Raw genomic sequence first — 72,089 nt, 5'->3', positions numbered from 1 at the left:
CCTTCCTAGCACTGCTATCACTTCATTCGAGTGATCGACTGAGATTAAAGCAATCAGACCAATGTCTACGGTGAGCCACTTCATCCAGTATTTCACACCATAGAGGGTCCGTGAGGTTTGTTGCTTTTGTGGTACAGAGTACAGGTCCATTGAGTAACACGGCCAAGCGAAAGTGTATGTCTGGTTTAATGGTCCTTTATACAAGAGAAAATGGCAATGCATAAAATGAGTTCTGTAAAGGCCTTGAAGAAACATTGGGGCATAAAATGTAAATCCGTGTCTGGTGTCCTCTATGATTCTCAGCATTTTACATTGTAGTGTGTCATTTTCATAAAGCAATAAAATTTAAATTTTATATATTCATTCATTTTTTAAGAAGAAGAACAGCCCCAGAACATTTCTCGGCTGTTCCCTGTAAGGTGAGTTTTATTTAATAGACATAACTTTCCAAAAAGTTTCACCATATTCTCCGGTATTATTGTACTTGTATCACATGCTTGAAGAATACTTCCATGTGTATGATTGTGTTTGTACACACCGAGCAGCAGGAATGTGAGGGATTCTTCTTTATCTTATGTTTACCTTTCTTTAGTAGTTATCTTTCTGAAGAAAATGTGCAGATTATTGTGGATAACTGGCTGTAACAATACGCGATGTTATACATAACCTGTATAGTGGCCGCACTGCTAAATACCCCGTGGGCACACTAAATACAATATAATGTTCATGTAATCTGCAATGAAAGGTGCAATTATTTGGGGCACAAGGAGGAAGGACATGGGGAGTGATGGAAATAATTACTAACATAAGCTTATCTCCCCTTAAAAGTGGAGGTTTCCAGTCTTACAATAATAAAGGCACAAGGATATTACTGCAGCTTCTGAGAACCTGACTAGTGTTGAGCGAATAGTATTCGGATCCTAGATTCGAATACCTCTGCTCCCATAGGAATGCATGGGAGCGGCCGATCGCGAAGGGGTTAAGCCGGCTTCAATGCATTCCTATGGGAGCGAGGTATTCAAAACTAGGTATCGAATACTATTCGCTCAACACTATACCTGACTATTGTCACAGGTTGTGTCTGCTGCGATATACAAAGGATAGGGTATTCTGCTAATGTATTCATAATGCAAAAGCAGGAAATCAGAATTCATGTCTACTAGATCCTCACTGCATGGAAACGCAGTAATTTCTTTCATACAGTAGTATTTTTAGGGTATGTATGAGATGAGATCTCCACGGTGGTAATATACGTGATCATATGCGGTGTGTAACCAGAAAATTCTCAGATCAGTCCAGTCTTCACCTGTAACAATTTTGGTAGCAAAGGAGTTAAAGATAGAGATGAGCGAACACTAAAATGTTCGAGGTTCGAAATTCGATTCGAACAGCCGCTCAATGTTCGTGTGTTCGAACGGGTTTCGAACCCCATTATAGTCTATGGGGAACAGATACTCGTTAAGGGGGAAACCCAAATCCGTGTCTGGAGGGTCACCAAGTCCACTATGACACCCCAGGAAATGATGCCAACACCTCTGGAATGACACTGGGACAGCAGGGGAAGCATGTCTGGGGGCATCTAACACACCAAAGACCCTCTATTACCCCAACATCACAGCCTAACAACTACACACTTTACACACTCAATACCACCTCTCTGACAGTAGGAAAACACCTTGAAACATGTGTATTTGGCACTTGCAGTGAGGAGAGCTTGTCACCAGCAGTGAATTTGGCCCTTGTAGTAAGTTGAGGTTGGCACCAACATTTGTTTTGAAAATCAGGGTGGATTGAGCCTCTAACCAGCAGAGTTTGGGCAAATTCATGGTGGAGGGAGCCTCTAAAAACCCCAGTTTGGACCAATTCATGGTGGAGGGAGCCTCTAAAAACCCCAGTTTGGACCAATTCATGGTGGAGGGAGCCTCTAAAAAACCCAGTTTGGACCAATTCATGGTGGAGGGAGCCTCTAAACAGCCCAGTTTGGACCAATTCATGGTGGAGGGAGCCTCTAAACAGCCCAGTTTGGGCAAATTCATGGTGGAGGGAGCCTCTAACCAGCCCAGTTTGGGCAAATTCATGGTGGAGGGAGCCTCTAAAAACCCCCGTTTGGACCAATTCATGGTGGAGGGAGCCTCTAAACAGCCCAGTTTGGGCAAATTCATGGTGGAGGGAGCCTCTAACCAGCCCAGTTTGGACCAATTCATGGTGGAGGGAGCCTCTAAAAACGCCAGTTTGGACCAATTCATGGTGGAGGGAGCCTCTAAACAGCCCAGTTTGGGCAAATTCATGGTGGAGGGAGCCTCTAAAAACCCCCAGTTTGGACCAATTCATGGTGGAGGGAGCCTCTAAAAACCCCAGTTTGGACCAATTCATGGTGGAGGGAGCCTCTAAACAGCTCAGTTTGGGCAAATTCATGGTGGAGGGAGCCTCTAAAAACCCCAGTTTGGACCAATTCATGGTGGAGGGAGCCTCTAAAAACCCCAGTTTGGACCAATTCATGGTGGAGGGAGCCTCTAAAAACCCCAGTTTGGACCAGTTCATGGTGGAGGGAGCCTCTAAACAGCCCAGTTTGGGCAAATTCATGGTGGAGGGAGCCTCTAAAAACCCCCAGTTTGGACCAATTCATGGTGGAGGGAGCCTCTAAAAACCCCAGTTTGGACCAATTCATGGTGGAGGGAGCCTCTAAACAGCCCAGTTTGGGCAAATTCATGGTGGAGGGAGCCTCTAAACAGGCCAGTTTGGGCAAATTCATGGTGGAGGGAGCCTCTAAAAACCCCAGTTTGGACCAATTCATGGTGGAGGGAGCCTCTAAACAGCCCAGTTTGGACCAATTCATGGTGGAGGGAGCCTCTAAAAACCCCAGTTTGGACCAATTCATGGTGGAGGGAGCCTCTAAAAACCCCAGTTTGGACCAATTCATGATGGAGGGAGCCTCTAAACAGCCCAGTTTGGACCAATTCATGGTGGAGAGAGCCTCTAAAAACCCCAGTTTGGACCAATTCATGGTGGAGGGAGCCTCTAAACAGCCCAGTTTGGACCAATTCATGGTGGAGGGAGCCTCTAAAAACCCCAGTTTGGACCAATTCATGGTGGAGGGAGCCTCTAAAAACCCCAGTTTGGACCAATTCATGATGGAGGGAGCCTCTAAACAGCCCAGTTTGGGCAAATTCATGGTGGAGGGAGCCTCTAAACAGCCCAGTTTGGGCAAATTCATGGTGGAGGGAGCCTCTAAAAACCCCAGTTTGGACCAATTCATGGTGGAGGGAGCCTCTAAAAACCCCAGTTTGGACCAATTCATGGTGGAGGGAGCCTCTAAAAACCCCAGTTTGGACCAATTCATGATGGAAGGAGCCTCTAAACAGCCCAGTTTGGACCAATTCATGGTGGAGAGAGCCTCTAAAAACCCCAGTTTGGACCAATTCATGGTGGAGGGAGCCTCTAAACAGGCCAGTTTGGGCAAATTCATGGTGGAGGGAGCCTCTAAACAGGCCAGTTTGGGCAAATTCATGGTGGAGGGAGCCTCTAACCAGCCCAGTTTGGACCAATTCATGGTGGAGAGAGCCTCTAAAAACCCCAGTTTGGACCAATTCATGGTGGAGGGAGCCTCTAAACAGGCCAGTTTGGGCAAATTCATGGTGGAGGGAGCCTCTAAAAACCCCAGTTTGGACCAATTCATGGTGGAGGGAGCCTCTAAACAGCCCAGTTTGGACCAATTCATGGTGGAGGGAGCTTCTAAAAACCCCAGTTTGGACCAATTCATGGTGGAGGGAGCCTCTAAAAACCCCAGTTTGGACCAATTCATGATGGAGGGAGCCTCTAAACAGCCCAGTTTGGGCAAATTCATGGTGGAGGGAGCCTCTAAACAGCCCAGTTTGGGCAAATTCATGGTGGAGGGAGCCTCTAAAAACCCCAGTTTGAACCAATTCATGGTGGAGGGAGCCTCTAAAAACCCCAGTTTGGACCAATTCATGATGGAGGGAGCCTCTAAACAGCCCAGTTTGGACCAATTCATGGTGGAGAGAGCCTCTAAAAACCCCAGTTTGGACCAATTCATGGTGGAGGGAGCCTCTAAACAGGCCAGTTTGGGCAAATTCATGGTGGAGGGAGCCTCTAAACAGGCCAGTTTGGGCAAATTCATGGTGGAGGGAGCCTCTAACCAGCCCAGTTTGGACCAATTCATGGTGGAGAGAGCCTCTAAAAACCCCAGTTTGGACCAATTCATGGTGGAGGGAGCCTCTAAACAGGCCAGTTTGGGCAAATTCATGGTGGAGGGAGCCTCTAAAAACCCCAGTTTGGACCAATTCATGGTGGAGGGAGCCTCTAAACAGCCCAGTTTGGACCAATTCATGGTGGAGGGAGCCTCTAAAAACCCCAGTTTGGACCAATTCATGGTGGAGGGAGCCTCTAAACAGCCCAGTTTGGACCAATTCATGGTGGAGAGAGCCTCTAAAAACCCCAGTTTGGACCAATTCATGGTGGAGGGAGCCTCTAAACAGCCCAGTTTGGACCAATTCATGGTGGAGGGAGCCTCTAAAAACCCCAGTTTGGACCAATTCATGGTGGAGGGAGCCGCTAAACAGCCCAGTTTGGACCAATTCATGGTGGAGGGAGCCTCTAACCAGCAGAGTTGGTGGAAATCAGGGTGGAGGGAGCCTCTAACCAGCAGAGTTGTGGGAAAGCAGGGTGGAGGGAGCCTCTAACCAGCAGAGTTGGGGGAAATCAGGGTGGAGGGAGCCTAGTATTAGCAGAATTGTGCAACGCTTATGGTGGATGAGGATGCGGAGGAATTGGAGAGGTTGAGTACAGACATGGAGTTTCATGTTGGGGTGCTTTACACAGGTGGGCCCAAAAATGAAGGCTCTATCCAGTGGTGGTTCATTTTTATCAAAGTGAGCCGGTCGGCACTCTCAGCTGACAGACGGGTGCGCTTGTCAGTGATGATGCCACCGGCTGCACTGAACACCCTCTCAGATAGGACGCTGGCGGCAGGACAGGACAGCACCTCCAAGGCATATAGGGCAAGTTCAAGCCACAGGTCCAACTTCGACACCCAATACGTGTAGGGCGCAGAGGGGTCGGAGAGGACAGGGCTGTGGTCGGAAAGGTATTCCCGCAACATGCGCCTATACTTCTCACGCCTGGTGACACTAGGACCCTCCGTGGCGGCACTTTGGCGAGGGGGTGCCATCAAGGTGTCCCAGACCTTAGACAGTGTGCCCCTCGTTTGTGTGGACCGGTGAGAACTTGGTTGCCTACTGGAGGAACTGCCCTCCCTGCCGCCAACGTCACATGCTGGAAACATCTCCATCATATTCTGCACCAATTGCCTGTGGCAAGCATTGATGCAATTGGCCCTCCCCTCTACCGGAATAAAAGACGAGATGTTGTTTTTATACCGGGGGTCAAGGATAGCAAAGATCCAGTACTGGTTGTCCTCCATGATTTTGACAATACGCTTGTCGGTTGTAAAGCACCCCAACATGAACTCAGCCATGTCTGCCACAGTGTTAGTTGGCATGACTCCTCTGGCCCCACCGGAAAGTTCAATCTCCATTTCCTCCTCATCCTCCATGTCTACCCATCCGCGCTGCAACAATGGGACGATTCGAAGTTGCCCGGAAGCCTCCTGTATCGCCATCACATCATCGGACAACTCTTCTTCCTCCTCCTCCTCCTCCTCCTCCTCCTCCATTAAACGCGATGAAGCGGACAGATGTGTGGACCTACTCTCCAGCTGTGACGGATCGGATGCTATCCCTAACTCCTCTGTGTGATCTGAGTTATCCCTGATGAACACACAAGAGCGGGATTGTAAGGCTCACCATCGCATCCTCAGAGCTCACCCTCCTTGTGGACTCCTCAAACACCCGTAGGATGTCACAAAGGTCTCTCATCCATGGCCACTCATGGATGAGAAACTGGGGCAGCTGACTTTGTGGCACCCTAGGGTTTTGTAGCTGGTATTCCATCAAAGGTCTCTGCTGCTCAACCACTCTATTCAACATCTGAAACGTTGAGTTCCAGCGTGTGGGGACGTCGCACAAAAGCCGGTGTTGTGGCACATGCAGGCGTTGCTGGAGAGATTTTAAGCTAGCAGCGGCTACTGTCGACTTGCGAAAGTGGGCGCACATGCGCCGCACTTTCACCAGTAGCTCTGGAACATTGGGGTAGCTCTTTAGGAAACGTTGCACCACTAGGTTGAAGACGTGGGCCAGGCATGGAACATGTTGGAGTCCGGCAAGCTCCAGAGCTGCTACCAGGTTCCGGCCGTTATCACAAACGACCATGCCTGGGCCCAGGTGCAGCGGCTCAAACCATATTGCCGTCTCATCGAGGAGGGCATCCCTCACCTCAGAGGCAGTGTGCTGTCTGTCCCCCAAGCTGATCAGCTTCAGCACAGCCTGCTGACATCTACCAACGCCAGTGCTGCAACGTTTCCAACTCGTAGCTGGGGTCAATCTAACAGCGGAGGAGGAGGCGGTGGCGGAGGAGGAGGCGGTGGCGGAGGAGGAGGCGGTGGCGGAGGAGGAGGAGGGGGGTGTTCTTCTCGTGTCCCTGCCAGGAATGTTAGGCGGGGAGACGAGGTACACCGGGCCAGTTTGGGAAGCAGTCCCAGCCTCAACTACATTCACCCAGTGTGCCGTCAGTGAAATGTAGCGTCCCTGTCCGCATGCACTTGTCCACGCGTCGGTGGTCAAGTGGACCTTTGTGCAAAGCGCGGAACTAAGGGCCCGCCTGATGTTGAGTGACACGTGCTGGTGCAAGGCGGGGACGGCACACCGGGAGAAGTAGTGACGGCTAGGGACGGCATAGCGAGGTGCCGCAGTTGCCATCAGGTCCAGGAAGGCGGGAGTTTCAACAAGCCGGAACGCCAACATCTCCTGGGCCAGCAGTTTAGCGATGTTGGCGTTCAAGGCTTGCGCGTGTGGGTGGTTAGCAGTGTATTTCTGCCGCCGCTCCAATGTCTGAGAGATGGTGGGTTGTTGTAAAGAAGCGCCTGATGGTGCCTTTGATGGTGCAGGAGAAGGAGATAAGACAGGAACAGGGGAGGATGAGGGAGAAGTCAACAAAGTGGCGGAGGCAGATGAAGTGGTGTCCTGGCTCGTCCTCTGGAGTGCATCGCCAGCACAGTCAGCAGTGGCAGTGGCAGAGGCAGTGGCAGAGGCAGTGGCAGTGGCGTGAACGGCAGGCGGCCTTTGTCCTGCCGTTGCTGCCTGCCACTGATTCCAGTGCTTGGATTCCAAATGACGGCACATTGAAGTGGTGGACAGGTTGCTCTTCTCAGAGCCCCTAATCAATTTCGAGAGGCAAATTGTGCAGACAACACTATATCTGTCCTCGGCGCATTCCTTGAAAAAACTCCACACCTTCGAGAAACGTGCCCTCGAGGTGGGAGTTTTTCGGGGCTGGGTACGAACTGGAACATCTTGGGAGATTCCGGGTGTGGCCTGGCTTCGCCTAAGCTGCTGACCTCTGCCTCTGCCTCTAGCTACCCTTTTTGGTGCTGCACTTGCCTCAACATCCACACTACTTTCCCCGCTTGACATCCCCCCTGTCCAGGTCGGGTCAGTGTCCTCATCATCCACCACTTCCTCTTCCAACTCCTGTCTCATCTCCTCCTCCCGCACAATGCGCCGGTCAACTGGATGCCCTGACGGCAACTGCGTCACATCATCGTCGATGAGGGTGGGTTGCTGGTCATCCACCACCAAATCGAACGGAGATGGAGGAGACTCTAGTGTTTGAGCATCTGGACACAGATGCTCCTCTGTTTGGTTCGTGGAATCGTGACGTGGAGAGGCAGGTTGAGGGACAATGAAAGGAGCGGAGAACAGCTCTGGGGAGCAGGGACATTTGGGGTTATTGTTCTGTGAAGCTTGGGAATTTTGGGAGGAAGGAGGACAAGACTGTTGGGTAATAGGAGGAGAGGAGGCAGAGTCTGACTGGCTGCTGGACAATGTGCTGTAAGCGTTCTCTGACAGCCATTGCAAGACCTGTTCCTGGTTCTCGGGCCTACTAAGGTTTGTACCCTGCAGTTTAGTTAATGTGGCAAGCAACCCTGGCACTGTGGAGTGGCGCAATGCTTGCTGCCCCACAGGAGTAGGCACGGGACGCCCTGTGGCTTCACTGCTACCTTGCTCCCCAGAACCATTCCCCCGACCTCGCCCACGGCCTCGTCCACGTCCCTTTCCGGGAGCCTTGCGCATTTTGAATTCCCAGTTAGAAATTGTCACTATATACCAGTAGTAAAAATTGTGGGTGCACGTAACCCCAATACATTCTTTGAATTCCCAGTCAGAAACTGGCACTGTATACCAGTAGTAAAAATTGTGGGTGCACGTAACCCCAATATATTCTTTGAATTCCCAGTCAGACAATGGCACTATATACCAGTAGCAAGAAATGAGGGTATTTATAACCCCAATATATTCTTTGAATTCCCAGTCAGACAATGGCACTGTATACCAGTAGTAAAAATTGTGGGTGCACGTAACCCCAATATATTCTTTGAATTCCCAGTCAGACAATGGCACTGTATACCAGTAGTAAAAATTGTGGGTGCACGTAACCCCAATATATTCTTTGAATTCCCAGTCAGACAATGGCACTATATATCAGTAGTAAAAATTGTGGGTGCACGTAACCCCAATATATTCTTTGAATTCCCAGTCAGACAATGGCACTGTATACCAGTAGTAAAAATTGTGGGTGCACGTAACCCCAATATATTCTTTGAATTCCCAGTCAGAAACTGGCACTATATGGCAGTAGCAAGAAATGAGGGTATTTATAACCCCAATATATTCTTTGAATTCCCAGTCAGACAATGGCACTGTATACCAGTAGTAAAAATTGTGGGTGCACGTAACCCCAATATATTCTTTGAATTACCAGTCAGAAACTGGCACTATATGGCAGTAGCAAGAAATGAGGGTATTTGTAACCCCAATATATTCTTTGAATTCCCAGTCAGAAACTGGCACTGTATACCAGTAGTAAAAATTGTGGGTGCACGTAACCCCAATATATTCTTTGAATTCCCAGTCAGACAATGGCACTATATACCAGTAGCAAGAAATGAGGGTATTTATAACCCCAATATATTCTTTGAATTCCCAGTCAGACAATGGCACTGTATACCAGTAGTAAAAATTGTGGGTGCACGTAACCCCAATATATTCTTTGAATTCCCAGTCAGACAATGGCACTGTATACCAGTAGTAAAAATTGTGGGTGCACGTAACCCCAATATATTCTTTGTATTCCCAGTCAGAAACTGGCACTATATGGCAGTAGCAAGAAATGAGGGTATTTATAACCCCAATATATTCTTTGAATTCCCAGTCAGACAATGGCACTGTATACCAGTAGTAAAAATTGTGGGTGCATGTAACCCCAATATATTCTTTGAATTACCAGTCAGAAACTGGCACTATATGGCAGTAGCAAGAAATGAGGGTATTTATAACCCCAATATATTCTTTGAATTCCCAGTCAGACAATGGCACTGTATACCAGTAGTAAAAATTGTGGGTGCACGTAACCCCAATATATTCTTTGAATTCCCAGTCAGACAATGGCACTGTATACCAGTAGTAAAAATTGTGGGTGCACGTAACCCCAATATATTCTTTGAATTCCCAGTCAGACAATGGCACTATATATCAGTAGTAAAAATTGTGGGTGCACGTAACCCCAATATATTCTTTGAATTCCCAGTCAGACAATGGCACTGTATACCAGTAGTAAAAATTGTGGGTGCACGTAACCCCAATATATTCTTTGAATTCCCAGTCAGACAATGGCACTATATACCAGTAGCAAAAATTGTGGGTGTATATAGCCCCAATTCTATTGCTAGGGGACTTGCAGGGTATTTCTGAGGTGAAGGTGGGGGGGCACACCGTTGGAACGGTGATTTGGGGTGTATATATGGGGTATACGGGAATACACTGTCAGTGTGTTCCATTCAGGATCCTGGGAAAGCTGGGTTGCGGCGATTGAGCCCGTCAGTGCCACGTTACACTGACAAGCTTCTCCCTGGAATTGAAGTTATATGTAAGCCCAATATATTCTTTGAATTCCCAGTGAGACAATGGCACTATATGGCAGTAGCAAAAATAGTGGGTGTATATAGCCCCAATTCTATTGCTAGGGGACTTGCAGGGTATTTCTGGGGTGAAGGTGGGGGGGCACACCGTTGGAACGGGTATCGGGGGTATATATCGGGTATACGGGAATACACTGACAGTGTATTCCATTCAGGATCCTGGGAAAGCTGGGTTGCGGTGATTGAGCCCGTCAGTGCCACGTTACACTGACAAGCTTCTCCCTGGAATTTAGCTCTTACAAGAGCTGTTGTGGTTGTCTTCTCCTTCCTATCCTAGCCTGTCCCTGCCTACCCAGAATCTAAGCCCTAGCTAGCTGGACGGAAACCTCCGTCCTCGGTGAATTGCAAGCTCAGAATGACGCGAACCTGGGCGGCGCTGTTCTTTTAAATTAGAGGTCACATGTTTTCGGCAGCCAATGGGTTTTGCCTACTTTTTTCAACGTCACCGGTGTTGTAGTTCCTGTCCCACCTACCCTGCGCTGTTATTGGAGCAAAAAAGGCGCCAGGGAAGGTGGGAGGGGAATCGAGTAATGGCGCACTTTACCACGCGGTGTTCGATTCGATTCGAACATGCCGAACAGCCTAATATCCGATCGAACATGAGTTCGATAGAACACTGTTCGCTCATCTCTAGTTAAAGATAAACCTTTAAACTCTTTCTGTCAATACAGTTTACATACCACAGATAAGTTCCCAGACATTGCTGAGTGAACCCTACAGGTGATAAGTGTCAGCTCTATACAAAACAGCCTGTTCTAATCCTGTGTAATGATTCACAGGTACCAGGTCTACAAGAGGGCACTAATCTTATTTGTCTCATCTTTCACACTAAAAGACATTGATTTCTGCTTATTTCATTATCTAACATTACAAACCAATAGCAATAAGAATTCATATGTCCACAATTCAGAAAAAAACAAACGGTTGCTTAAAGAAGTGAGAGGGTAAAGGGGGACAATATAGTACATCATAAGAAACAATACATAATCGACACGTCCCACCTTTAGGGTATGACAACATGTGAAATGTTATGAAGTGTAATAAAAGGAAGAATTATAAATAAAGGGTCAGATTTTCTATATAAATACAGTATTTTCATATGGGGTGTACTCACTTTTGCCAGGGGTTTAGCCATTAATGGCTGTGTGTTAAGTGAATGTACACAGACTACATTATACTGTATCAAAGTGTTGCCCCATGAAAAGATTACAAAGTTACACATTTGGACATTGGCTATGTTTGGTATTGCTCATTGTCGTTTAAACAAACACTAATATCAATTGAAGCTAATAAGTTTGTCAGTATGTTTTTGGCATATAATGTGGCGTTCGAACTTGTGCCTTGACCTGTCCGTCGTGAGCGTCTTATGCCTCTCTGCAGCGAAACCGGTTTTTGTAACCGGACACAAAGTCGGACATGCAGGACTTTGTGTCCGGTTAAAAAAAAAAACGTTTTGCCGTGGAGACCAGAAGACGATCACAGGCGCTCACGGACGGACACTGACAGCCGGGTTTCTGTTTCCTGTCCAGGTTCTCGGGCAAAAGACGGAAACCCACAAAGTGGAGACCGGGGGCAGGTGTGAACCCTCCCTTAATTGCCTTCCTTGGACTCAGGCAGAGCTTTCTATTCTCTTCAGCACTATTGCCTGAAATCATAAACCACTATTAGGGCTTCAGGGGTTATGTCAGCATCATGACATATAATGACACCGACGTGACCCCTGAGACCCAATAACCTAGTAACATTTTTTTTTTAAGTTTGACCACCTCTCCAGGGCCTCCCTTTATTATACTCTGGGGTCTGAAGAGACCTCAGAGTATTATACTAATGGCTTATGAGTTTCGAACTCCCAAGATGTTGGGTTCAGCTGAACCCAAAATTTTTGGAAAATTTGTTTTGGGCAGTATGGGATGCTATACTGTTTTGAAGGGCTAATATGGGATATTACACTATGAGAAGGGGCTGCTATGGGACATTATACTGTATGAAAGGGCCACTAGGGGACATTATACCTTGTGGAGGGGTCCACTGTAGATCATTATACTATCTGTAAGGGCCAGCATAGGGCATTATTCTGTATAGCGGTGTGTTTTTGCACAAAATACGTAAGCAGTTTTCCAATAAAAATGCATGCATTTTTATGCAAGAATGCACCATGTGAATGCAGCCTTACATCGAAGTGAAAGTAGTAGTCTGGGACTAGATGCAGCTATAGCTGCATCCAGATACATAATGTGTCACCACCCTAAGTTGATTCCTCATAGACCTATACAGGGAGAAGCAAAAATACAAAGCATGGAAAACCGGTTAAAAATCCAAGCTTTTTTGATGTGTTTTTGCGGCGTTTTTTTTTTTTTTTGTAGTATTCAATTCACTGTGCATGTCCTTTGCAGAAACACGCTGCATTTTGCAATCCCAGTGAACTGAATGAGGTTTAATTTACTCCTAGATTGTGGAAATTACTTCAACACAAAACCAGTGTATCTTTTTTAGCTGCACCTTGCTATAGGTGGCTTAGCCTTAGGATTCTGATGTAAGAATTGTGTTAAGTCCCTGTGTAAGCATCTACCAAGCTCCTCTTCACTTCTATTCATAAGAGCAAGTCGGTACTTCGTCAGTCACGTTCTATGTGTTATGCTGGAAAACAACCTCTATCTATGAATTCCAAATGAGGGAAAGTGTTTGCAGGTGTCTGTGGTTACCGGCGGGGTCTGAGTCTCTTACATTACCATAGACTGATGCAGGACTGTACTGCACATAGCTTTCATGTCCTTGGAAGAGCGGATCTAATACTCTTTACAATGATGTCATAACTACTGGTGGCCACGTCATCTGTCACCAGGGCCTGCAGGCAGCTCATAAAATATGCCGGATGTATTGCAATTCTTCATTTTCTGTCAACCATGTATAATATCAGCATGGAGGAGGATGAAAGATGTATACCACTGTTTCACACCCCCATCCTCAGGCACTGATAACGTGAAATTGTTTTGGGATTACCCATAAAGAATACAAAGCGTCATTCTAGAGTATGCACCTGTTCTTCTGTGAAGTGATCCTCACCACCGATCTGTCACTTCATCACTTCAAAGTGCTGGTGTAAGTGGGGAATGGTCTGTATTATAGGAAATATAGGACTCAAGATGTCAGTGATGGAAAGGCTGAGGCTACATGCTGCAAAATGGTGGGGGGTAGCCAATGGCGACTTCACAAACATTCACTGTTTTTCAAAGAAGGTTAGCTGTAGCTAGGGAAAAAAAATGCAAAACAAGACATGGCATTAAAAATGACACCCAAAACACTTCTAAAATGGAAGAAAGAGGGGCCACACGGTGGCTCAGTGGTTAGCACTGTAGCCTTGCAGCGCTGGAGTCCTGGTGTTCAAATCCCGCCAAGGGCATAAAACCATCTGCAAGGAGTTTGTATGTTCTCCCCATGTTTGCATGGATTTCCATCCCATATTCCAAAAAAGACATAATGATAGGGAAAAATGTACATTGTGAGCTCTATGTGGGGCTCACAATCTACATTAAAAAAAAAAATTAAATGGAAGAAAGTCATTACAATTTTTTTTTACTAACAAAAAAAGAATGGCACAAAAAATGTGTGTATAAATTAAGCCTTTTTTTTTTTTTTTCCCGGAAACCGCACCACTCTTATCCATGGTCTGTGCCTGGTATTACAGCTTTATTCTATTCCCTTAAATTGGGATGAACTGCAATATCAGGTATAACCAGCGGTGGTGCTGTATACATAGCATTCCAGATGTTACTAGTTTATCTTTATTATAGCAGAATAGTCACAATAGGTACAAACTAATGCATATTATTTCTCCTGAAACGTTATTCGTAGGTTAGAGCAATGTAGGGTCTGGTTCACATCTGTGTTCATTATTCTGTTCAGGGAAGTCCGCTTGGGGACCCACGGAACAGAATACTGAACACATTGATAATTGGTGAGCAATGAAAGCACATGGACCCCATAGACTATAATGGGGTCCGTGTGTTTTATGCGTGGTCTCCACACTAGTTATGCAGACAGGTACTTCATGAACTACTTATCTCTCTGCATGATTTGTGCGGAGACCATGTGGAAAACACACCAACCCCATTATAGTCTATGGGGTCCGTGTGCTTTCATTTCTCACCACTTGTCAATCCGTTCGGTATTCTATTCGGAGGGTCCCCAAGCGGTCTCCCCGAACGCAATACCGAACGCAGATGTGAACCAGGCCTAAGTCCTTTTTTTTTTTTTTTTTAAACAAAATAATGAATAATTCATTATCATCATGTGTTACCTGAAAAATTCAGCAGTAAGATTAAAGGGTTAACAGGCGGGATACTGCTGTGGGCTTTTAAAGGATATCCAGCTAATTTCATCTCTTTATGCATTTCCCTTAGTAACTTAAGATGTCAACAATGTAATTTACAGCCGCTGTCAGTAGATGATGTCATCTTATTGAACAAGGTCAGACTCCCTGAAGACATTGCCCTGACAATAGGATGAGATCATACTGTATACTTATCTATGACTAGTTGTAGGAAAACATAACAGAAAAGCTACCTCAGCTTATTTATGACCGCACATCATATAAGATTTCCTCTACTTATTTTTTTGATTTATTTGGTGGTGCGTTGAAGACTGATCAAGACACAGCAGGACCTTAAGGTCGTAGCACGGGCTCGCAGTACGCCGTACCTTCACCTTTTATATAAAATCCAGGGTTGTATGACATAGTAGACCTCGTATATTAATCTAGTGGGAAAAAAAGACAGTCTTCAAAATGTGTTCAATACTTAACATTATGTTACAGTGGTTAACCCTTTAAATACTGAAAGCTCTGACATTTTTATTTCTAAAGCTGCCATACATTTCTTGACGAATAGGGCAATCTGTAGGAGATTACATTTTTTGTGCCGTGTGTTTTTAACCAATAGATTGCATTTTGGTTCAGAAAACCAATAAATGCCATTTTTAGTTTTTTTTTAATTTGTGTGGTTTATGGTCGCTCCAGCCAAAAATCAGATCAGCTCTATATTTGACAGCCAGGTAAATGACATGACCACCCTCATTTTGTTCTACGTGAGGTTACTGTACTGTGTGTGATGTAAGGGATACACTTCTAGAAGGCAGGCTTCTGCATTAAGCCAGCAGAGAATATTGTGAGATCTGAGCGCCAAATCCGGCAGAATTGGAAGATTTGCGCTCTGAATCCTGCAGAATTGTGAATACAGCTCTAGACTGTAATACAATAATGTAATACTATATATTTGTAAACTAGTAATACAGTATATAGGACAAGACACAGGAGAGCAGTTACATGTACCAAAGCAATAAACAGTAGCAATAATGTGAGATGATCAAATATGATACAATATTATGTCTTATAATCAAATTTATTCTCATATTGCTGAAGCATCCATCACATTTTCTCCTCGCCATCATTGTCCTGTATGTGGGTGTGGTCAGAAATGTCTGACGTGACATTTTCAACTCCAAAAATATGTCACCCAGCTAATACAAGGTCAGTGCTGGCAAATATTGTAGGAAGGTTCTGCTACGGGGTGAAATGTCATGGTTCGGCATAGTAAAATATGACATTTCGCTTATATTGCACCCAGTGAAATACGGGGTAGGATATACTTTTCTGACAGGTATGTGTATAGGAAATGATTACACGTCTATTATACATGCTGGAACATTTATATTAAAGTTGTGTGTTTTTACTGGTGACCTTTATTGCAGTTCTCTATAACTCACTGACCAAATATTAATCCTATGGTTGAATCTCTATTTGAAGCTGTCAGCAGAACGTGTGCGTACATAATAATACGCAGACTGCACCTTTTACTAGTTTGGCATTGAAGTTTTCTTATGCTCAGAGCACACTAGCATTGGACTGTCCATTGTTCTGGTCTGTTGGAGGCGGACCGCTGAAATAGTAGCCACATACGGTGCCCATTAGATTCCATTGACTACAATGGGGTCCATTGTTTTTAGTACTTTTTTGTTTGATGATTTCAGGCAAACGCTGCAACAAAGTTTCTGACAGAGATGTTAATATAGCCTGGTTGAAGAAATACATATTTCCATCAAGTTCAACCTAGAGACGGGAAATGATGTGGATGAAAGGAAAGGGCTATGGTTAACTGTACAAGCTTGTGTCTCCTTTATTTGTCCTGAAGAAGGTATGAGCTATCTCACATATTCTCAATTCCTATAGACTCTGTATCACTTCTATTGACCAAACTTTTTTTTTTCTCTAGGCGGAGGGAGCGCCCCCTTATCTTTGGAAGACATTCTGCATTGGACAGATTTTTGTGTATATACAAATGAATCATGTCCTTCCATAAGTGACACTTGTAAGAAGTAATTCTTTTAATCTTTTCATATAACTACGAAACTCCATTCCACTTTTCTTCAGGGCATCCCTTCTATGAACTGGTGTCTGGAACCCAACCACATATTCTAGATGAGACTGTACCAATGCTTTGTTACTTGATATTAATGCTTCCCTATCCCAAATTCTAGCTTTCACACTGCTTGAGGCAAAAAATAAAATGGCGCCCCCACATGTTACCTCCATGTTTAACCTCCCAAAAAGCAAAGCTCGCTTGATTCATTCCCCATTGCTCCAATGCAGCTATTCCAATGGTCCTCTCTAGTCTCTGCTTCCTTTGCTGAAATGCACACAAGACCGCGGCAGACAATTGCTATGATGGCCTACTGTGGTTGTGTAAGACTGTATGTGGGGCGGGGTCATCACTATGGGACAAATAGCAGAGACCAGGGGGACCACCAAATTGCCCATGCTCGAACAGCGGGGGTGGAAGCGCTAAGTTATGTGATTTTATTTATTTAACCTTTTCCCTGCCATCTATATTTCTTTTTGTCCTAGACAAACTCTACAATTTGGAAGCTGTTTCCCAGTAGGACTGAAAATCACACTGTAGACTATCAACACAAAAGGCGTCTTTTATAGGAAATCTTGTTTACATTGACAGTCAAGTAGACTGTAGCTATACAGTTTACTAGATACCCTAGATACAATGTGAATAGAACCTATGTAATAACAGAAGCCTTGATGGATATAGTAGTTGCTTGTGCAATGGCTCATGATGGATCCCAAAGACTTGTGTTGTGTCTCCACTGAGACAATTGGTGATCAGAGCGGCGCTGTTTGAGATTTGATGCCATCTCTGTAACTTTACAGTGTAACGTATGACCAGAGGGTTGTTCTCATATTGTGGATGACACGGCATTGCTGTTTGAAGTATATATACAACTTGGTACTGTATTCTGTAGGTGTTATGCACTTTGAGACCTTATTGTTAATTGATATTGAATTGTAGTATCCCTATAAATATATTGAATAAAGACTTGGAATAGTGCTTGATAAAGGTCTCATGGAATGAAAAAACAGTCCTATTTCATATTGGAATTTTTAGTGATACTTTCTATTTTCTTTCTAGTAGATAGATATAATAATAATAACAATATTATTCCAAGGGATGCAGCTCTTAATCAATGAATTCAAGTGTTTTCTTCAATCCCATTGTCACAGGTATATAAATTCCCGCACCTCGCCATGGAGTCTGCCTTTACAATCTTTTGTGAGTCGCTCTAAAGAGCTTTGTGAATACCAGCATAGTACTGTAATAGGATGTTACCGCTGCAAGACAGTTTGTGAAATTTCTGCCCTGCGAGATACTGCATAGAAGATATCAACTGGTATTAGTAAAGAGTGGAGGTGTTTAGGAACCAGAGTAACTCAGGACCATGTAAAGTTACAGACTGAGGTCACTAAGTGCTCAGGTACACAGTGCATAATAGTTGCCATTACTTTACTGACTCAGTAAATGAAGAGTTCTGAATCAAGGCCTTGAGGAAGCGTGACAACACGTGAAACGGCCATTGCCTGTTTGTTCTCCCCTCATCTCACAGTGTTACCATGCTGTACATTATTGCCTGAATACAGCAACCTTATCCATGAATGGTGAGTGCTGCCTTTTGTTGCTTCTTTATCTTGAGAATATATAAAGTTATGTAAATTAATGGACACCAGCTAACAAACCCTGTCCCTCCAGCCTCCCCAACAGTGTCTACCGTTCCTCCTATACCGGCTCAGCCAAAAAGGTCTGGACAAGGTATTTTGGCAAACTGCACTTACCCCCTAAAGCTTCTTTTTGTTTTCTGTTATCCTGATCCATCAGAAGATCAGAAAAATGGTAAAACTTGTTCCATTGATGTTAATACTAGAGATGAGCGAGTACTGTTCGGATCAGCCGATCCGAACTGCACGCTTGCATAGAAATGAATGGACGTAGCCGGCACGCGGGGGGTTAAGCGGCCGGCCGCCGTCAAAGCGGAAGTACCAGGTGCATCCATTCATTTCTATGGAGCGTGCTGCTCGGATCGGCTGATCCGAACAGTACTCGCTCATCTCTAGTTAATACACCAGAGATGCAAAGTCTTCCCCTTGTATATGTTTTCTACTTCTTGTATTAACATCAATGGAATAAAACATAGAAAGCGCCATTCTGTCAGGTGTCTGTTTTCTCTGTTAAAAAAGAAAACTGAGTACAGCAGCCTCTGCTATTTTTTTCTGTCAAAAAGACATCTGATGGAACGGAGGCAAATGGGAGAAATTATGGCAAAAAACCCCAAAACATTGAAATTAATTGGCTTGTTAACAAACCCCCTTTTTTCATTGCTCCCTTGGATCCCCCATACGGTATACGGTAATATTCCTTTATTGGCCACCACACAGCACAGTTCCCCCTTAGTGACACCTACATTGTATAATGTCTCCTCAGTGGCCCTCACACTGAAGTCATACCAGAAAATACTCACCTACCATCCATTCTTATGGAGCAATCCTGCAGCTCTGCTCCACTTTGTATGTCTCTGGTTCCCGAGGATGAAATTGGAATATGCTTCTTGGGTAATAGGGCAGTGGCTGAAAGCCATTACAAACTAGCTCAATCTGTGATGGCTGACAGGGAGTCCTCCATTGCTTGCCTTGCCGACACAACATTGTTTGCCCTGTTAAAGCAGCCCATACAGAAAAGAAAGAACCCTTAGTAGTTTTGCCTTCTGTTAGTCCCCAGTGACCAACTCCATTTCCATTATTTCAGGAACTTACCCTTTCTGACTTTGTTTGGGTTTTAAAGAATTTGGGGGAAGATGTTTTGCCTTTCTTGGCCGCGCATTTTTTATTTCATATTTCAGCGGATATTATTTTACTTTTACAGATTTTAATAGGTTTGTGTGAGAAGAAGTCATCAGATCAAAAGTGATAGGATAATATTTCAGATACCTTGCCAACCTGCCCACTTTCTGACTATACAGTATTTTTCTTGAGGAAATTCACATCTGCATGTACAACTTGCAGGATATAGAAGTTTTACTGTAGTAGATTGGCATTGTGTTGGAATATATCCAATATATCCATTTAGTGGCAGTCATTACCAGTAAGAAAGTAAGATGTCTACCTCGAGGCTTCAAGTGATGTGCAGGCTCAAGTGTGTGTATATGTCTGTGAAGCATGGGATTTTTCAAAAAAACAATCGGATCTTGATTGATGAAAAGAATCCAAGGAGTTTATTTCAGGATGTCCAGTTTTAACAAAAAAAATAATTCTTCAGAAAATCTCCATAATGTATACAACAAACACCTTGTACCTCAGGCTGCTGTAGTCTCACAAACAATTCTTCATGTGAACTTCACCAACACACCCCCAGCTTTCTGGGAATTGGAATCATTTTATACCTTAGACATTTCCCATAATCCTCTGCAGTTTTCCCTATAAAACCCTGGAGTTGCTGCAGACTTGCCTCTTATAAGAGCAGGGCGGACACACCCAGTGCAACTCCACTACTGCAGGTAAATATGCAAAAAAACACTTTATAAATGCATGTTAATGTGAACAGTTCCTTAGTGTTAGCATACGGTTCCCAGATGGTAAGACAAGAAATAGTAGGAAAATAGAGCATTAGGTGGCCAGCCTAATGAGGAAAGAAAGGAATAAGAAGCAGTAATAGAACATTCACACAGAGATATTACCAGACCTGGGGACTCCTGTACCAACACTAAGGTTACATAGTGGAAATCACATGTAAACAGAATACAAAACAGTTTACCTCTTCACAATGTCAATAGCCCCCGGTGCTTTATTCCAATACAGCATCTCTGTCCTGTGGCTTCCTTTTGATTGGATATTGTTTCTTATTTCATTAATCTTATTGCAGTTCATTCTAAGGTTATATATATATATATAATATATATGTAGCAATACTAGGGAACGGAAGAATGTAGACTAGGAAACAGATTCCTGATATTGTCTGAGATTCTTCTGTGCACATTATCATGTCAGCAGTGGTTAGCTTAGACATTACCAGTGTATAATAGAAACTGGATGCAATCTGAACAATGTTCTGGAATGGACACTCAGTGAACACTGTGAGGTTCTGTTTGTTCTGTACAAGTAATAACATTCAGGGTAATCTACAGGACAAAGCAACACAAAGAACTGACCAATGTGGAAATAAAGTCAGGATCCAAGACAAGTGAGCAATGCAAGACACCCAGCCGAGTGCTTGTCCCTAGCTGAACTTTGATAGGACTCAATTATGTCTCTTGCATTAAAAATGACTGTATCTTTACTTACTGAGGGCACATTTTTCAATAATATTTCAAACCTCCTGGACCTTTGAAGCCGAGAAAAAGATTATAAATTGTATGGCATTTCAAGATAGCACTGTCATTTCAAAGCAAGTTTCCCTTCCACTTATGTCCATTTACTGCTCCCGGACCTGTATAATTATGCACCCGAACAGACAAAATGGAGGACGTAGTGATAAATGTTTGCAAAAATTGTACCTTTGGCCATGAAATTAAACATTAGTAAATTGCTTTGGAATTGGTTACCGTTACACACATTAGGTGTATAAAAAGCATCAGTAAACAGCACATAACACAAAGTCATCTACCCCATATAAAGAGCTAACTCTTTCAGTTCTCTGTGTACTTGAAACATAAGAACCAAGGGAAAAATGTTTTCTGCACTGAATGATTGACTTTTTAAAAGTCCCCTGAGGCCATGTGCACAAAAAAAGATCGTCTTACCTGCTATGGGTTCATGCTCAATCATCAAAGCGTGGGGGTGAACCATGAGAGACTCGTGTAAGCAGCTGAGGCTTGTGTGTCATTCTAAATAAATGACTTCTATTAAATGTATCAGAATGGCGCTACATGGTGCAGACAGAGGCATCAACTGAAATCTCAAATCAGTAGTCGTCAATGAAAGATTAGCATACATACATAATACCTGATGTTGTAAGGGTTTGGACTATACTTAATCAGTGTACCTGGGGTCACTTTTAGGAAGCTACAGGTCCTATGATTCCTGGGCCCCTCTTCTCTCAATTAACATGGTTGACAGTGTATCAGTCTGCTGTTGAATAGACTATTGCTGATACGTTTTTATCCTTTTTGCGTCTTCTCCTGCAGGTCATGTGACTAGCGCTATTAGCCGTGCACTGTACATGGGTAGTTTAAAATACTGTGGCCAAGCTTAGGCGTATGAAGAGGGGCACAAGGTAGAAGACATTGAAAAGTGGGTGCTGGTTACATTTACTACATATTCCACAGGGACTGCTAAATGTTTTTGTAAATCCGGAGTCTTTTGCTTCACCAAAATTTCCATAAATTAATTGTACAAGTGATTATAAAAAAAATTCAATATATCTTATGAGAGAAAAATACCTCTTCTCCCCTTATCAGGCTTATTACCTGCTCCAGCCAAACTGACTTTCACTCTGAATATTCGTATTATATCCATCTTGAGATGGACTTCTTAGATTTGCGCATGTGGAATCAATGTTTTGCTGTTAGAACAGTAGTTTGTATGTATTAAATGAAAAAAATTCTAACTTTTGCCCAAAGAAACTGTTTGATGAGCAGGAGCTGTAGGACTGACTGTCAGTATAAAATATGTTTATACAGCAGCAGACATATGATCCCTCATTGTTATCTGTGATTTCTATCACTAATCTGACTGGAATTGTTTATATCTGAATTAATTCTCCTCCTCTTCCTAACTATTGCTTGCAATTGTAAACTTTTCAGAACTGAGTACTGTGTGAAGCAGTGAGATGAAACACACAGACCCTAAAGTCCAGGTTACAGCCCCTTGTATAGTGTATATGACATCAGCTACCACTGTCTATTGGCTTATGAGGCTACTAGCTGGTGTCAGGTGGTGCTAGAACGTGACATAATGTCTCATACACACTTCTATATATCCTGTGCAACACGTGGCAGTGGCTTTTTTTGTTTGGTCGAGGTTGAATCAGCAGGACCCTTTGTCTTGCCTTGCTGTCTAACAGTATTGCACTGCAGCAATAAAGTAAGAACTGTACATCACTAACAGTTCTGTGGATCTTTTATGATTTTTGAGACTACATGGGCTTGACCTAACCAACAGCTTGTTTAGTGTGGATCTTCATGTGATATTGCATTTTTGCAAATGGTTCTGACATTGAGTGTTTCTGAGATATAAATATTGGCAATATACATAATACATATACAGTGTTTGTAGGAGCATTAATATAGATTATAGGTGAACAGGAATGAAGTGACACAGATAAAGGAGGAGGGCAGGAGAGGAGTCAGCATACTGAGTATATTGGAAAAGTAGTAGCTTTTTGATTCTTGGAATTGCTGTGTGTTTTCACATTTGCTCTGTATCACTCTTTATATTGTGGGTCTGCCGCTCGCACATTTATCTACCTTATGTGCTTTTCTGTTGGCTTTCTCTTATCCATCTTCAATAAAAAGATATTTCAGCAAATGAGAAAGCTTTCTAAATCCCATCCTATATTGAGAGCTGCCAATATCAATCACATATATGTTTAAGTACGCCTTTCTGGAGGTTTTATGTATGAGGTAAAAAGGAATCAGACATGTTTCTGGATTTTCTATCATATTCTCTCCAATTATGGTGGGACCACTTAAAAACGATTCCACCAGTAGCTGACATCTCAAAGTTTACCGTTTGGGCTCTCTAGGTGTACATTTGACCGTTGAAGTCTATAAGTATGGATAGCTATCCATAGTAATCTGACAATAGATTTTCCTGGGGTATATGCAAACAAGTACACTAGTGGTGTGGTGCAAATCAAGCCTAAAGATGGCGAGAAACCTTGAGTTTTCACAAACAGGCTGAACATCTAATGTATGTGTAATCCTAACATCTATACCCTGACAGTAAATGCTGGGGGGCTTAAAGGGGTGTCCCCGTATATATTTTTGACAGCAGAGAGTCCCTGTTCCGGTCCCCAGTCTTCCTGACCTTTGGCCCACACAAGAACATGTCAGCCAATCAGTAACTGATGATCTCTGCTGAACTGAATGGACATGTGAGTACAGGGGTGAACCTACCTTTTTCGCCGCCCGAGGCGGACGACAGAAAAGACCGGGTTTTATAATCCGGACACAGAGTCGGACATGCACTACTCTGTGTCCGGATAAAAAAATCCCGTTTCGCGGCGGAGAGCCTAAAACGCTCACCGCCGCGCACGGCCGGACCCGGTCTATGGTTTCCGTCTTCTGCCATGCAGAAGACGGAAACCATAGTACGGAGACCCTGAACGCAGGTGTGAACCCAGCGACAGTCAAACTTTGCCTATCTCTGGTGTTCCCATTCAAATGAATGGAGCAATTAGTGCTATCTGATCAACGCTCCATCCAGAATGGTGTACAAAAGTCCCCTGTTCTCCTGCTCAGAGAACCCCTTTAAGGATTGGCAAGTTGGATATTCACTGCCATTACCTTTTTTCTTGGGGAGATAAGCTGCTGCCAAAGATGTCTGTCTCCAGTAACAGAACAAATGCGCTCTCAGCTTGACTGTATATGAGAGGGATAGCTGTCAGCAAACAGGTATATCATATATTCCCAGACTAAGTCTACCAAAGAACAGCCTTTCCCCAGCCAGATATGGCAACTTAGAAACAAAAGTAATTAAATGTCATAAGTCTGGAATAAATGTAGACAAAAAAAGACTTTAGATTTAGAAATGAAATTTCACTCCCTGCCTCCACCAACTTCAGTTCTTTGCATCCTGTTTCAGCAGGCTCTCCACTGACCTGTGCTTTTGGAATTTTTTCTCTAACTGTTACCCTTCCAGAGCATTAAGTATTAGTATTTGTCAAAAGGGTGGTCTCAGGCAAGAGCAGCCGAGGGGGCTCCTGCACTGTCCTAATACTCTGATAGGAGCTCTGAAACACGCCCCCTTTTATGCTCCTGCCTAACACCACCCAGTTAACAGTAGAAGCCAAATTAACATATCAGGCACCAAAACTAACTGCACTGATTGCTCAGGAATGGTGCGGGCTAGAGAAAACTACATACAACTGCATCAGAATCAGTTAAGTAGTGCTTACTATAGCATGCAAAGTACTAGAGTTGCTGGTGGGGGTGAAATGTTTCATTTAATATCACTATAAAATATAAACTATATTGTAATATATTCCAAAAATTAATTGTGACTCCAAATGTATCTGATATAGAAGTCACAGCTTTCCCTTATTTCGAGGCCTTTGTATCTCAGTTTACAAACTCTTCATGGTGTTTTGTGCTATAAAACTTGCCAAATGCTGATTTAATTTCCATGGACAGCATTGCCTTAAATTACCTTTCCATTGCAAGCTGCAAGCACCCTGTGATCCTTCTATAGACATCTGTAAAATGTAATGTTGCCGTTGTGGATTAATGATTTTTAAAGGCTAGAAATTGACTTCCCTGACCACAATCCATTTCTTGGTTGGAACAGCAAATAGTTTCCTTGTTACTCACTCATGTTTTTGTATCCTGAATATTATGTTGCATATTCATACTATGTGAATTAGAAGATATTAACCACTTCTGCATTGGGAGGAAGCTGATAAACGCACTATTTTAATATAAGGCAAGCCTGGTTTTGTTTAACGTGTATAAATCATGAACGAAAAAAGTTTCATTGCAAATGTCATCTGTTTGGCCCACGCAGATTGTCTGACAATTCTTTGGCTATTTTTCTGTCTGCTTTAGTACAGTTCTGATTATCTTATTGATTGTGGAAATAATCTTGGTTATAGTCAATGATCATTTACAACAGACTGACCTAATAAATATCATAGAGGTTTAGTCAAATGGACCGACGTGAAAACCATTTATAGCTTCATTTTATAGTCTTATCTGCTATTAATATATGTAACATATATACATAAAAGTGTAAGAATATGGACGTTTCCAATATATAAACATACAGGAAAACATCTGTTTCCCCAAAACTGTATAACCTTATGCTGGTATATACAGTATTGTGTATGGATTCTATATAGGGTATTGTTATGACATTTAATAAGCTAATATAAACTAGTGCCCATGCTTTACATCATTTTGTATTTGTTGTAGATGCTTCCTAGCTGTCTCTGTGCCTTGTCTGACAGGAGGATGGGGTTGGTTGAAAAAGTAATTTTAATGATGGGGTAATATGCAAAACATTGAGCCATAAAATGCACCATTTTGGAGAATGTGTTAAATTTTCAAAAATTGCACCAAAATTTTTGTACCAAATTTATATCAGAAGCTAAGTCAACTGTCGAGTGGTGTAAAATCAGAATATGCGATCTAAAAGTACATCAGCTTTCTATAAATACTTGGTGCACTTTAAGACTGTCTCATCTAATTTTTCACTGTCGTACAACATTAGTTTCCAAATTTCTGAAAGTGGGACTGTGTTTGTGACTCTCCACTACCATAATTATTCTCGTTTGAAACAAAAAAGTGAGCTATATTTGGCCTCCATTATGCTTTTCAGCTGCACATTGCCTCTGTTCTGCTTATTTGTTCTTTATAAACCTCTATATTTTCTCCCTCTCCACATACACACACACACACAACACATACATACACACACACACACACACACACATACACACACACACCACTGCTGCCCCATGTTTTCCTTAACTCATATATGGCTCTGATACCTCTGTGCATCTGCCACAACTTAAAGGGGTATTCCCATGACGCTTGTTCACTAACCTGCTGGCTGTTGTGCTCTCTTCACTTCCTGCTTTGCTCGGCACATAGGTGGGCGGGGTTTCACTTGCACGGAATTAGTTGTAAATGAATTACCACAGTATGAAGCTGATGAAGCAGAGTTGGATTTGAGTGAGTTTGCATTACATACAGAGGTACTCCTTATCTCAGCCTTTATCAGCCAAATTCAATTAAACCGACTGATAAGAGCTCAGAAATCCAGAAGCTCTCACCTCCCCTATCTGAGAAGCTCCGCTACTTAAAAGACAAAAACAGCTCAGAGCTTCTCCCAGCCCCTCCCTCCCCCCTGAGAGCAGGCAGCTACATACAACTACAAATGAGCAATAATCCATAGGGTCATAGAAACGGAGTGTAAACAATGAAGTGAATAAATTAAGATAGCGGCCAAACAAAGCAGTTTTGATAAAGCAATGCTCTGCTGTCTTAATTCCTCCTGCATCCATTTTCCCCACCCACACTCAGCCCTGTTACATCCCCTTTCCCCACCCACACTCAGCCTTGTTACATCTAATTTTCTCCCATGCACTCTGCCGCAATATCAACCTCCTCCACTCAGCTCTATTACATCCACATTTTGCCCCACACAACTCTGCTACTTCCATTTTCATCCCACACACACAGCCCTCCTACTTGCAACCTTTCCCAGACACACTCAGCTATACTACGCTCCTAATCTTTCTCTTCTACATAGCTTGGCACCGATCACATGACTGTGACATCAGTTACTAGCAATTAGTATCTGTGGTATTTTGGAGTCCTACAGTATGGAGAAGAAAAGTCTGAAGAACCTTGCGCACATTAGATGGATGCCATTAATCTAATGTTTATGGCAAGTACTGCTACTATAGAGGCATTCCATTTTTAGACGAAACCAAGATCAAGAAGACTTTTTATGACCATGCCTATGGATACATGATGTATTTTAACTTAAAAATATTTCCCTATTAAAAGTTATGTTTTACTTATATATGAAGTTATGGTTCTGAAGAGATGATGAAAAAACAGGTTTGTTTTTTTTTCAAATCAAGAATCAAAAAGTGAACTTTCAGAGTGATATATCCATGTTATCTTTGTACTTCTCACATGGAAAGTTGTGTGGACTGACTGCAATACAACTTGTCAGTTTTGAGAGTAAAAGAAAAAAAAAAAAGCAGCAACGAACAAAACAGTAATAATCCTACAGCAAATATATATATATATATAGTAAATAAATAATACAATCTGAAGAAATGATCCAGTTTTGGGAAAATGAAAACTCATATTGTTTTTATTAGTATTAAGGCTAAACTTTTTCTTCCCCCAGATTGCTTTCTGAATTGCTTGTTAGTGGACTGCCAGAGGCTGGTAACATGTTATTTTTCCCCTCCCAATAAAGCTTAAGAAACTTTGGCAAGGATGTCATATCTGAAAGAAATTCATACATCCATTACCCGAAATACCCCGTGGTTAGCATATCGAGTTCATAGGCTGCCTGCCTAACTGGGTACAGTGCTGGCATTGACATTGTTATTTAGACTGGTGATTGATGTACCCGGTTTTATCTAATGCTGTAGCTGAAAACTTACTGCTTAGAGTGTTCCTACAGAATCTAAGGAGAAAAGTGTTTTCTTAGAAATTCATCTGTGCCTAGGGATTTTGTGTCAATTTGTAGCAAACAGAATGAAATAGTACAGAGGAACCTGATATACAGCAGTGTATCATTGCTACTTTATCCATTTCTGTTATTCTTCATGGATTCTGTATGTTCCATATAGTTCACCCAGAAACAAATTATGGAAGTTCAGTGTACACCCAGCTTTTTGGGCACAGATCAGTGATGGAGACATGATGACATGTTGTTCTATATTACATAGCAACAATTTGTTTCAGGTCTATAAGAGAATGTATCTATAAAAAGTGACATATTGTTTAAACAAGGCTTTGTAATTGTTATTAATAGGGATTTCCCTGTTGTTTTGACATCTTTCACCTATCAGTTCGTTGTTGGCTGTAGTTATTACCAAAGTCACATGACCACTGAAAAACCTCTGACTCATTTGTACATACTATAGCTAAATTCACATCAGCACCTTTTAACTCATTTTTTCTAATCTGTCATAGCATCAGAATAATGGACTGAAAAAGTAGCATAATGGTGGATACAGATAGAACACATGGGGGGACTTTACTAAGACAGTGATTTCCTATGCCAGTCTTAATAATGTCCCCACTGGTGCGAGGCATGCCTCCAGTTTTATGGAGCGAATTCTAATGAATATGTCAGGGATGCCTTGGCGTGCCCTTCACTCTGCAGGGCAGAAAGTGGCAACTGAGGTGCAGTTTGGCATAAGAAAGGGAAATACACCAAAGATGCACAATCTCTACAGATCCAACATTTGTTGTACATGTGCGGTGGATGTTACAGATGGTTAACACCGTTTTTCTTTTGTTTTTCAAATGAAGTCTAACAAGAATTTAATATGTAACCATTTTATTTTTTACTATTGTGTAAATATACTTTATTAATCCATCAAACTTCCTTTTACTATAAAACAGGCTGTAAAGTTTCCATTAGCAATGCTCTAACTAAGAATTGACAGGGAGAATCTGTCTGTACACATGCACTCAATGCAGAATGTAGCATTTACCAAAAGGGGGATAGTCACTTCACATAGCTGTATCTTTGGCTTTATGCCCCAGAACATGAGATATCACTTGGTAAAAGCACAGTCAGGCATTTGAACTTAATATTCAGCAGTTCATGCTCATATACAAATCTCATTCCTGCCTGATAACTAGTCAGAGCTCATGTTCTGCTAGTACTTCAATCTGTGCTGAGAATCTCAACTTTCTTGTTACATGAGAATATTTTTCTAGGTAGTATACAACCATGTGAAGTCCCCTGTTTGGGAAATGTTTCAGCTCGGCATACTCCCAACACAAATGTGTACGGACTTTCCTTAGTAACAGCTCAGTTAGACGGTTGCCAAGGAGAATGTTACAGCCTGTTTTCTATTAGAAAGGAAGTTAGATAGGTTAATAAAGTATATTACAAAAATGCTCACCAACCTGCCCCACCCACAATACAGTAAAATAAATGTATTGCTATTCACTCATACAACATGCTGCAATCCATGTCAAAGCATCCGTACATAGCATCCTGAAGGCCATTGTTAGGTCTCAGACAATCTCACGGAATCGAGGGGTAGAGAGGGAAGCCATTCCTCTAACCGTTCAGTATTGATCAAGGCATTTATAGGGTTATTCTGCTGGAATCTGAGTTATCTCTTTTTTTTTGTCAGCGAGAATTGGATGCCAGCTGTTTAATACAGCTGGCATAAGGCAATGTTGGCGTGGCCAAAGCTACTGAACAGTGTTCCCTCTATGCTGGGCATGCTAAACAGCAAAGGATTAAAACAATATATTGATAAGGTTAACAATCACAGCTATACATAAGGGTGGTGACACAAGGTGTACCTGGATGTGACTATAGCCGCATTGATTCTCATCGGATAGCAGCTGAATCTGCACAGGCTGTGCTGTAACAGCAAAATAGCACAAGGCCTATACTGATATCCAGGTGAAACTCATTGGCATTGCATTTAGTAAAACGTAAAAGCATTGGCGCACAGGGTCAGATCCGGCTATAGCCACATTTAGGTACATAGCGTATTTTTAAACACATTCCCATTCACTTTATTGGGCGAGTCAGGGATATCCCAAGTTCAGCACCTGACTATCTCTGGCACTCCCATCAAAGTGAGTAGGTGTGCGGATAAACACTGTTTGTGGCATCACCCCTTAAAGGGAGTCTGTCAGCAGAACATTCAGTATGAAACTAATGACAGCACCTTGTAGGTGGCTTCTACACATACCAATGATGTCTCTTATTCTGCCATCCATGTAACTTCGTTTTCATAAAAATCAGCATATTATTCTAATGCAAATTATCTGGCCATGTCTTCTCCTGCCAGGGCTGGTTATCTAGAGCAGAGAGTGAAACCCCAGTAGAAAAACATTAATGAATACTTATATCATGAGTAATACCTGATATCTCCTTGCCATGGGATAGGTTTCAATTTTTGGGGCACTGGTCAATCTAGATGTGCCTATAGGTCTACAGGTCTCTGCCTCTTAATAGCAATGCCAGAGGCGCATTCATTGAGACCAGTGTATAATACAACAATCCGGATGAAAGGACCCACAGTGTTTTAGAAAAAAATTTTTGGGAAGTTTTTAATTTAATTGTTGAAAAAAAAAAAGTAAAGAGTCAATTCAAGAGGAATGGGAAATATATGGGAAGAACATCTACTTTTCCTTCTTATACTCACTCTTTAGGTTTGGGAGGAAAAACTTCATAAAAGATTAAACCACCCTTAGGCTCATTTCACAAATACATCTGTATTATACGGCCCATACTAGAGCTGTATGCCAACTGCTGTATGGTCATAGATCCCTATGATACTAGTTTTGGTTATTAGACCCATGACCCAGACTGGATTTGACAGTTTACAATACGGATGTATTATTGCTGTGTGATTTCAGTCTTACCCCACATGGATAACCCCTTTATTGTATTAAGAAGTGCCTATAACATAACCCTTTTCCTACTTCAGCTTAACCTACAAGCCACCATAAATCTTTCTTTAATGTATCTGGGTCTTTGCTGGTCTTTGAAGTATTTTTCTATTCCCCTCTTGACGTCATTGCACTTCTCCTGTTACATATCTTGTCATCAATCACAAAAAAGAAAAGACTGCAGAATCCCAAAATGTCAGATTTCCTGATGTACACACTAGTGCTGGGAGCATTTGAGGCCAAGGGATAAGTGCTATCCTATTGATATCCTGTGCATGACAACTTCAATTCTTTAAAAATATCAGGGGGCTAGGTAAAGAGATGATATAGACCATTGTCATGGCAATGTGTTTTAAATGGTTTCCACTAAAGAACTAACTTTGATCCTTATTTTTCCTTTAGACCGGGGCCCCATGTTTCAAAAATAAAAATGCTGCAGCAAAAAAGGCTGCATTTTACAGTATCTGTAATGTAGATGGGAATCTGGTTAATCCCATCCACACATTGCAGGAAAAAAAACTGCAGTAGAGAAGTTGCATTTTCAAAAATACTTGCATTTTTAAAAATTGCAGCATATCATTTATCCCTACAGGAACACTGGTGGTTATTATATAGGTATAATAGGGCAGAAAGTCCGCAGAGGAAAACTCTACAGACTTTCTGTGAAAAACGCTGCAGAAAAAAACCCATGCATCTCCCACAGCGGTTTTTTTTTCTTGCTACGTGGAGCCTTAGGGCTCAAGCACACATGACTTCACACAGGTCCCTACTAAAGCTACCATTGTACTTCCGTATGCCTCAACCTTCATACAGCGGCATATTGAGGTTTTCTCTATCAGATTCCATATGAATTTTGCATAGCATATATAAGATAAGATAAGATAATCCTTTAATAGTCCCACATTTAATCTTCCAACTGGGCTTCAACCAGGGCCCTTTTATCTCTGTCGGTTGGACTGATGATAGTGGTCCCTGCAGTGAAGTCATGAACATGGGACCCTGGAATGGAGGATACAGGTCAGCATTTCTCTGTTCATAGATGTCATTGCAGCTACCTAATGCATGTGCATAACAATTACCTATTATTATTGACGCTTATATAGCACCATTAATTCCATGGTGCTTTACATTTCAGAGTTTACATACAATACACAAAATATACAAACAAATATAATACTAACAGTGACGACTGGCACAGTGGGGTAGAGGGCCCTGCCCGCGAGGGCTTACAATATATGAGGGAAGGGGGTAGAGACAGAAGGAGAGGGGGAGACTATTCAGATGGTGATGTGGTGATAGTGTTATTGGAGGATGTAGGCCTTCCTAAATAGGTGAGTCTTCAGGACCTTCTTGAAGCCTGTGATTGTGGGGGTCAGTCTTATGTGTCGTGGTAAGGAGTTCCAGAGTATGGGAGATGCGCGGGAGGAATCTTGGAGACGGTAGTGTGAGGAGCGGATGAGAGCAGAGCAGAGTAGGAGGTCATTGGAGGATCTGAGGTTACGTGTGGGCAGGTAGCGGGAGGTTAGGTCAGAGATATATGGAGGGGACAGGTTGTGGATGGCTTTGTATATTAACGTTAGTAACTTGAACTCAATTCGCTGGGCAATGGGTAGCCAGTAGAGATGAGCAAACACTGTTCGGAACAGCTGTTCGGATCAGCTGATCCGAACAGTGTTTGCTCATCTCTAGTAGCCAGTGAAGGCACTGGCAGAGGGCAACGGCCGATGAAGAACAAGGGGAAAGGTGTATTAAGAGAGCAGCACAGTTTAAGGTGGACTTGAGGGGGAGAGAGTATTCTCTGAGAGGCCACGGAGAAGGGTGTTACAGTAATCTAACTGGGAGATTATGAGGGCATGGACTAGCATCTTTGTAGTTTCAGAGGGAGGAAGGAGCGGACAGTTTGTTCAATAATGTACCAATTTTATTTTATCAGAATCCTTGCAGGTTGAGGTGCTGTACTCAGAATATCTATATCTAGTATAGTTAGTGCACTGTGTCATGTACTGTTAGTACAGGGAGTGGGAGACTCGGGGCTCATCCTAGCTCAGGTGCCCACCATAAGATTTGATTCACCTGCTCCCCTGTGTGGCAGTCTGACGTGACCACCACTGATACTTTAGGCATTTTTTTTGCTACCGCAGCTGTTACATGAGACTGCACCACATGGGCTAGTCTTTGTTTCCTGCATACATCAGTGAGCTATGGGAACCCACGTTCTTATTGCTGGTTCACTGGTTGTCCTTCCTTGGAGCATTTTTGTTAAGTACTAACCACTATATGCGCTGAGTGGCCAAAAGTCATGGGAAGGTACCGGATGCGCCGTTAATAGTGGGTCGTCCCTCCGCCAGCCCTGATAACTGCAGCAAGACAACGAGGCATGGACTCCACAGGGTGTTGAAAGCGTTCTGGAGGGATATTGATCTACTCAGTCTGCACTGCAGCCCACTGTTGGTCCTGTGTAGTTGGCGCTGGGTCCATGGAGCGGACACTGGTATCCACAGCATCACATAAATGCTCTATGGGGTTGAGGTCGGATGAGTGGGCAGGCCAATCGAGGGTTGTGAGGTCACTGGTGTGTTCATTAAGCCAGTCCCGTGCCACCAATAAGCGATGACATGTTGCATTATTCTGTTGGTACACAGCATCCCTATCAGGGAACTCCAACACCAGAAAGGGGTGCAGATGGTCTGCCATAAGTTGCACGTATCGAGCACCAGTCATTGATCCCTGCACCCGGACAATGGGGCCAAAATGCGACCATGTGAACACAACCCAGACCATGACGGAGCCACCTCCCACCTGGACACGTCCCTGTTGGCATGCAGGATCCATGGCTTCATGGGGCATACGCCACACTCTCACATGTCCATTGGCTCTATACAACTGAAACTGTGATTCATCAGACCATGCCACATGCCACCACTGTTCCATAATCCAATGACAATGGTCGTGCTCCCATGCCAGTCTTCGAGCTCTGTGTTGCGGCATTAACAAAGGGACACGGGTCAGGTTGTCAACTGTTGAAGCCAATGCAGTGCAGTTCTCGGCATACAGTCGTGGTGAAAATGGGGTCTTGATGCCCCACATTCAAATTGGCAGCGATTTGACCCACAGTAGACCGTCGAGAGCCCCCGTATGACTCTGCGGAGGTGACGTGATGTCCATTCATTGAACAGTTGTGGTTGACCAGTTCGCCAGTTTATGCTTGCTGCCAACATTGTCTCTGCGATATTGCAGGTCCACCCGAGACACGGTTGACCTTGGAAACCCAAATTCCCGGGTAATCTCCAAAATGCTATGCCCCATGCGTCTTGCACCGATTATCATCCCATGTTCAAAGTCACTTAACTCCAACATGTTGCCATGTTCACGAGACACCTGTCTGCATCAGACTGCTCAGATATCCTGGCGACACAAGCACCATAGGCCACATCGCATCACACTGTTTGAGCATCATATCCGACACAGCCAACACTGGGACACGTCTTCCTGTGTCTTTTGGCAGCTCAGTGTTCATGGTACATCCCATAAGACCTGCCATTTTATAGATCCGCTAAGTAATGTTCACATGTAGCGTAGCAAGCAATTTACAGCAACTACTTTTACCATTATGACCCCATGATCATAAGGCCCTTTAACAGGTGTCATTGTCATGAGATAATCACTAGTGTTCACTTCACGTGTCATTGGTTTTCATGTAGTAGATGGTCAGTGTACAGTATGAGTGTGTTGTTGCTATATAGTGCACACAGCCAAAATATTCCTTTAAAGAACAAACTGTAAATTTTAACCAGCTAGTGTATCTTTTCCCTGGTAAGCAGATGTGGCGTATCCTTTAGATTACTCATGACTATTCTCTGGTTGTGTGTTGCATCTAGGTGACTCATATCCTCTTTGTCCTCCCGTACTTGGTGGCTGAGTACTATATGTGCATTGTCATTGTATTTTCTATAATCCTATGCTGCTTGGCGTCCATAGACTAGATGGATTTGCAGGTTTTTACAAAGAAGTGTCTTCTACAAGCACATAGTCTCTGGATCAATATGTAAGTTAATCATTTTCGTTGCTTTCTAGAAGGATGTATTAGCACAGACTTGTATCTAATAACTCTTCGATGCTGCAGTTCTTTGAAGCAGATGCAATTGTTTCAGAATATTCTCTCTGTTAGCTTATTATCGCCGGCTTGTAATGAGTTTATGATAATGCTGTTTGTGGTTCAGAGACATTTATCAGCTAGGGATCAGGAACACTTGTAAAGTAAAAATGAATAATTCAGGCAATGGGTGTGTTTAATCCATCAAACCTACAAAATAGAGGAAATTGGGTGTTAGAATCATGGGGTCGTAAATGGTAAAACTAGCTGCTGTAAATTGCTTGCTGCACTACATGCATAGAAACTATACTGCAACTACTGTAGTCCCCAGTCAACCTCCTTTCATGAATCTGATTTGCATGCTCCACCTTTGTGAGTGACATCACTCTGGGTACTAATGAGCTCATGAATTTAATTGACGAAGCATACAAAGAATATATATATATATATATATATATATATATATATATATATGATGTATATATATTATGTTCTTCTTAAGTCTATACAGAATTGTGTACTATTGGCTTCTTCTTCTCTTACAAACCTAAACATTGTGGTTTCCTTTGCATTATCCAACACTGGATTGTCTGTCATGTCATAGTTATTAAAGCGCTGTATAGTACAACAAGGACCTACCTATATAAGACAAAGGGCATGGCCTATTGGACATAACCCCTTTATACAATGTTCGCTGGATATGGAAGGGTTAAACTAACATTCTAATGAGTGCAACATTTTGCCTTCCCCAGTCTGTAAGACATTACTTAACACTAACATTTCCAGAGCGCTATAGTGGAATGAGCCAGTAACCATGGTTTTATGTCTCAGATTTACATGGCCCTCCTACTTCTCTGACATCATTCTACAAATGTGCTTTGTGCAGTCATAAAAACATACAAAAGGAGCCAAACTGGTTGTCAGCAATGTAGATTTTTATTGCAGTAATTAACATTTTTTGTTATTGTTTTACTTGGTTTTGTTTGGCTTTGCTTTATTGGTTATATTACAAGAGGTGGAATTGATGGATATACGTGTAGCGTAAAATAAATGTATTAATAAACACTGTATCCTCCTGTTTCGTACATAGTCATCTGAAGAGATGTAAGTGTTTAGCAAGTAGACAAAATGTGTCCTCTTTGTCTTTTACATAAAATAAAAGCACATTACGGCAAAGAATATACATGATTTTACACTATACTGAATAGTCAGAGCACATGCTGGCTTCCCTACTGTAAAGCTGGATTTTCTGTGCCAAGTGGCTACCATATGGGCTGGGCTTAGCAGTGTGACTACTAAATTACAAACACTCTTTTCACTGTGAATTGAATAGGAAAGGATGTTGGTTATTGCTTCCCTCCTGTGGTCACACTACAAGTGCACCTGCAGCAAGAAACTGGCATTAATCCCATGAAAGGCACCACATGCTCCTATTGTTCTGTAAAGCAGAATGCTAACCTTGGCTGTGCTCCCCCCAGCTCCCATCACTGCTGAGAGATTACAGAGATAAGAAGCCCTCTCATATGCATATTAGCTACTTACACACAAATTTTGGGCACTCATCCATAGCCTTTTTTTTCCCCCTGCATCTTGTTTTAATACAGAGTTTGTAGCATGGCATGCTTTGATGGTATGGTCCTTTTCCGGACGTTGTGACTGGCACTGCAGATCAGCCCTGTGATATTATGCATCACTTCTGAAATCTCACGTCACGTCTAGCGACTGGACTGTAATCTGTTATTAAGATCTCCCCGGATTGTTCAATTGTGTAAAGAGCATGGTCGGGACAATGCTATTTTTGTGCCCATTTTATGCTGAATGAGGTATTCAGTATGACTGCTGTCTTCGCTCCCTCTGGGCAAGCTTGAATTAGAAGCCACACTGAAGTGTGCAAAGCAGATTTGAGCTCTGAAGAAAAAAATGGTGTCTGGACGCAATGAACTGGGCAATCCATTAAAGAAGACAGCTGTTCAGCTAGCAGAGGTTTCTTGTCTCCCAGTATGTAGTGTGACAGCTGAGCTGGGGATCAGACTGGGAACTTGCCTGCAGCTCCTGCTCTCATAGGCCCTCTAGCCCCCTGTATTATAGAAGTGGCAAGACGTACTATCATCTGCTGGCTCAATCAATTCTCCTCCTCTTACAAGTAGCTCTTTGGCAGGTTACCTATTATTCATGTTATCTTATGTGACTGGTACTTTATTGGTCTAGTAAACATTGTACTATATACCAATGGTGAAATCGAAATCATTAGAAAGTCATTCCTACTTAAAGGACCAGTGCCAGGATATGGGTGAAAACACGGAAACTAAAATGTTCCATGCTAAACTTTGTATTAACAATGTAGGTCCAACCAGGCCAGCCTTATGGATACCTTACATTAATGATGAATTACCAGTCTCCTACTGGAATAACTTCCTATGGTCAGGGAATATTCTACACTAAATGTGAATCCACAGGTATCTGTAGATCCAAGCCTTGTAAAGTAGCGTCAAATGTACTAGAAACTTCTCTCTACATGTGCACGGATAATCCTTCTTTCTGTTCATACCCCCCTTCTATAGAGAGTATTTTCCTTCCTGTGCAGACCCTCCTACCTCCTTTGTAAAGTTCACCCCCTTCTGTACAAAGAAACTCATTGCCCCAAGCTCTTGACACTCCATTGTACAATGTAGTGCCCTCCCATGAAACTTCCTTGTTTTCTGATGTAAGGAATTCTTTTGCACCTGCACCAATAATTGACTATGTAAATGATCAAGTCTCGTAGTGTGAATCGTGACTTATCACATACATTAATAAAGAAGAGTCTATGACACTGAAAGGGCATCAGTTGCCCCAATATTCTTCCATAATATTTTAGGATTTCTCATACTGTCATGCTATAATTTGGTCAGTCAGACTCATCAGGTATGTTGTATTCAATGCATTAAAGGGATTATCCAGTTTCTAAGAGTGATGGTCAATCCTTAGGATAGGACATCAATATTGGGTTTGCGGGGGCTCAACACCCAAGACCCTGCAGATCACCAGTGCCGAGGCATTAAAGTTTATGGGACAGCGCTGCAGTACCTACACACGCTGAAATAGTTTGTATGGCGAGAGAGCAGTGCAGCCTCAGTACCAGTGATCTGTGGAGGTCCTGGGTGCTGAACCCTCACAGATCTAATATTGATAGCCTATAAAAAGGATAGTTCATGAATCTTATAAAATGGATGATCCCCTCCACAAAGAATATATGTACTGGGTACAAAACAAAATGCTTGTTATTAACCTGATGACTGACTTACCTTAGACCAGGACCCTCTTTGCTCTTGGAGCCAGATATAAATAGCAGCGGGTGGCCTGTGCCAGAAACAAAATGATTGGTGAATGGGGCTCCTGCAGTGCTGTTGAGAAGGTGTAGCTGAGGCAGGGAAGATACGAGTCTGCCCTTTGCACCTAGATGCTATCAGTGAAACAGTGAGTCCCTAGCTAGTTTATTATATGGATACATAGGCTTATTAAGATACTGTATGTTGCCTTACTGTATGTATTACTGTGAGTGTACTGTGCCATGCAGTGCTCGTGCAGCATTGGGAATAGTCTGTGCCTGTTATCATGCACTTTCTCCTAGTAAACAGAGCCATCAGTTTACCTTGGGTTCACACTATGCGGTTTTTGTTTTTCTATTCTGCTCTGTGTTCGTTCAGTTGTTGCACCTGGTCCAGCCCATAGGGCTCCCTGGAGGGCCATCTCTCCTGTGAGTCTTTTCTCAGCCAATCCTGCGCAGTCTCCGCTTATTTATACCTTCTCTGCCCACAGCCTGGGGTGTGGGCAAGTTTGTTAGTTCATTGCAATGCATGTTCCTGTGAGCAGGGGTGCAGTTGCTACCAAGTCCCACAACATGATGGTGCCCTATAAAATATACCCTTATTCTAAATGGAAAAGGGTAAAGGGGGGCCCTGAGGCTCCAAACTACAACTCTGACTGTGATGGATATCCTTATACCTGTGTACTGACCCGATGCCTGCTAGTGACTCCTTGGCTTGCACTTTACCTCATCCTATCTCAAATCTGCCTGATCTTTGGTCAACTGCTACCTACAGTGGGACCTGGAATCCTCCCCGCATACAGGGGTTAAAGGGTGAAGACTGAGGAGGCTACTTACAGAACATCCTTAGGAGTGGTCTAATGCCAGAGTGGTTAGGTGGTCTGGCAAGTCTACAATCCACTGCCCCTGTTACACCCTGGCTCATTGACCCACTAGGGTTATTTCCTGATTCCCTGTGTGAAGTCCAAGCCAATGTATAAAGGTATAAGACATTATATTAAATATTACTTAGACTCACAGCAGACACTGCCATCCATTTTGCTGTTATCCATTTGAGTCAGAAGGGGTAATGTGTCATTAAGGAGAGACGGTACAGAGATTTATTGGACCATGCATGTCTTGATCAGAACTCTAAGTAACATGCAAATAAGACTTCATTGGATGAAAAGAGGTACCTGCTCCTAGTGCCAGCTCTTGGCCTCAAAGAAAGCTAAGGCCATAATTTGGGAATGATAGACACAACATCATAACTCCTCCAAAACGCCTCCATCCGCAGACAGTTGTTTTGAGGTTGTTACCTCTTTTCCGTGCACATCAGGGTACTGTCTGTGTGAGCGGTCAGAAGGGGTAATGCTACAGGGACGTATTAGACTACTGTTAGTCAATTGAATTTGTTATTGATTATAGTTCACCTTTCTGTAGTCTGATTTGGTCCTATATTTGGACAGCTGTTCAGACAGAGGAGGCTAAAGCATGTGTTACATGTTATTAACGTCCTGAACTTTTACTTGGTGATATCATGATAACCATCTTAAACTATAACAAAGTCAAGTGCGCCAATCGTGGTGGGAAAAAACACAAGTGGAAAAAATATTAAGTCTGTAAACAAGTATACTATGGTGCCCCTATCGTATTTTGGATATTAAATAGAGCATGGTGCAGGAGGTTACCACAGTAATATTAGACTCTGGAGGTTTGCTATACCCATAGTAAACAATGAAATGCTAACTTTACATAATTCTAATTTATATAGGTTCCTTGGGACTCGGGTTTTGTAATTACTTTTCTCTGACCAGACTTAATTGTAAAACAGACAGACATTTGTGACAGGAGTCATGGGTACACCAAGGGACTCGCGGACACACCAACTGCTTTGCAGCCTATATCTGTATCCCAGACACTAATCCTTTAGTCTTGTCCTGAACAGACAGATTTTTCTTGGGGTCATTCATCCTTGACAGCTAAGGATACTGCATGCTTTCAATGGAGAGCAAAAAGAAAGATAAAACCATGCGATCTGCAAATATTTATTCTTGATATGGTGTTCTGTAATAGATCAATAGGTTTTCAAACACGAGAGTAATATTCCAAAAGTATGTGAACATGGGCATACCAACAGAAATGTACATGGATTGGTTGTGTTTGCTCTTTGTACTGAATAATATCCATTGTCAATGTATCTACATTACTTGTGAGACTCGGAAACTGGCCATATAGACTAAGTAACTGTCGGCTGAACATTAATTTGATTGGAAGATTTCTATGTGTATACAGGATAGTTTGGACACTCCCAACAGATTCCCAATGGTCAGATGAGCGAGGTACTGACTGTTGTACAAGGATTGACAGGTATTGGGGTAGGTTGTATCAAATTCTGTTCTGAGATCCGTGTGAGGTTTTCTTACAAGCATAGAATTATTATATGTAATATTATTTTGTATTATATATACATATCTACGTGTATTTAGCACCAATTCCACCAGCCATGGAAGCCATGATCTTGGGGCTTTCTTGAATGAATAGGTCTAGATTACTATCACAGAAAATCTAACCCAACTTTAACATCAGTTACTGTGTGCAAAAAATGTTATGTCAGATTTTCTGTAATAGAGTGCCAAATGGATTTAACTGTTCTGTAGAGCGTTCATGCAGGAAATCCGTGGAGGTCTGAAATCGCAGACTTCACCAATGTGATCTTCAACTCTGTATATCTGACAACTATAAGCAACATTGTAACTGGATTTCTCCTTCAGAGAATGTCTAAAGGGTAGTCAATTGTTGCTACAATTCAACTTTCTGGTAAAAATTTGGCATTCTTCAGTTATATTTATACTTGTTTCCTTAAAGAACATAAACTGACAAGTAAGTACACCTGTTTCTTGTAGAAGTAAGCATGACCATACTAATGGTGCCTGTACTGCTGGAGACCACAGGCTTAGATTCCAGGTCTGAAGATTTAGGTAGATGTCTCATGCCCACATACTGCTAAATAATCTAAAATAAAACCAGGTTATCCGGTGTCAAAAATACTAAACTAAATAATATCAAACTGCTCTTAAATTTAAAAGGATTTTCAGGATAAAATGAAAACTTTTAGAGATCCGAGGAGGTGTCAAATAAAAACCTACCCCTGGTCGTCTGTTTGGACAGCATCTTCTGTTCTCTCCAGTGACAAATGCTGAGCTCATGTGTCCACTTTGGCCAATCACTAACCTCAGATGTCACGTGTGAGATACAGGTGACTTATTATCTGTGACATCACTGGTATCGCACATATAACCGCTGTGGTCATATCAGCCTCATCACTTCTGGCTCAGTCAGGCTAGAGGGAACAAGAGATGTGCCTTCCAAAAAGAGGAAATCTAGCTGCAAAGGGTTTCCAGGTTATCTTGTAAAATACCTTTTAACATGGATTCAATGTTCAGATGCTTTTGAACTATATTACAACTATGCATGAAATTCTGTGCTCAGAATAGAATCATGTATGGGCAGAAATGACATGTAACTTGTACCACATATACCATAAATATAATAACAAATGTTTTAAGCAAATGCCCGACAGATGGACCACACACTTGTTATTATAATCTTTCCTTTCAACTTGTGTTTGGGTTATTGCTAAAGATCAATGAAACCTTGAAACATGTGCCACCTGCTCTAAGACAAAGAGCTGTGCCTTATGGAAGAGGGTCAAGAACAATTAATAATATGGAACGACTACTGAGATAAAAAGTCTATTGCACCAAAAGCATACACGTATATGGGAAACTGAATAAGTGCTAAAAAACAAAAAAACTAAAACAAAGGGGGATTTAGATATTTCTAGCATATGTCTAATATCGAATCGTCTGAACGAATCTGAAAACCTCTGCTTGTTCTGGGTTTAGGAGTCCTGTAGACTGGTCTGTACTGTGATTGTATGATGGTGAATACAGATACAATAGCTGTCAGTTATTCAGTAGGACCGCCCACTGGACTCCTAATCTCAGGATAAGCAGATTTTAGACTGTTCAGTTCTCCCATAACATGCTGCAGAACCAAAATCCAACACCTAACACCCAGCAATTGCTGTTTAGTGACAGTAAACAGAACCAAATGGATCTTATAGCTTGGTGTCATTACTGCTGAATGTAAATTTCACTGTGGTTCCATGATAAAATGGCACGCATGGAACATGGATGATATCCGTGTGCCATCCATACTGTGTATGGTGCCTATATTGAACCCTATTGAATCTAATCTTGTATATTGAAGAGAATGGTGGCTGCTGTGGCTTCCCATAGACTATGTCAAATTATTTGTTTGAAGAGTATAAAAGGTGGAATTTAGAAAGTAAATTGAGAATTCTGCTACACATTATATGATAAAATAGATTATATAGTGTGGGCCACATATTTTAGCCTTTACCTTTTAATTCCATCTTGACAGTGTTGAAAAGTGAGTATAAAAAGCTCAGGGTATGTACCATTGTGATAGCAGAATACCGGCGCATAGATATTTCAGCCAATGCGCCAGATTTATTGTACGTGCCATTTTATATAATACTGGTTTGGCCCATTTTCTCTAACTCTTAGGAGACTTTTGTGCTATTTGGTCAATATCCCTGACACATTTGAGAAATCTCCCATATTGTTGCTTGTTTCTTAAATATATAATGCTTGCATTATAGAATACGACCCCCGTGCATACCTTAAGATTTTTTAGCATGATTCACTTTGTCGCACTTGATGTGCCGCTGAAGTGCTTTTCATCTGCTTTATGCAGGACTATATTGAGGATTTTTACATTTTACATTTCATCTCTGGAGACTCCTTTAAAGCTTTTTAACCACTGTGGAAGCATTAGGTAACTTTTAATGCAGCAAAGACCAAAGTGAATTAAGGTTGGAGAGTAAAATCAATGTTGTTCTATACTTTAGAAATGTACCCCTCTAAAGTTACTGAACAGCTTATGTTATGACCGGGCCACGCAGGCAGGTATCATAGTACATTAGGGGCTACCAAGCTTGCAGAAGGTAACCTGCTGTGATCTACACTAGGAGCACGACCTTACACAAATCTCATCCATAGGCTGCAACTAAAAACTGCAACACAAAGGGACTCGCAATGGAAAGGTTGAAAGTTGTGGGGATCTAGAAGGCTAGTTTCAGGGTGTTCACTGTGCGTGGACCTTCTTTTCGTTCAATTTTTGTTTGTCAGGTCGTTTTATAGATTTATCCATGAACAGTCCACATTTCCACAAGATGACAGAGTTTTGGTACCTCAAATATGCGTCAATGGGTCACATTCAGCTAGTCCTGGGTCAAGATGTAGATGCATACACATTTATAGTTATGTCCATTCTTAATTTTTTGCAAATCTGGTTAAGTATTATAATTTCACATGATAAAGATCCAATTCTATATCACGACATGCTAGTAAAACCCTACAAACCACATGGAAACCACATACATCTCCTGATAGATTATCGTAAATTTGGTCATCTAATCCCACTCATTTTGGGATATGCTGAGGGGAAAGTTAAAAAAAAAAAAAAAAGCCTACAACTGAATGACTTTTTGCCACAGCTGTATTTGTGGTCAGTCTTCATACATTTTATGTAGCAAAAATGAATTTGGATATATTATTTGTATTGCGCATTTGGATTTTATTTGTAAGAAATGTGATTTTGTTTTCCTCTGATGATCGTGCTTCAGGCATATCATGGCCAAACCACAATTTGGACTACACTGTCATAAACCATAATGTATGTATTGTTGGGCTAGCAGGATCAGTTATCACTAAAAATAAAGAGACTGAATGGTTATAAAACCTAGCTGAAAGGTTAGTGGTCACCTTCTAAAGTCCCAGAACGATGGGCGAATCTCCCAAGGCCAGGGAAAATGTTCCTATATCTGCTAGGATCCTGGTCATATTATACATGTCATGGGCATTTTATGTGCTAGTCACATCACAAAAAGGGGGGGGTGTCATGCCCAAAAAAACAGGTGAGGCTTTAGTCAGTGGTGAATAGCTAGCCGAAATTTTTCCACACGTCAAAACTACTGGATCACTTCCAGCAAAAGTTGGCAAATATGATCTATATGCGTCTTTGTCTTGGCTGGTGGGCTCACACAGGTTACTCAAAATGTGTGCTAAGAACCTCACGTATAAAAGTTACAGTAAATATAGAAATGACATATCCTAAAATAACTCATATATTCAATGTTGATGCATATCTTAGCTCTTGCGGAGTGTGGCTGCATCTTTTGTGTTTGTCACAGCAGACATGTACCTGCACATTATTAGCACTTTGTTACGAGATGCTGTTTCTTTTTTTCCCCATATAACAGTAATGTCAGTTTTCTCAATAAATTCATAAAAATACTCTTATGAAGATCATATTATGCCTGCTGTGGGTGTGATAGACTGCACAAAGGACTATATTAGAGGACGTTGGTGATTGAGAATGATGCGTCTTTCCCGCAGTCTAAGCAATGCCTGCATGTTCATTATACTTCCACATTTACAGCAAATGATAATACTACCTTGAAAAGAGAGCTGATATGCAAATTAGAGCAGATTATGAGAGATTAGGTAGCCACATGCTGATGATCTCCTCTCACCCACTGCTAGCATAAGATCAGCTGCACAAGTCAAAACACAAAGTGTACAGACCTCTGACTATGTAATTCACCGCAAATCAAATCCACACACTTGTGCATTAATGAGCTGCCCATGTGGGCTCAGAAGTGCTGGCACTCCTGCCTGTCACTCACCAGTGTCATATAATCACCCCAGCGTCATGGCTGCAGACTGTGCTCAGGTTATGTGACAATGACATACATGGAATTAATGTATCGTGCCTGCACACATCCATTACCTCCTTAAAGGGGTTTACCTCTCTCATAGCCATGCTGCTTTTATACAGTAAAGCAACCTATCCAAAGATACAATGCATTCAAAATGTCACTCCTTGCCCTGCAATATTCACAAAAACTTGTGGAAGCATGCAAACAATGAAGCATCACATGACATTGGCTTTGATATCCTATGAAAAATTGTTATATTCATAGAATGTTCCTTCAGGATCAAAATTTTTATTTATTTAAAACTAGTTTTTTTGGTATAGTATGAATGGATCTTTGAAGGGAAAAAAAGCAGTGATCTTTGTTGGAATGCCTTAGGCCATGTTTACACTTTGCGGATTCTCTTGGGGATAAAGTATCAATTTGCACCTATATCTAATAGATTCCGTTAGTATTCTGCTGGCAGTGATTATAAGTGGGATATCCTGTGTCCCATTCACATGCTCTGGAATATATTTCAGCAGAAAAATTAACTTTAAAATCTACATCATGTTTATTATTAATAATTCCATATTAAACAGCCACTTATTGGATCTACTATACTCCAATGTAACAAATCCTTCTAGGAATTCATTGGACAATCCACTGCATAAATCCACCGTGGATCATCTGTAAAATTTTGCATACCTTTTATCCTTCTCCATCTTCTGGTATCCATGAAAGACCTTTCCAGGCTTTTTAAGATTTATTTTTTATACTTTTTTTTTATACTTCACACCTGCATTTGGGTTTCCATTCGCAGAATCTGCTTGGAGACCCCTGAACAGAAACCTAATCCGCTTCAAAAAGCACACTTTTCCCTCTGCATTTTTAAAGTGAAACGGGGAACGGAACCCCCAGCGTGTAAACCTAGGCTTAAGTATACATAAGAAAGCCTAATCAGTCAGCAGGAAAAGCGGTATTAAACTAATGATAGTACCTTGTAGGACTCCTTCTACACTTTCCAAATATGTCTTTCTTATTTTGCATTGCATATCCATTTTCGTGAATGTTTGGGGATCCTTGCTCTAGATAACTGGCATGCGGTTATCTGGGGTGGAGAAGAAACTCCCTTAAAGCCCTTTTCAGATTATTTGCAGTAGAATAAAATGCTGAATTTTTGGACTGTTTTATCTGAACGAAACCACAAGGAGAACCCAGAATATAATAATAGTTTGTGGATGGTGGACCCCAGAAATTTATAATGAATAGGGACCACTTGGAACATAGCATTGTGTGGAGGGGCCATTGTGGGACATTATACTGTCTGGAGGCCAATATGAGACATTATAATGTTTGGAGGAGCCCATATCAGACATTATATTGTGTGGAGAGGTCACTATGGGAGCCAGATAAGGGAGCCTTTTGCCATGTGGAGGTCAGTAAAGGGGACCTTTTACCATGTGGGCCCCAGGAAAGGGGGTGCTATGCTGTGTGGAGACAGGGGGCCCCAAGTCAAGAGTTTGTTCCGAGGCCAAGTATTTGCTAGTTACACCCATGGCTGGGATCACATGACCTTATTAGCTAATAAATTCACTTTAAGATAAAGACTGTTATGGAAATACAGCTTTTTGTTACAGAATTTGTAGCAGTTTTTGGAGCCAAAGCTAGCAGTGGATTGAGCAGGAGGGAGAAGTATTAGAGCTCCCTATATATTTCCTGTTCTTTCTGTAGCCATTCTTGGCTTTGGCTCTAAAAATCGCAACAAAAAAAGCTGTGTTTCCGCAACGTGGGGCTTCGGCCTTACATGTAGACAGTTAGCTGATTATTCCCCATTTGTAGAAAATATTTACTGTAAGTTATTTTATAGACATATGTCTGGTTATACCGTTTTTGGTTAAGAAATTAAGGTTATTATAAGCTGTATCTCTTTCTTAGTAGGGAGGAAGTAAAGGACTTCTGTAATTCTAGTCTCCTTATATTTACAGTGCCTTGCGAAAGTATTTGCCCCCTTTAACTTTTCAACCTTTTGCCACATTTCAGGCTTCAAACATAAAGATATAAAATTTTAATTTTTTGGGGGAAGAATAAACAACAAGTGGGACACAATTTATTGGTTGTTTTAAACTTTTTTAACAAATAAAAAACTGAAAAGTGGGGCGTGCAATATTATTCGGCCCCTTTACTTTCAGTGCAGCAAACTCAGTCTGTTCAGTTCAGTGAGGATCTCTGAATGATCCAATGTTGTCCTAAATGACTGATGATGATAAATAGCATTCACCTGTGTGTAATAAAGTCTCCGTATAATTGCACCTGCTCTGTGATAGTCTCAGGGTTCTGTTTAAAGCGCAGAGAGCATCATGAAGACCAAGGAACACAACAGGCAGGTCCGAGATACTGTTGTGGAGAAGTTTAAAGCCGGATTTGGATACATAAAGATTTCCCAAGCTTTAAACATCCCAAGGAGCACTGTGCAAGCAATCATATTGAAATGGAAGGCGTATCAGACCACTGCAAATCTACCAAGACCCGGCCATCCCGCTAAACTTTCATCTCAAACAAGGAGAATACTGATCAGAGTTGTAGCCAAGAGGCCCATGATCACTGTGGATGAACTGCAGAGATCTACAGCTGAGGTGGGAGAGTCTGTCCATAGGACAACAATCAGTCATACACTGCACAAATCTGGCCTTTATGGAAGAGTGGCAAGAAGAAAGCTATTTCTCAAAGATATCCATAAAAAGTCTCTTTTAAAGTTTGCTACAAGCCACCTGGGAGACACCAAACATGTGGAAGAAGGTGCTCTGGTCAGATGAAACCAAAATCGAACTTTTTGGCCACAATGCAAAACGATATGTTTGGCGTAAAAGCAACACAGCTCATCACCCTGGACAAACCATCCCCACTGTCAAACATGGTGGTGGCAGCATCATGGTTTGGGCCTGCTTTTCTTCAGCAGGGACAGGGAAGATGGTTAAAATTGATGGGAAGATGGATGGAGCCAAATACAGGACCATTACTGTTGGAGTCTGCAAAAGACCTGAGACTGGGATGCAGATTTATCTACCAACAAGACAATGATCCAAAACATAAAGCAAAATCTACAATGCAATGGTTCACAAATAAACGTATGCAGGTGTTAGAATGGCCAAGTCAAAGTCCAGACCTGAATCCAATCGAGAATCTGTGGAAAGCGCTGAAAACTGCTGTTCACAAACGCTCTCCATCTAACCTCACTGAGCTCCAGCTGTTTTGCAAGGAAGAATGGGCAAGAATTTCAGTCTCTTGATGTGCAAAACTGACAGAGACATACCCAAAATGACTTGCAGCTGTAATCGCAGCAAAAGGTGGTGCTACAAAGTATTAATGCAAGGGGCCAAATAATATTGCCCTCCCCACTTTTTAGTTTTACCTTTGTTAAAAAAGTTTAAAATATCCAATAATTTTCGTTCCACTTCACAATTGTGTCCCACTTGTTGATTCTTCCCCCCAAAATTTAAATTTTATATCTTTATGTTTAAAGCCTGAAATGTGGCAAAAGGTTGAAAATTTCAAGGGGGCCGAATACTTTTGCAAGGCACTGTACTTGGAGTCTATGAAATAAAGTAAATAAACAGCTCAGAGCTCTCATTATTAAGTCTAAACTAAACATTTCGATAGGGGCGTAGCTTAATCTCATGAGACTTGCTCCTGGCATCCCAGGAAACAGCCGATTTTGCGGGGGAGTATCAACTACACATTTTAGTATTACATAGCATCTATTTAGATGAGTGGCCAACAACGTAATATATGGTTGACAGTTCTGCCAGAATAACCATACACTATGACATCCCTATGTCCTAATTAGGCACATGAACAGAGTTGTCTTTGTTGGACAGTTCCTTTAAGTACTACTGAAGAAGCCATTGTATCTCCTAAGGGTCATTTCACATGGAAGTAAGGAGGGAAGTTTAGGATGACCACATCATCCTCCTACATGGGTATTATGTATTTAGGGGTTCCTCTCTCCTCCACACCATAAGCGCAACAAATGGCAGGTAAACCAACTTGCCAATTTCTTCCACAATGAATACTGTAGGTAGTAAAATTGAAGACAAAAAATATTGTCCTGACTGATGGGATGTGGTAGGTTTAAAACAGCCCCAGGACGGATTATTTCCCCACATCTTTTCGAAGTATGTCACTGTTTGTTTGATATTCACAAGTTACTACCAGAACAGATTTTCTACTGGAAAGGTAACAGTTAAGTGAATTACAATAATTTGCAAGGAATCTATTATCTGTTAAAATTCTCCAAATGTATGCTGAGCGTGATCATATAAGTGGCTCTGGCAACCGTGCACTATATTACATAGGTACCAAATTATCCAAACTATAGGATTAGAGCTGTATTAGCTCTTGGTGTTGCCTTAGGCACTATGAGAAAATGCTGCAAAAATTATATATCATACCCATCACGTGGTTGCAACCTGATATCTAACACTGCTAACTGGTCCAAATGGCATAAAAGCTTGTAAATACATATATTAAAGTCATAACTTCACATTTCTAGTCTGAATACTGAATAGTTAGTTTTAAAGTACAGTTCTAGCTAGCTTATACAGGACCTATACAATGACAGTGCCCTTGGTAACATATAATGGCCATTTCATATAACCATATTGCTATCTGCTTGAATTTTCGTGGTTTCTGGCATTGAAGAGGTTAAATGCAGCCACTTGCATTTTAAACTTCAATTCCTCTGCCTGGGATCCTTATTTCTTCAATTTGTTGAGCTGACAGTAATGATTTATAGCCGTGCTCACTGTAATATGTGTATGATTTTAGACTTAGCTCTGGACACTGAGCAGGAGCATTACTTGTTGGATTCCAGTCTGCACATGTTCTGTATTCTTTAATCCCTATTAATAGCCATTATTTTTTCTTATCTTAATCTTTTCTGATGCCACGGTCGCCTCCAATGCTTTCTCCAAACCCCTGAAGAGCAAAGAGGATTGAAGGAAATTTCAAAAACCTCTCTCTGTATCCCAAGATAGACTGGTCCTTAACCCTACTGCTCCCAGCAAGGGCAGATTAAAGATCCCTTCCCTGTCTGCAAGTTTCTATGCAAGATTAAAGTGGCTGACTGGGAAAGAGATGGATATGCAGCACGGCAGCTTTCAGGAACTTTGGGGAAATGTCATAACATTGCTATAATGCCAAGATAAATAGATTGGACTTGATAGAAAGAAAAAAATGGTGTAAGTTCTTCTTCAAACAACAGTTTAAAACCTATATGGAACTAGGCATCCCGGAGGTCCTGTTGGCAGATGTTATGTTGGGAAGGTCCCTAAAGTACAGAAGCTCACATGTGCTCCCACAGGGGACAGCTCGTGTCTAGATGTCTTCCGGGACCTTGTGACTAGAGACCTAAAAATTCTTAGGGTGAAAACCCTACCTTATAACAGCGCTGGAGAGGAATTGGTAACATTGAGAAATCTTCAAAGGGATGACCGTTTGGCAATCAAACCTTCAGATAAAGAGGGCAACACAGACATATGTATGTTCTAATTTATCGAAAAATGTTAGGCCCTCCTGATGGATAGACAGAAATATGAGATTCTGCCCTCTAATCCAACCCAGGAATATGCCTTTGCATTAAAACAAATACTGACAATGACAAAGGAAGGTGATTTAATTGTTCTAAATAGAGATGAGCGAACAGTGTTCTATCGAACTCATGTTCGATCGGATATTAGGCTGTTCGGCATGTTCGAATCGAATCGAACACCGCGTGGTAAAGTGCGCCATTACTCGATTCCCCTCCCACCTTCCCTGGCGCCTTTTTTGCTCCAATAACAGCGCAGGGTAGGTGGGACAGGAACTACGACACCGGTGACGTTGAAAAAAGTAGGCAAAACCCATTGGCTGCCGAAAACATGTGACCTCTAATTTAAAAGAACAGCGACGCCCAGGTTCGCGTCATTCTGAGCTTGCAATTCACCGGGGACGGAGGTTTCTGTCCAGTTAACTAGGGCTTAGATTCTGGGTAGGCAGGGACAGGCTAGGATAGGAAGGAGAAGACAACCAACAGCTCTTGTAAGAGCTAAATTCCAGGGAGAAGCTTGTCAGTGTAACGTGGCACTGACGGGCTCAATCGCCGCAACCCAGCTTTCCCAGGATCCTGAATGGAATACACTGTCAGTGTATTCCCGTATACCCGATATATACCCCCGATACCCGTTCCAACGGTGTGCCCCCCCACCTTCACCCCAGAAATACCCTGCAAGTCCCCTAGCAATAGGATTGGGGCTATATACACCCACTATTTTTGCTACTGCCATATAGTGCCATTGTCTCACTGGGAATTCAAAGAATATATTGGGCTTACATATAACTTCAATTCCAGGGAGAAGCTTGTCAGTGTAACGTGGCACTGACGGGCTCAATCGCCGCAACCAAGCTTTCCCAGGATCCTGAATGGAACACACTGACAGTGTATTCCCGTATACCCCATATATACACCCCAAATCCCCGTTCCAACGGTGTGCCCCCCCACCTTCACCTCAGAAATACCCTGCAAGTCCCCTAGCAATAGAATTGGGGCTATATACACCCACAATTTTTGCTACTGGTATATAGTGCCATTGTCTGACTGGGAATTCAAAGAATATATGGGGGTTATGTGCACCCACAATTTTTGCTACTGGTATATAGTGCCATTGTCTGACTGGGAATTCAAAGAATATATTGGGGTTATGTGCACCCACAATTTTTACTACTGGTATATAGTGCCATTGTCTGACTGGGAATTCAAAGAATATATGGGGGTTATGTGCACCCACAATTTTTAATACTGGTATACAGTGCCATTGTCTCACTGGGAATTCAAAGAATATATTGGGGCTATGTGCACCCACAATTTTTACTACTGGTATATAGTGCCATTGTCTGACTGGGAATTCAAAGAATATATGGGGGTTATGTGCACCCACAATTTTTAATACTGGTATACAGTGCCATTGTCTGACTGGGAATTCAAAGAATATATGGGGGTTATGTGCACCCACAATTTTTACTACTGGTATATAGTGCCATTGTCTGACTGGGAATTCAAAGAATATATGGGGGTTATGTGCACCCACAATTTTTAATACTGGTATACAGTGCCATTGTCTGACTGGGAATTCAAAGAATATATGGGGGTTATGTGCACCCACAATTTTTACTACTGGTATACAGTGCCATTGTCTCACTGGGAATTCAAAGAATATATTGGGGTTATGTGCACCCACAATTTTTACTACTGGTATATAGTGCCATTGTCTGACTGGGAATTCAAAGAATATATGGGGGCTACGTGCACCCACAATTTTTGCTACTGCTATACAGTTCCATTGTCTCACTGGGAATTCAAAGAATATATGGGGGTTATGTGCACCCACAATTTTTAATACTGGTATACAGTGCCATTGTCTGACTGGGAATTCAAAGAATATATGGGGGTTATGTGCACCCACAATTTTTAATACTGGTATACAGTGCCATTGTCTGACTGGGAATTCAAAGAATATATTGGGGTTATGTGCACCCACAATTTTTACTACTGGTATACAGTGCCATTGTCTCACTGGGAATTCAAAGAATATATTGGGGTTATGTGCACCCACAATTTTTACTACTGGTATATAGTGCCATTGTCTGACTGGGAATTCAAAGAATATATGGGGGTTACGTGCACCCACAATTTTTGCTACTGCTATACGGTTCCATTGTCTCACTGGGAATTCAAAGAATATATTGGGGTTACGTGCACCCACAATTTTTAATACTGGTATACAGTGCCATTGTCTGACTGGGAATTCAAAGAATATATGGGGGTTATGTGCACCCACAATTTTTACTACTGGTATATAGTGCCATTGTCTGACTGGGAATTCAAAGAATATATGGGGGTTATGTGCACCCACAATTTTTACTACTGGTATATAGTGCCATTGTCTGACTGGGAATTCAAAGAATATATGGGGGTTACGTGCACCCACAATTTTTGCTACTGCTATACAGTGCCATTGTCTCACTGGGAATTCAAAGAATATATTGGGGTTATGTGCACCCACAATTTTTACTACTGGTATACAGTGCCATTGTCTGACTGGGAATTCAAAGAATATATGGGGGTTATGTGCACTCACAATTTTTAATACTGGTATACAGTGCCATTGTCTCACTGGGAATTCCACAAATAATTTGGGGATTCATTCACCCTACATCTCAGGCTCTTGCCATATTCACCCAGGTTGTCAGTGCTGCACCAGCTCGTTCCCAGACAGCTCGGCCCGAAAAACACGTTACCTATATAGAGGATTTGGACAATGAAGACAACATGTTCTAAATCTAATGTCTGCACTAGAGATGAGCGAACACTAAAATGTTCGAGGTTCGAAATTCGATTCGAACAGCCGCTCACTGTTCGAGTGTTCGAATGGGTTTCGAACCCCATTATAGTCTATGGGGAACATAAACTCGTTAAGGGGGAAACCCAAATTCGTGTCTGGAGGGTCACCAAGTCCACTATGACACCCCAGGAAATGATACCAACACCCTGGAATGACACTGGGACAGCAGGGGAAGCATGTCTGGGGGCATAAAAGTCACTTTATTTCATGGAAATCCCTGTCAGTTTGCGATTTTCGCAAGCTAACTTTTCCCCATAGAAATGCATTGGCCAGTGCTGATTGGCCAGAGTACGGAACTCGACCAATCAGCGCTGGCTCTGCTGGAGGAGGCGGAGTCTAAGATAGCTCCACACCAGTCTCCATTCAGGTCCGACCTTAGACTCCGCCTCCTCCGGCAGAGCCAGCGCTGATTGGCCGAAGGCTGGCCAATGCATTCCTATGCGAATGCAGACTTAGCAATGCTGAGTCAGTTTTGCTCAACTACACATCTGATGCACACTCGGCACTGCTACATCAGATGTAGCAATCTGATGTAGCAGAGCCGAGGGTGCACTAGAACCCCTGTGCAAACTCAGTTCACGCTAATAGAATGCATTGGCCAGCGCTGATTGGCCAATGCATTCTATTAGCCCGATGAAGTAGAGCTGAATGTGTGTGCTAAGCACACACATTCAGCACTGCTTCATCAAGCCAATACAATGCATTAGCCAGTGCTGATTGGCCAGAGTACGGAATTCGGCCAATCAGCGCTGGCTCTGCTGGAGGAGGCGGAGTCTAAGATCGCTCCACACCAGTCTCCATTCAGGTCCGACCTTAGACTCCGCCTCCTCCGGCAGAGCCAGCGCTGATTGGCCGAAGGCTGGCCAATGCATTCCTATGCGAATGCAGACTTAGCAGTGCTGAGTCAGTTTTGCTCAACTACACATCTGATGCACACTCGGCACTGCTACATCAGATGTAGCAATCTGATGTAGCAGAGCCGAGGGTGCACTAGAACCCCTGTGCAAACTCAGTTCACGCTAATAGAATGCATTGGCCAGCGCTGATTGGCCAATGCATTCTATTAGCCCGATGAAGTAGAGCTGAATGTGTGTGCTAAGCACACACATTCAGCACTGCTTCATCACGCCAATACAATGCATTAGCCAGTGCTGATTGGCCAGAGTACGGAATTCGGCCAATCAGCGCTGGCTCTGCTGGAGGAGGCGGAGTCTAAGGTCGGACCTGAATGGAGACTGGTGTGGAGCGATCTTAGACTCCGCCTCCTCCAGCAGAGCCAGCGCTGATTGGCCGAATTCCGTACTCTGGCCAATCAGCGCTGGCCAATGCATTCTATTAGCTTGATGAAGCAGAGTGTGCACAAGGGTTCAAGCGCACCCTCGGCTCTGATGTAGCAGAGCTGAGGCTGCACAAGGGTTCAAGCGCACCCTCGGCTCTGATGTAGGAGAGCCGAGGGTGCACTTGAACCCTTGTGCACCCTCAGCTCTGCTACATCAGAGCCGAGGGTGCGCTTGAACCCTTGTGCACACTCTGCTTCATCAAGCTAATAGAATGCATTGGCCAGCGCTGATTGGCCAATGTATTCTATTAGCCTGATGAAGTAGAGCTGAATGTGTGTGCTAAGCACACACATTCAGCTCTACTTCATCGGGCTAATAGAATGCATTGGCCAGCGCTGATTGGCCAGAGTACGGAACTCGACCAATCAGCGCTGGCTCTGCTGGAGGAGGCGGAGTCTAAGATCGCTCCACACCAGTCTCCATTCAGGTCCGACATTAGACTCCGCCTCCTCCAGCAGAGCCAGCGCTGATTGGCCGAATTCCGTACTCTGGCCAATCAGCACTGGCTAATGCATTGTATTGGCGTGATGAAGCAGTGCTGAATGTGTGTGCTTAGCACACACATTCAGCTCTACTTCATCGGGCTAATAGAATGCATTGGCCAATCAGCGCTGGCCAATGCATTCTATTAGCGTGAACTGAGTTTGCACAGGGGTTCTAGTGCACCCTCGGCTCTGCTACATCAGATTGCTACATCTGATGTAGCAGTGCCGAGTGTGCATCAGATGTGTAGTTGAGCAAAACTGACTCAGCACTGCTAAGTCTGCATTCGCATAGGAATGCATTGGCCAGCCTTCGGCCAATCAGCGCTGGCTCTGCCGGAGGAGGCGGAGTCTAAGGTCGGACCTGAATGGAGACTGGTGTGGAGCGATCTTAGACTCCGCCTCCTCCAGCAGAGCCAGCGCTGATTGGTCGAGTTCCGTACTCTGGCCAATCAGCGCTGGCCAATGCATTCTATTAGCCCGATGAAGTAGAGCTGAATGTGTGTGCTTAGCACACACATTCAGCTCTACTTCATCAGGCTAATAGAATACATTGGCCAATCAGCGCTGGCCAATGCATTCTATTAGCTTGATGAAGCAGAGTGTGCACAAGGGTTCAAGCGCACCCTCGGCTCTGATGTAGCAGAGCTGAGGGTGCACAAGGGTTCAAGTGCACCCTCGGCTCTCCTACATCAGAGCCGAGGGTGCGCTTGAACCCTTGTGCAGCCTCGGCTCTGCTACATCAGAGCCGAGGGTGCGCTTGAACCCTTGTGCACACTCTGCTTCATCAAGCTAATAGAATGCATTGGCCAGCACTGATTGGCCAGAGTACGGAATTCGGCCAATCAGCGCTGGCCAATGCATCCCTATGGGAAAAAGTTTATCTCACAAAAATCACAATTACACACCCGATAGAGCCCCAAAAAGTTATTTTTAATAACATTCCCCCCTAAATAAAGGTTATCCCTAGCTATCCCTGCCTGTACAGCTATCCCTGTCTCATAGTCACAAAGTTCACATTCTCATATGACCCGGATTTGAAATCCACTATTCGTCTAAAATGGAGGTCACCTGATTTCGGCAGCCAATGACTTTTTCCAATTTTTTTCAATGCCCCCGGTGTCGTAGTTCCTGTCCCACCTCCCCTGCGCTGTTATTGGTGCAAAAAAGGCGCCAGGGAAGGTGGGAGGGGAATCGAATTTTGGCGCACTTTACCACGTGGTGTTCGATTCGATTCGAACATGGCGAACACCCTGATATCCGATCGAACATGTGTTCGATAGAACACTGTTCGCTCATCTCTAGTCTGCACCTTCTCCAGAATTAAAATAAAGGCAGCGTTTAACTTTCAAATAGCACTGCACAAAGGAAGAGCTTATCAGCTTGTCTCATGACATGCTACTGAAAAGTTTCATTTGTGTATCTTAATGTAAATATAGTTGTATAAGCTTTTTGGGTTTTAGGCACTGCCAAGTTATTTATTACCACCCGCTCCCTTATAATGATGATGACGCCAAAGTCACTGTGGGTGTTCAGAGCTCACAGCTTTGGGTGACATTTGTCTTGCTCTCTGTCGGTACCAGCTGTCTTTTTGGATACCGTAAAGTTATGTTGACTTTATTAACAGCTATAGAAGCTTTAGCCAGGTTGTGACGGTGTGTAACCCTAACAACACTAAGTGGGATACACATTAATAGTCAGTCTATGTACGCTAAACGTATCACTGAAGTAATTTTTTTTCCCTCTCCCCTAATATAAGAAAGGAACAGACATTAGACCTAGACCGGGGTTCGAGGCTTGAAAAAATCCAGTATTATTTGTTCTTCATGATGTGAAATATGTGTTGAAAAGCAACCCAAGATGAAGTCAGCCATGTGTGCCAGTGTGTTACTTGGCATGCCTTTGCTGGCCCCAACTGTAAGGGTCACTCTCCATTTCCTCCATTTTCCACTCCCCTTCACACCATTTGTGGTGAAGTAATGGGATGCACTGAAGTGCACCCTCTAGCCTCGTGTGGGATAGGGACATCAGATGCCACTCCAACCCCCTCGTCTTCCTCCGCCAGCCAACGGTGCGAAGATGAGAGGAGTGTGCTCTGAATGTTTTCTGCCTAGCAGAGGCTAGTTCTCACTTACGAAAATGGCCCCACTTTGACCTGTATATCAGGCACAATGGTGTAGGTTTCAAAGAAACATGGCACCAACAAGTTGGAAAACGTGGGCCATGCGTGGACCGTGTTTGAGTCTGGCAAGCTCCAGATCTGCTACCAGGTTCCAGCCATTATCACAGGCGCAAAAATGCCAGGCCCCAGGTGTAGCAGGGAAAAAAAAATGCCATCTCAGCCAGGATGGCATCCCTGACCTCGGAGGCACTGTGCTGTCTGTCCCCCAAGCTGATCAGTTTCAGCACGGCCTGCTGACATCTCCCCATGCCAGTGTTACAGTGTTTTCCGCTAGTAGCTGGGGTGGAGGTTGCAGCTTCGTAGGGTTTCAGTCTACTCCTGCCATGAATTTTGGCCTGGGAGAGGAGATAGGCCACCCCAGTTTGCACCCGGGGAACAGACTCCACCACATTCACCCTGCCTGTCATTAAAGATAAGCACTGCAGCATCCCTGACCACAGGCGCTTGTCCATGTGTCGGTGGTCAAGTGGACCTTGCAGCAAAGCGCAGAGCTCTGGGCCCGACTGATGTTATGGGACACATGCAGGCGCAAGGCAGAGACAGCACACCAAGAGAAGTAGTAACGGCTAGGCCCAGCATAGGGAGGTGCCCCAGCTGCCATCTGCTGACGGAAGGCCTGGGTCTCCAGAAGCATAAACAAACACCAACATCTCCAGGGCCAGCAGTTTATCGATGAGGCTGTTACAGGCTTGGGCATGGGGGTGGGTTGTATTGTACTTCTGCCTGCAATGAAAAGCTTGGGAAATGTGGAGTGGCTGGGAAGAGGCGCATGATGGTGCAGGCCAAAAGGGCGCATGAGGGTGAACTCCCCAATGTGTCAGAGATAGGTGTGTAGGTGTCCTTGCATCATATACTTGCACCATATTTGGCTTTGGAAGTTAATTTTGTGCCAAAAAGTGGTTAAGACAGCGATCCCTCAGCTACTCCCGTTACACTGTCTATTGAAGTTACCATCTGTGGAAGTGGACCACCATTTCTAAGATCCCAAAGGAAGCAGGCAAGAGATGTGCAGTTCAGAAAAAAAGATGAGAAAATAAGTTTAGGCTGTAGAGCACAGAGGGATCGGAGAGGACAGAGCTGGTGTCGGCCAGGTATTCCCACAACATGCGCCTATACTTGTCCCTCCTGGTGACACTAGGCCCCTGAGTGGCAGTAATTTGTCCAGGGGGGCCATTAACGTGTTCCAGACCTAGGAATAAGTCTTCCAACAGGGTAGAGTTTTGCATGCCTTTGCTTCTACCCACTGTTTTTGCTGCTTAGCTTCCCTCCACATCTACTCTGCTTTCACCCCTAAACATCACCCCAGTTTATGCCTTTGCTTCTACCCAGGTTTTTTGTTGATTTAGCTTCCCTCTACATCTACACTGCTTTAGCCCCTAGACATCACCCCTGTCCATGTGGGGTCGGTGGCCTCGTCATCCACCAACTCCTCTTCCAATTGCGCACTGCCCCCTTACTGCAAACCGCACATGACCACAGCTTGCCTTGATGGCAACTGTGTCTCATGATCCCCACTTAGGTCCAGACAAGTCGGTGGCGGGTCCAAAACCCCAAAATTGGAAGGAAATGGCAGATGCTGCAGTATTTCTAACACCTGTTCCTGGTGCTCGGGCCTGGTCTGTGTTGTACCCTGCACCCTGCTTAACGCATCTGCCATATCCGAAGTTGTGCTGAGCGCATGCTAATGTTTCGTGTCCAGTGCAATGGATGGGATGGGATTTCACATAAGTCTGCCACCCATGGCCACTCATGGTTGAGCAACTGAGGGAGTTGACTTTGACGAACCCGAGGGTTTTGGAGTTGGAACTACATCAAAGGTCTGTGCTGCTCACACACTCTGCTCAACACATGATATGTTTAGTGCCAGCAGTGTGGAGACGTCGCACAACAGCCGTTGTTCCAGCAGGTACAGGCGTTGTAGGAGTGCATAGAGGCTAGCAGCGGCAACTATACACTTTAAAAACTATCCGCACAAGCGCCACACTTTCACCAGTAGCTCAGGAACATTGGGGTACCTTTTTCAAAAGATTAGCAGCAATGAGTTAAAAACGTGGCCCAGGCATGGAATATGTTGCAGGCTGCCAAGCTACAGAGCCAATCCCAGGTTACGGCCATTATCACACATGACAACATGCCTGGGCCCAGGTGCAGTGGCAAAAACCACATTGCCGTCTCATCGAGGATGGCATGACTCACTTTGTAGGCAGTGTGCTGTCTGGCCCCCAAGCTGATGAGCTTCAGCACGGCCCGCTGACGTCTCCCCACACCAGTGTTGCAGCGTTTCCAGCTCGTAGCTGGGGTCAATTTAACAGCGGAGGAGGGTGGTGTTTCAGCCCTCCTCCCAGGAATGTTGTGTGGGGAGACAAGTCAGGCCACCACATGTTGCGACCCGGTCCACGCCTCAACTACATTCAACCACTGTGCCCAAATTGAAAGGTAGCGTCCCTGTCCGCATGCACTTGTCCATTCGTAACTGGTCACATGGAACTTTAGGGCTAAGCGCTGAATTTAGGGACCGCCTCATGTTTGGGGGAAAGTGCTGGTGTGGACATCACAGTGCGGTGGCGCAGTAGACACTCTGCCCAAAAAGGGCAGAGTGTCCCCCAGCCGGGATTCCAACATCTCCTGGGCCAGATTTCTTGAGATGAGGCCGTTGAAGCCTTGGGCATGTGGGTGGGTTGCACTGTACTTTAGCATGAAATGAAAGGCTTGGGAGATGGGGAGTTGCTGGGAAGAGGCGCATGATGGCGCGGGCAAAAGGAGAAATGGCAGGAAAAGGTGAGGATAAGGGTGAACTCCCCAAAGTGTCAGAGGCAGATGTGGAGGTGTCCTGGCTCCTGGTCTGGACTGCAGCGCCAGCCCTGTCAACAGTGGAAGAGGCAGTGGCCGCCAGGCCAAACGACGATTATCCTGCGCTTGCTCTCACCCACTGAGCCCAGGGCTTGCCTTCCAAATGATGGCACCCGCAAGAGGTGGTGAGATTCCTCTCCGCAGATCTCCAAACCATCTTGGACTTGCAAATTGCACTAAATTTGTCATGTAACTGACATGTATATGATGAGTCTATCCATTGTCTGTTCATTTTGGTGAAAGTCAGCCTGTCAGCTGACAGACAGCTGTGCTTGTCAGTGATGATGTCACCGGCTGCTTGTACCCCCAGTTTTTGCTGCTTAGCTTGCCTCCACATCCACACTGCTTTTGCCCCTACACATCACCCCTATCCATGCCTGTGCCTCTAGCCATAAGTCTGCCACCCATGGAAACTCATGGTGCAGAAAGTGAGGGAGCTGACTCTGAGGAACCCTTGGGTTTTGTAGCTGGTACTCCATCAAAGGTCTCTGCTGCTCACACACCCTGCTGAACATACGGTATCTAGGGTTAGAGCGTGTGGTGACCTCGCACAACAGTAGGTGCTTCAGGCAGATGTAGGCCTTGCTGGAGTGTATTGCGGCTAGCTCCAGGTACTGTAGACTTGGGAAAGTGGGTGTCCAAGTGCCGCACTTTCACCCTTAGCTCAGCTAATTTGGGGTATGTTTTTAAAAATCATTGCACCACTACATTGAACATGTGGGCCAGGCATGGAACGTGTTGGAGGCTGGCAAGCTCCAGAGCCCTCCAACAAGCTAAAAAACCTGGCCCCAGGGGCAGCGGGGATAAACAAATTGCCATCTCATCCAGGATGGCATCCCTGACCTCAGAGGCAGTGTGCTGTCCGTCTCCCAAGCTGATGAGCTTCAGCCCAGCCTGCTGACGTCTCCCCACACCAGTGTTGCAGCGTTTTCAGCTCGTAGCTGGGGTCAATCTAACAGCGGAGGAGGAGGAGGGTGGTGTTTCAGCCCTCCTCCCAGGAATGTTTTGTGGGGAAACAAGTCAGGAAAATTCTTGAAACGGGAGAGTTTTGCATCTTTGCCCTTGCTGCCTATGGACATCCCTTTGTCTCTAGCCACCATTTTCCCTGCTTTGCTTGCCTCCACATCCACACTGCTTTTGCCCCTAGACATCACCCCAGTCCATGCCTTAGCTTGTACCCCCAGTTTTTCCTGCTTAGCTTGCCTCCACATCCACACTGCTTTTGCCCCTAGACATCACCCCAGTCCATGCCTTAGCTTGTACCCCCAGTTTTTCCTGCTTAGCTTGCCTCCACATCCACACTGCTTTTGCCCCTAGACATCACCCCAGTCCATGCCTTAGCTTGTACCCCCAGTTTTTCCTGCTTAGCTTGCCTCCACATCCACACTGCTTTTGCCCCTAGACATCATCCCTATCCATGCCTCTTCCCCTAGCCATAACTCTGCCACCCCTGGAAACTCATGGTGCAGAAACTTTGGTTGCTGACTTTGAGGAACCCTTGGGTTTTGTAGATGGAACTCCATCAAAGGTCTGTGCAGCTCACACACCCTGCTCAAGATATGGTATTGTAGGGTTTCAGCGTGTGTGAATGACGGACAACAGCCTGTGTTTGGACAGATGTAGGCCTTGCTAGAGTGTTTTTAGGCTAGCAGCGACTCCTGTGCACTTGCAAAAGTGGGCGCACAAGCGCCGCATTTTCAACAGTAGCTTCGGTACATTTGGGTATGTTTTTAAAAAACTTTGCACCACTAGGTTAGACGTGGGCCAAACATGGAATGTGTTGGAGGCTGGCAAGCTCCAGAGCCGCTACCAGGTTCCAGCCATTATCACAGGCGTAAAAATGCCAGGCCCCAGGTGTAGCAGGGAAAAAAAAATGCCATCTCAGCCAGGATGGCATCCCTGACCTCGGAGGCACTGTGCTGTCTGTCCCCCAAGCTGATGAGCTTCAGCACCGCCTGCTGACGTCTCCCCACACCAGTGTTTTAGCGTTTGCCGCTAGTAGCTGTGGTGGAGGTTGCAGCATCGTAGGGTTTCAGTCTACTCCTGCCATGAATTTTGGCCTGGGAGAGGAGATAGGCCACCCCAGTTTGCACCCGGGGAACAGACTCCACCACATTCACCCTGCCTGTCATTAAAGATAAGCACTGCAGCATCCCTGACCACAGGCGCTTGTCCAAGTGTCGGTGGTCAAGTGGACCTTGCAGCAAAGCGCGGAACTAAGGGCCCACCTGATGTTGAGTGACACGTGCTGGTGCAAGGCGGGGACGCCACACCGGGAGAAGTTGTGACGGCTAGGGACGGCATAGTGAGGTGCCACAGTTGCCATCAGGTCCGGGAAGGCGGGAGTTTCAACAAGCCGGAACGCCAACCTCTCCTGGGCCAGCAGTTTAGCGATGTTGGCGTTCTAGGCTTGCGTGGGTGGGTGGTTAGCGGTGTATTTCTGCCGGCGCTCCAATGTCTGAGAGATGGTGGGTTGTTGTAAAGAAGCGCCTGATGGTGCCTTTGATGGTGCAGGAGAAGGAGATAAGACAGAAACAGGGGAGGATGAGGGAGAAGTCAACAAAGTGGCGGAGGCAGATGAAGTGATGTCCTGGCTCGTCCTCTGGAGTGCATCGCCAGCACTGTGAGCAGAGGCAGTGGCATGAACGGCGGGCGACGTTTGTCCTGCCGTTGCTGCCTGCCACTGATTCCATTGCTTGGATTCCAAATGACGGTGCATTGAAGTGGTGGACAGGTTGCTCTTCTCAGGGCCCCTACTCGATTTCGAGAGGCAAATTGTGTAGACGACACTATATCTGTCCTCGGCGCATTCCTTGAAAAAACTCTACACCTTCAAGAAACGTGCCCTCGATGGGGGAGTTTTTCTGGGCTGGGTACAAAAGGGAACATCTTCGGACATTCCGGGTCTGGCCTGGCTTCGGCAAAGCAGCTGACCTCTGCCTCTGGACATGTCTCTGCCTCTAGCTACCCTTTTTGGTGCTGCACCTGCCTCAACATCCACACTACTTTCCCAGCTTGACATCTGCCTTGTCCAGGTGGGGTCGGTGTCCTCGTCGTCCACCACCTCCTCTTCCAACTCCTGTCTCGCCTCCTCCTCCTGCACAATGCGCATGTCAACTGGCTGCCCTGACAGCAACTGCGTCTCATCGTCGTCGATGAGGGTGGGTTGCTGGTCATCCGCCACCAAATCGACCGGAGATGGAATGGAGGAGACTCTAGTGTTTGAGCATCTGGACACAGATACTCGTCTGTTAGGTCCGTGGAATCGCGAAATGGAGGGGCAGGTTGCGGTACAGTCAAAGGAAGGGAGAACAGCTCTGGGGAGCAGGGACAGTTGGGGTTATTGTTCTGGGAAGATTGGGAATTTTGGGTGGAAGGAGGACAAGACTGTTGGGTAAGAGGAGGTAGAGGCTGACTGGCTGGTGGACAATGTGCTTTAAGCGTTATCCGACAGCCATTGGAAGACCTGTTCCTGGTTCTCGGGCCTACTAATCTTTGTACCATTCAGCCTAGTTAATGTGGAACTTTTGTGCAAAGCGCAGAACTTAGGGCCCGCCTGATGTTAAGGGACACACGCTGGTACAAGGCTCAACTCACCCTAAGTGCCAAAAACACTGCTGGTGCAAGGCTCTACTCATGCCAAGGGCCTCAATCTCTGCTGGTAGCTCAGCTTAAGGTCATGTAACTTTGTTTGGAAGGGCTCATGTTAAGGGCTAGAAAAGTGAATTTTGGAAGGTCTTACCACAACACACACACACACACACACACACACACACACACACACACTCAAAATGACAGTTAAGGGTGAGGGCTTTTGGAATTCCCATTGCCTATTCCATTTGTGGTTGTCATGGGGAACGTGATTTAAAGGGGTGGTTGTTACTGTTTGTTGAGCTTAAATTGGGGTTTGTGTCCATCCATTTGGGGAGTAAAGAAGGTTTCCAGGTATTTTCCCACTTTGATAGAGGTTTTTTTGAATGTGGAAAGTGTGTAGTTGTTAGGCAGTGATGTTGGGGTAATAGAGGGTCTTTGGTGTGTTAGATGCCCCCAGACATGCTTCCCCTGCTGTCCCAGTGTCATTCCAGAGGTGTTGGCATCATTTCCTGGGGTGTCATAGTGGACTTGGTGACCCTCCAGACACGGATTTGGGTTTCCCCCTTAACGAGTATCTGTTCCCCATAGACTATAATGGGGTTCGAAACCCGTTTGAACACACGAACATTGAGCGGCTGTTCGAATCGAGTTTCGAACCTCGAACATTTTAGTGTTCGCTCATCTCTAGTTCTAAATGAATTTGGCTATTTATATCCAATTGACATGGTTACAGCAACATTTATTGCCTTCCCAAAATTCATAAGGTCTCGGCCTCTCTAAAAGAAGGCCTATAGTGTCAGGTATGGATAATCTGGGCTGGTGGGAGACCACGATGGTCTGCAGAGAATAGGGGCCCAATGGAGTGGAATATATAGATCTATGGGCACGGTACATTGATGATATTTTCATCATCTTGAGGGGGACAGAGGCTTCCTTTAAACTGTTTGTTTACCAGTTAAACATCAATATAATTGGTCTCAAGCTTACCTGTGAAAGCCATTTCTGAATGTGGTTATCACCAAGAAATTGAGTGGTAAACTATAGACAGGCATTTACAGGAAGCCCACCACAACAAATTCCATCTTGAGTTGGGAAAACAACCATCTTGTCCCACTCAAGATTAGACTCTCCAAACGGCAATATCTAAGTTGAGATGTAACTGCACAACTAAAAATGAATTGTGAAACCGTCATGTGATCTGAAATGTATCCTGTGCTGAGATCAGCTTATAAGGAGACCCTACAGAAGGACAAAAGTCAGCCATTAGGTGTGAACAGTAATGCCTCGGAGGTAGATCAGTGTATCAGACTTATTACCACCTATAATAATGAAGCACAAGTGGCCCCAGAGTTGCTCTCCAAACACTGGATTGTCCTTTTAAGGGATATGGATCTGCAAACAATGTGGGGGATGTGGATGTGTGTGATCAACCTTCCATTACCTATAAGGAAAAATATCTTTGTACCGTGTTAGCCAGTGGATAAAATTTTTTTCATATTCTCAAATTTTCTTCTAATACCTATAAAAGAGGAAGATCACTAGGGGACAGATTGTTGCCTAGCCACTACGCAGGACAGGAGACAACAACGTGGTTGGACAAATCTATTAGGCTGTTTTAGGTGTAGTGGATGCATAGCCTATCCCTATATACAAACAGGCAAGACTTTGACATCAGGCGTGAAAGGCAAAACCTTTGAGGTATGACAATTTATAAGCTGTAAGTCCATGGGGACAATATATAAAATGACATACCATTGTAGAAAAGAATACATAGGTAAAACAAGACATAAACTTAGGAGATGTATTGTGGACCATCTTAGAGATATTGACGATAGGAGAAAAACACCAATTGCTAAGCATATTAATGAGGAACATGGGGGGCCTGAAACATCATCACTTTTATGGGGATTGACAGAGTTTCACCAAACATGAGGGGTGGTGATTGTGATAGAAGGATCCTGTGAAGAGAAACCGGGTGGATCTTTGAATTGGATTCTTCTAAACGAACAAACTTATTTTGGTCGCTTTATGTGAGTAGGCTCAGAACTGATCCCACCAGCACCTCACAAACTATCCTCCATGTGAGTGCAGGGAGAAATAAAAACTTACAGATATAATCCCTGGTGCTAAGGGAGTCCTCGATTTGGCGTTTTTCTGTTTGGACCATCTGGCGGATTATCCCATATGTCTGTTAACATCCCTTTATGACTTTGTCAGCACCCCTCCTTCTTAGGTTGTTAGATCATGTAAAGTAGCCTGCCTTCTTATATCTGAGCTTGGTCTATGCTTGTTTTGATGTGCAAGTTAGGCTTTATTGTGAGCTTTAATCATTGCATTACTCCGGTTAAGAGCGGACTTTGGCCCATAGTATCCAAATTCCATTTCTAGCTTTGATGTTTACCGATATTTATTTCAATGTCTTTCCAAGTTTTCTCCAATGCCCTTTGTTTGGGTATTTTTTGTGATATATGAAACACTATGTCCAGTTTTCTTAATTAATTCCATGCTTTATATGAAACAAGCCATTGCATTGTAATGGCCAGAGTGCACATGTCACAACCATGCCCCTTTGTTTACTATTGACGGGGCCACAGCCCTATACAAGGCATGCACTTTAATGCAATCATAGTGTTCTTCAGTAAGAGCTTTCTATAAGTAAGTCTAGCATTTCTCAATAGATAGCTTTTAGATTGTCATACCCTTATACAATTATGTACACATTCATACACAACTATGAATTTTGAGTGTGTTGTTCATGTGTTTGCCTGTAGGTCCCCCGATGACTGCCCCTTTTCTCAAGGTGGCAAGAAACGTATTGGGAAGGAGCATACATTTTTTAGGGTAACTTGAAGGAGAGCAGTTGGGACTGCCCTTGTAAAGACAGAACTTATGACGGGAGTGACAAGGGCTTAATAGGGAAAGACCTCAGCCTTCCCCACTTTGGACAATACTGTTACAGGGAGTCCAAACAGCCTTCCCCCCACAGATGGTTACCAGTAAGACAGTTTTGATTTAGGTTTTATGGCCTTCACCCTTTTTCTGCACATATTTTTGGGACCTGGCATTGGAACTTTTTATGGGCTATCCGTAAAAGAAAAATTTTAATATCCTTTTTGCTGAAATACTTTAGTTCTCAACCCAAAGTGTAAATTTAACTTTCATATGTCAGAAATATTAAAACAAGAATATATATTATATTATATTATATTATATTATATTATATTATATTATATTATATTATAAAGGTTCATAATCCCTTTTGGATTATATTCTAAAACAGAATATGCTCAAAATGGGTTACAAATATAATAGAAGAGAATACCTAAGGTAAGGTCATGAGGATCCAACAAAGTATTACAGTAAATAAATCTACTATAACACCCCCTCCATAAACACGGTGCTATGACATTGCACAGATATGATGTGTGGTTACCATAACACCATATACTATAGTATTGCTAATTAGGAATTGTCATGTGAATATACAGCAAGCGAAATACAGTAAACAATTGCCTAAAGCCTTCTACAGTGCATTGCTTTCCGCTCCAAGATTGTCTTGCATTATCTATGGAATATGAATTGTTTTCCAATATTTACCCAGCATGCATCCTGTAAGGTGTCCAATTAGTGTCGTCCGGGATAATTACTAATGTTGGACCTTACTTACAATATTTATGACTAGAAGCCTTCGAGTGAGACATAACATACAGCCTGGGGCCCAAAGCTATTAGGAAACAAAGTGGAATAAAGCTTCTTTTGGCTCAGGGTACACGTAGCCGTTACCTGATAGTATTATTTTTTATACTGCTATGTTAGTTGCCTGGTCTTGCTATGATAGAAATCTCAGCTCCTTGCCCTATCTTCCTGGAGGCTTTTTGCTTTTACATAGCAATTAATCTGCACAATGCTATAGTGTAAGATATGAAGGAAGTGCAGAGGTCTGAGCCTGTAATAAGTCAGTAAATATATTTAACCAGACAGCAGTGAAAAAAAGTAATAGTACAGTATATAAGGGATGTGCTTTACATATAGAGGAAAGGAGATTTCACCATCACCGTAGATAGGGCTTCTTTACTGTCAGAGCAGTGAGACTGGAACTTTCTGCCACGAGATTATGGTTAATACATTCCAAATGGGCCTGGATACCTTCCCTGACAGTAATAATATTGCAGGTTATGGGTGATAGAGTTTTGGGAAGGAATCTCTTCTGATTGTCATATATGGAGTTGGAAGATTTGCCCCCTAATATAGGGCAACTGGTAACCACCTCTCACTTTTTTGCCTTCTACTAGATCAACACGGTAGGATTATAGATCAGACTGTATGGACCTATCTCTTTATTCATACTTATGAGCTATGTTACTATTTATCTATTTAGAGGCGTAACTTGAAGCTTCAATGCAAAATCAATAACCCCCCCCCACCACCACCATGTGCTGTTTACAACTAACCTCTTTTTATATTATAGAGAGGCCTTTGGAGCCCGCCCCAGTAGCGATTTCTACTTCTGCACCTCCTGCTAGCTATCTATCTATCTATCTATCTATCTATCTATCTATCTATCTATCTATCTTTGTATGGAGTGTGAAGGCAGCACCACAATACACTAAGTTACAAGTCATTACGTGCCTCCCACCATACTGATTTCAACAATTTTTCTGTATTGGAGATAGAATGAAAAAGTTCCTTAATCTTGAGACCCAGAAGCATCCTGCCCTGCCTTTTTACTATTTCAGCATGAAAACAGCATTGAAATTGCGACACTTGCCCGCACTCTAATAAATTTGTTAAAGTGGTAGTTAAGAACCGCAAACAATGGCAGAAACCTTAGGCTCAGATTTCCCCCGCAGGCTTCACATCAAAACAACATGTGGGATTTTTACAACATGTATTTTTGCTGTGTGAACATACCCTTAGGTATGGATAGTAGGCAACAGATTGAACGTGATCAGAAATATATTAAATTCTTTCTTTACTCAAAGGATAAAACAGACAAACTCTTAAACAATGGAAACCAGAGGCGTAGATAGAATTTTAGCGCAGAGGATCAAATGCTCCTCTCTGCTCTTATCCGCACTTCACACAACCGTCTCCAAGTTTCTCCTGTGTATCTCCCATACTCTGGAACACATTCATATAAGTATATATATGACATATATGGTATATGAATGTATATAAATGTATATGTGTGTATATATGCTATAATAATATATATATGGTATACGTTGGCCTGGTTCACATCTGCGTTTGGTAATCCGTTCGGGGAGTCCGCATGCCCCCCCCTTCCCCGAATGATCTACGAAAGCATTAGCAATCGGTGTGCAGTGAAAACACATGGACCCCATAGACCGTGTGCCTCCCGCACAGTCTCTGTACGGAACTTGCGGACAGGAAAGTAGATCATGAAGTACTTTTCTGTCCACATGTTCCGTGTGGACACCGCACGGAAAGCACACGGACTCCATTATAATCTATTGGGTCCATGTGCTTTCACTGCACACCACTTGCTAATGGTTCAGTAGTCTGTTCGGGGGGTCACCATGCGAACTCCCCAAATGGATTACTGAACACAGATGTGAACCAGGCCTGAGTGTGTAGGTATATAGTGTGTGCACTCCCATTCACACATTGCAGAAAAATACACGCAGTGGACACACTGCAATTTCCAAAACTGTTGTGGTTTTGGAAATTGCAGCATGTCACTTATAACTACATAAACACTGGCGGTCCCTATAGGTATAATGGAAGCAGAAAGTCCTCAGAGGAAACCTCTGCGGAGTTTCTGCAATAAGTGCTGTGGGAAAAACTGATGCATTGCCGCCGGGGTTTTTCCTATCTTGCCACGGATTCCGCGGCTGAGTCAGTCTCAGCATCCACGGCACGAGGCTCCGGCCTATTCATTTGGACCTAATCCGGAGCGGAATGCCACGATGGGATGCCTGGCATCTGCGACGCGGAGTTCATGTATCTCTGTGTGAACTAGTCCTAAAGGATTTATTCATCTTTCTAATATTGATGGTCTGTCCTTAGGATAAGCCATCAATATTACATCTGCGATGATACAACAGCCAGGACCTCTGCAGATCAACCTTTTCCAGGACCGAGCAGCTACAGGTAATAATAGCATTTCTAGGAGCCGCGCTGTTCACTTGCCATACAAGGTGTAGCAGTACATTTAGGTAGTACACATGGTATAGTGGGTGAGCAGCATGGCTCCCGACATGTTATTACCTTTAGTCGTCGTGTCTTGGTACCGCCGCTGATCTGCAGGGTCCTGGCGGTGGGCCCCTAGAAACAATTCCACTGGTGAGCCCTAGACACCCCAGTCCGACCCTGGTCATAGCTATGAGATCTGACCAAAAATTTCTGACACAGTTTTTTTGTCACGCAAACAAGGCTCTAAAAGAGAGCAGCACAGAAACTCATCTCCATCTTGACTGCACTACTGGCCCTGATATGTGGCTTACAGGAATTGGTCTAAGGGTGCATTCAGACTACGTAACGCCGGGCGTGTATGAGAGCCGTACACGCCGGCATTACGGCAGACTGCCGAACACTTCCCATTCACTTCAATGGGAGCGCTCGTAAACGCCGCTGTTACGAGCGCTCCCATTGAAGTGAATGGGAAGTGTTCGGCAGTCTGCCGTAATGCCGGCGTGTACGGCTCTCATACACGCCCGGCGTTACGTAGTCTGAATGCACCCTAAGGGTGCATTCACACTGAGTAAACGCTAGCTTATTTTGTAGAGTAAAATTACACTTGTAAATTTTGCTATCCCATTAACTTCAATGATATTTTTTTACAAGTGTAAAAATACGCCTGTAAAAAATACGCCTGTAAAAATACGCCTGTAAAATGTCATTGAAGTCAATGGGATAGCAAAATTTACAAGTGTAATTTTACTCTACAAAATAAGCTAGCGTTTACTCAGTGTGAATGCACCCTAACTGTGTTTCTCCAGCTAATCTCTACTCTCCTGAAGAGAGAGGAACTGACTATCTCCTCTCCTCCAGCAGAATGATATAAGGTTGAGGGGAATATGCCATCTACAACATTACTCCAGCCACATTGATATAATCTATTTCAAGTTATATCAGATCCAGTATATGAAATAGCATGAAAACATGTGCAGGAACATAATCAAATACTGGTGAAGTATTTTAGCAGTGATCCCATTGAGATGCATCAGCACCTGGCATAACTGAGAAGTCTATAATAGGCTCAAAGTATGCTAAAATGTGTTCTTTTGGCATATGTTTGGGAAATATGCATTGGCCAGCTTCTTATTTCACTGTTCTAAAACTTAGTTGACTGCTTTTCAAAAAGAAGAAATCTCACTCATATACCACAAGATTTTTTACAATAAGAGTTAGTGATGGATACATGTGATTGTATGCAGTGTAGTTGTACAGTATACAGCATGGAAGAATATTTTCTGAGCAGAAACATTTGGAATGGGCTTGCAATGTTATAATGCATGTGTGCACTCCCTTGTACAGTAAATGGCAATTGACTGCAAGATTGTAGTATTCACCGAATGATGAGGTCTGATAGGATTCTCTGGGTATCTTAGATACTAGTATTGAAGCAAGACAATGTATTATGGACATATGAAGCCAGCTTAGAAATGACAATTAAAGGTGTTATCCAGTTTCTAATAGCGATGGCTGTCCTTGATACTTTATATTGATAACCTATGGGTTGGACGCCCAGCTACCCATCAATGAGCTGACTGATCATGCTGCGACAACAATGGCTCAGACTGTGCAGTGCCCCACTGTCAGCTGCTTGGTGGGGGTGCCGGAAGTCATTAATATAAAAGTTCTGTCTATCCCCTTTTATGTAATGGTGGATGAGGAATATATTTTAATTATAGATGTAACCTCTCTGTATAGATGGACTGTGCTACATCTGTACGTTATCAAGCCACAAGAAAGTAAGGGAACGGAATAACTGAGGATATATGGCTCTAAACAGAGTAAATATCAAGTCAACAACACTGTAGTAAACACTACATAGAAAACAATAATCACATTTCTGCACGGTGGATATGGCACTTTATCCGTTGAGTCGCCACTCTATGATGAATTGATCTATCTTTTTGCAATGGGAAGGAAATAAATTAGTCTGACGTTTTACTCATTTTCTATTCTCTGTGGGAAAGCTATTTGGATCCTAATATGTTATTTGTAGAACAAGTAAAATAATTGCAGTGTCTTTTCAGTAGCCAGGGAAACAAATATAAAATCTAGTCCACAAGT

The sequence above is a fragment of the Leptodactylus fuscus genome, chromosome 5, assembly GCF_031893055.1.
Source record: "Leptodactylus fuscus isolate aLepFus1 chromosome 5, aLepFus1.hap2, whole genome shotgun sequence".
NCBI classification, from domain to species: Eukaryota; Metazoa; Chordata; class Amphibia; order Anura; family Leptodactylidae; genus Leptodactylus; species Leptodactylus fuscus.
This window is presented reverse-complemented; position numbering follows the sequence as displayed.